General features: G+C 42.6%; 3 protein-coding genes across 3 annotated transcripts; all 3 read left to right on the top strand.

Moving 5' to 3' along the window:
- The first annotated feature begins 11,639 nt into the window (after positions 1 to 11,639).
- gsx2 (GS homeobox 2) lies at positions 11,640 to 12,989 on the top strand. Its single transcript, XM_064987471.1, has 2 exons — positions 11,640 to 12,033; positions 12,273 to 12,989. The coding sequence occupies exons 1-2, from the start codon at positions 11,640 to 11,642 to the stop codon at positions 12,611 to 12,613; spliced, it is 735 nt and encodes a 244-aa protein (XP_064843543.1). The 3' UTR covers positions 12,614 to 12,989.
- A 6,448-nt stretch (positions 12,990 to 19,437) lies between these two features.
- LOC135556858 (pancreas/duodenum homeobox protein 1-like) lies at positions 19,438 to 20,292 on the top strand. Its single transcript, XM_064990287.1, has 2 exons — positions 19,438 to 19,789; positions 20,027 to 20,292. Exons 1-2 carry the CDS (start codon positions 19,438 to 19,440, stop codon positions 20,290 to 20,292), a joined length of 618 nt encoding a protein of 205 aa, XP_064846359.1.
- Positions 20,293 to 30,066: 9,774 nt separating this feature from the next.
- pdgfra (platelet-derived growth factor receptor, alpha polypeptide) lies at positions 30,067 to 51,138 on the top strand. Its single transcript, XM_064989403.1, has 28 exons — positions 30,067 to 30,344; positions 33,805 to 33,883; positions 34,238 to 34,522; positions 34,638 to 34,901; positions 35,353 to 35,483; positions 36,757 to 36,919; positions 37,363 to 37,555; positions 37,670 to 37,785; positions 37,955 to 38,254; positions 38,349 to 38,749; positions 38,877 to 39,045; positions 39,173 to 39,362; positions 39,580 to 39,695; positions 39,868 to 39,994; positions 40,318 to 40,514; positions 41,204 to 41,298; positions 41,526 to 41,658; positions 42,087 to 42,191; positions 42,815 to 42,925; positions 43,225 to 43,378; positions 44,992 to 45,149; positions 45,519 to 45,634; positions 46,358 to 46,480; positions 46,661 to 46,772; positions 46,926 to 47,025; positions 47,241 to 47,346; positions 48,712 to 48,947; positions 49,176 to 51,138. The coding sequence occupies exons 2-28, from the start codon at positions 33,826 to 33,828 to the stop codon at positions 49,315 to 49,317; spliced, it is 4,401 nt and encodes a 1,466-aa protein (XP_064845475.1). The 5' UTR covers positions 30,067 to 30,344; positions 33,805 to 33,825; the 3' UTR covers positions 49,318 to 51,138.
- Positions 51,139 to 72,089: the final 20,951 nt, after the last annotated feature.

Genomic DNA, 72,089 nt, shown 5'->3' with positions numbered 1-72,089 from the left:
CTGGGTGGCATTATGCCTCTTATCGTTGTACATAATATGTACTGTATGTATAAAGCATATCCTGTTAAAACACTCTAATCCATTAACTTTTCCTTGAGATCACACTTTAATCTATACCACTCTGTTCATTCAAAGACTACTTATAGGGCAATTCCACCACTTTTCAACCTCTTTTTCATTATCTCCAGCACATTATCTCCAGCACGGTGCATTTCTATATTTTGTAGAAAAAAAAATTAAGTTAAGATCTACCTGACGACATCATCAAAAGTTAAAACATTTTAAAAACTGAGATTTTCAAACACTATGAGATTCACTGTGAGCAAGAAAAGCAAGAAAAGACCTTCCCTCTGGCCAGAACCTTTTTGCAGGGTTTGAAGATCACTGCTTTTCTTACTTTTAATCCTACCCTGTGATGTCACAGAAGTGTTTTTTAGGACCTTTCTTCTTATCTTTGTAACCACAGATCATATATAGAAACGTTCTGTTTTCACATATGTAGACACTGGTATGGTGCTGAAGACAATGAATATGAGGTTGAAAAGTGGCGGGATTGCTCTTTAACGAAACTCAAGATATTTTTCAAAGGGGAACACACAAAGAGCATGTAATTGCTGAAATGTATGTAAACATATAAAACCTCTGACTTGAGGAACAGGAAGACCTGATTATGTACCTCTAGGTCTGGGAACACACCCTCAGCTACTGTAACCCACCAACTCAGGAATTAACTTTACTGTAAATTGTGTAAATTGAGGGTTCGATTCGAGGCAGGTGAATTACTTTCTGTAACAACAATGACTAGATGGAGACGGATAACTATTTAGCAGCTTTAATAATCAAATAACATTGATCACCATCAGCCACAACTCTAGAACTCTCTGTCACTTCCTGTATCACTAAAGCCTGTCCAACACAATTTAAGCATTGGCCAATTAAAAAAGAAACCAGATCATTAGTTAACATGTAAAGAATTAAGTAAACACAGTTATTTCCTTGAACACAGATTCACCATGTATTAGCAATGTGAAAAAATGCAATATAAAACAGGTTCAGTTCACAGAATATAAATGCTTATGAAATAGTCTTACAGTTGTAACAAAACTATATTATTCACAGGTCGTGATGATAAACAAAATACATGTCCTGTATATTAAAGACTGTACTTTATTTTTTACAGAACACTCCTCTAACAAACATCACATGCCGTTTGATTCTTATAACTGCTTGATTTATTCTGATAAGCACAGTATTATTTTATAGGAATGGTCCTATCAAGTGTTCTTTGGCAACTATACGCTGTTAAATCTCACTTAAAAGCAGAGAGTACTGTAATGAACTTTCAGACCTCAAATTGGCCCATAAAATTACTTGATTTTAAAATATGGCAACGGATTTAAATTAATCATTGGAGATGAGCTTGGCTGATGATAGTGATATCTTACAGACAGGGAGAGAATCATTTCTCTCCCTGTCTGTTCCACATGGCAGAAAAACCCTTTCTAGATGTAACAGAAGAACTGTGCTTTGTTTCATATAAAACACAGAAGATTTCAATTATGTCTGCTTGCGCTAGCAGCTCTGAAAAATAAATACACACAAGCAGTGAAATGCCAACAGCTTAAAGCAAGATGGAAACAAAAAACAAATTGATGCACTCATCATTGTCAAAATGAGCACAGTATGGCGAAGGCCCAGTGTGGGGCTAACTCCCCTCCTCCTCCCAAACAACCCTGTTCTCCTCAGCACATCTTGCTTAGCGTCGCATTAGAAGAACACAGTGGATAATGGGTGTAAAAATGCAGACATAGTCTCAATTAGGAGATGTGTGACTTTGCTCATCCAGAGGGGTGAAGCGTCATTAGGAGACTAGGGATGTAGGGCCTCTCCTTTCCACAAATATAGTAGTGTTGCCAGCCTGTGTGAAGGCCTGGGATGAAGGAACATGGTAGGGGACACTAACTGGCAATGATGAACATCAACATAATGACAAACACTTCTTTGGATGAGGGGCTGACATGTTATCCAATCAAAGTTTGTCTGAGGATGCACTGAGAGAGAAATTAATCATAAAGCGTAATTATTTATTTATAAATAAATACAACGTCCTCATATAAAGTCAGTTGTGTCAATTTGCTAAATGTCACAAGAGCCTCACTTACCAGATCATTCACCTGCCCTTGAAAACATCCTCTAAATCCCAGTAATGAGCGTTTTATTCCCTACGATAAACTATAGGGGATGAAAATCTGTTTTTAGGTGGCAGTGCATGAGCTAGAATCTTTCATAAATGGAAGATATGATATTCTCATCAATGATTTTGTACTTTAATTTGTAAAATATCCCAACATAATAATAATAATAATAACTGAATGATGATCAAGGAAACCTTTTGTATATGACCGGACTAAATTATTCACCTCAGGTCTGGTGACAAAAGACATGGCCTGGCCACACATTCCAGGCTGCTTCCGCTCCAGCACACATGCTCAATCCTGGGATTTCCCCTTTCAGAAGGAGAAAACGGTTACAATATCACCTCTTTTATGTCCTGGAAGAGATGGGAGGGGTAACTTGCTCGATAGAAGGAGAGCTAGCACTCACTCGGTTCGTCACTAGTTTCCACAGCCACAAACTCACAATTATGTCTAAACTCCACATTTTCTTCAATTGATCTTCTTAAAATTTTATTTTAAACATAACCCTAACCTTAACCACAATGCTAACCTTATGCCTAACCCTAAATTAAGACCAAAAAGCAAATGTTAGTTTTCATGAATTTTTCTACCAGTATCATGCACTTTTTGTGAGGGAAGGACTAAATGGCATACAGTTTATGTCAGAATTGATCAGTATTTACTTTTCATAGCAGGTTAGGATATCTTACACGGCATGAAAAATTAACATAGCAGGTTAAGAGTATTAGGTTAAGGTTAGGAAAAAGGTTAGCATTACGGTTAGCTAAAATGCAAAACTATTTAACTTTCGGGATGAGAAACTTTAAGGGTGAAATTCGGACATCAGAGGAGGCTGGTGGGAGGAGCTATAGGAGGATGGGCTCTTTGTCATGGCTGGAATGGAATAGATAGAACGGCGTCAAACGTGGTTTGATACAATTCCATATTTTCCATTCCAGCCATTACAATGAGCCCATCCTCCTATAGCTCCTCCCACCAGCCTCCTCTGTCAGGCCCAATGTAGAATAAATATTATGACGGCTCAATAATACTAGCTCGCTAGGCATAGCCGATGGAAGTACAGGTGCTGCAGCCCCCCTAAAAAAATGTGACTGACCGCCTCGATTCGGTCTTAAGTAGCAAAATTTGAAATTGTGTTTTTTTACATTGAATAAAAGTAGAGCTAGAAAATGATATATCATACACTACAGTTGAGGAACAATGGGAAAGTAATTCTGCTTTGAAAGTTGATCAACTTGTGACCTCACTGTTGAGAAAATGTCCTTTGAATGTTTTGGTACCTAATGGAGAGCTCTTCTTTGTTTACACCCATTCAGCATCGTTCACATTCTCTTAAGCTTTAGCCCCACCCATATCTTTAAGGATTCACATGTGAGGCTATGTACTGAGCAATCAAAGATTTCAAGACTAAAGTCTGGTTTATACTATGGGTGTGACTCTGTCAAAAAGATCAAATTATCTCAGCCAATCATGGCTAGTGGTGAAGGTTGCCTCTTTTTCTGTGGCTAAACAAAAAAAAAAATCATATTTACCGATGGCATACAAGTTTGTTAATAAGACAAATGAAAGTTCACATGTTCCAGAAGGCATTTCTGCCAACAAAATGCATTTTGATAATAGAAAAAAAGTATCAGTTCAAATGGCGCTCTTGCGAATTAGTAACGAGCAACATATGCCTAGTTTCCTGAAACAAGTCACAAATATGAATAAAACTATTTTTTAATTAAAAAATACAACATTTGGGGGGGAAATTACAATTCTTCACAAAGATTGTGCACTGGGCCTTTACTAGTCCTGTATTAGTGGACCGATATAGCCGTCTGTAGCGAGGGGAGAGACCAGGATCTAAAATTAAATGTTTTGTGTATGGTGAACAATAATGCAATTATTATGGTAATATACCACTCATTAAATAACACGGTATTGATGTCCAGAGTGACTAGAAAGAGAGTACATGATCCCAATATTGTCCCTAACAACAATAACCATTAATTCACTGAGGACAGAACAGAGATGCATCACAGTGCAACTTCTGAAATATCTTCTTATTAAAATGAGGATGGATATTTTCTTTGGCAACTCAAGCAAGAGGAGATTGCTATAAGGGTTATTTTCTTTTCTGTAGCTCATTTTGGCTCAGTAATGACTATTTGCTTAGTCTTTTGGAAGGAAGAAAAGAGGCAGAAAGGGGAGACCAGGGCCCGTCCAGACACTTCTTGCTTGACGGACACACCTCAGTCTCGAGTGCCTCGGCTGAGCTGCTCGCTGAGGTCCAGAAACGTCGCTCTAATTAGTGGGAGCTGAGCGCATCTCTCCGGCCCAACAATGGAGGCCTGGAAGTGGCTTTGTTCACCAGGCTCACCCAGTGTTGTGGGTGTCACTGTCCTGAGGATTGTCTGGAATGGTGTTTTCTATTCAAATTTAGGGCAAAATAGCTTCCCTGTTAAATGAATATATGCTGAATTATATTGAATAAAGCCTTATAGGGCCTATTAAAAATGGTTTGCCAGAGTATCAAGTTCCAAGTTTGACAATTCCGAATGAGGAGCGAAACCCTTATTTTGAATTCTTGGTTTTGCTTAATGACTGTATATATAAATGGACAAAGCCATTGATCACGTGATTCATTCCTAGGTGAAGACTCAATAGCACACTGAAGACAAATAAGATGTACAAGAGGAAGTGATGTTGTCGATGAGCTTAATGCTTGAGTTTTTTATTTTATTTAACTAGGTAAGTCAGTTAAGAACAAATTCTTATTTTCAATGACTGCCTTGGAACAGTGGGTTTACTGCCTGTTCAGGGGCAGAACAACAGATTTGTACCTTGTCAGCTCAGGGGTTTGAAGTTGCAACCTTCCAATTACTAGTCCAACGCTCTAACCACTAGGCTACCCTGCCACCCCGTAACTCAAGTTGACAGCCATTAGCAGCTAAATGGTAGTTATAAACTTCTTCTGTGTGCGATTTAAAAACAAATAATAGGTTCAAGGACATAGAGTTGAAGTTTGGTGCAAAAAGAAATTCAGTTTTCACAATTCCTGACATTTAATCCTAGTAAAAATTCCCTGTTTTAGGTCATTTAGGATCACCAATTATATTAAGAATGTGAAATGTCAGAATAATAGTAGAGATAATTATTTATTTCAGCTTTTATTTCTATCATCACATTTCCAGTGGGTCAGAAGTTTACATACACTCAATTAGTATTAGGTAGCATTGCCTTTAAATTGTTTAACGTGGGTCAAACGTTTCAGGTAACCTTCCACAAGCTTCCCATATAAGTTGGGTGAATTTTGGCCCATTCCTTCTGACAAAGCTAGTGTAACTGAGTCAGGTTTGTAGGCCTCCTTGCTCGCACATGCCTTTTCAGTTCTGCCCACAAAGTTTCTATAGGATTTAGGTCAGGACTTTGTGATGGCCACTCCAATACCATGACTTTGTTGTCCTTAAGCCTTACTTTGAAAGTATGCTTGGGGTCATTGTCCATTTGGAAGACCCATTTGAGACCAAGCTTTAACTTCCTGACTGATGTCTTGAGATGTTGCTTCAATATATCCACATAATATTCCTTCCTCATGAAGCCATCTATTTTGTGAAGTGCACCAGTCTCTCCTGCAGCAAAGCACCTCCACAGCGTGATGCTGCCACCCCTGTGCTTCACAGTTGGGATGGTGTACTTCGGCTTGCAAACCTCCCCCTTTTCCTCCAAACATAATGATGGTCATTATGGCCAAACAGTTATATTTTTGTTTCATCAGACCAGAGGACATTTCTCCAAAAAGTACGATCTTTGTCCAAATGTGCAGTTGCAAACCCGAGTCTGGCTTTTTATGGCGGTTTTGGAGTAGTGGCTTCTTGCTTGCTGAGCGGCCTTTCAGGTTATGTCAATATAGGACTCGTTTTACTGTGGATATAGATACTTTTGTACCTGTTTCCTCCAGCATCTTCAATAGGTCCTTTGCTGTTGTTCTGGGATTGATTTGCACTTTTCGCACCAAAGTACATTCATCTCTAGGAGACAGAACGCGTCTCCTTCCTGAGCGGTATGACGACTGCGTGGTCCCATAGTGTTTATACTTGCGTATTATTGTTTGTACAGATGAACGTGGTACTTTCAGGTGTTTGGAAATTGCTCCCAAGGATGAACCAGACTTGTGGAAGTCTACCGTTTTCTTTCTCAGGTAATTTAAACCTCCAGTCTATGATAGTTTTTGCCTGCCTCACTAACGACGCCTTTTGCCTTTTCCCTTCCTGTACTTTAGCCTATCGGATTTCCTGTTATCAACCTATTGCCCGATCTCCCGGAAGATGTTACTGGCCTTTTCCCTGCCTGTACTGTTGCCTTTTTGGACCCCCTGTGTATGACCTTCTACCTGCCCCTGGACCCAGCTACTTGCCGCCTCCTGTGGTCCTTTACAAATAAACACCTGCTGCGCCCTGCGCTTGAAATCAGCTCTCTGCCTCCCATCATGTCCATTACATATTGGAATCAATTATTGGTAGGCTACTATGATTGTCCTCAAAACACTTTTTTATTCACATGAAGATTGACCACGAAGATTACACTTTTTCCATTCACTATAATGGGGATCCTGTTTTCTGCTAACAATGCCTTCAGTTACCCACTAAAAAATACAGTGCCTTGCGAAAGTATTCGGCCCCCTTGAACTTTGCGACCTTTTGCCACATTTCAGGCTTCAAACATAAAGATATAAAACTGTATTTTTTTGTGAAGAATCAACAACAAGTGGGACACAATCATGAAGTGGAACGACATTTATTGGATATTTCAAACTTTTTTAACAAATCAAAAACTGAAAAATTGGGCGTGCAAAATTATTCAGCCCCCTTAAGTTAATACTTTGTAGCGCCACCTTTTGCTGCGATTACAGCTGTAAGTCGCTTGGGGTATGTCTCTACCAGTTTTGCACATCGAGAGACTGAAAATATTTCCCATTCCTCCTTGCAAAACAGCTCGAGCTCAGTGAGGTTGGATGGAGAGCATTTGTGAACAGCAGTTTTCAGTTCTTTCCACAGATTCTCGATTGGATTCAGGTCCATCTTCCCATCAATTTTAACCATCTTCCCTGTCCCTGCTGAAGAAAAGCAGGCCCAAACCATGATGCTGCCACCACCATGTTTGACAGTGGGTATGGTGTGTTCAGGGTGATGAGCTGTGTTGCTTTTACGCTAAACATAACATTTTGCATTGTTGCCAAAAAGTTCAATTTTGGTTTCATCTGACCAGAGCACCTTCTTCCACATGTTTGGTGTGTCTCCCAGGTGGCTTGTGGCAAACTTTAAACAACACTTTTTATGGATATCTTTAAGAAATGGCTTTCTTCTTGCCACTCTTCCATAAAGGCCAGATTTGTGCAATATACGACTGATTGTTGTCCTATGGACAGAGTCTCCCACCTCAGCTGTAGATCTCTGCAGTTCATCCAGAGTGATCATGGGCCTCTTGGCTGCATCTCTGATCAGTCTTCTCCTTGTATGAGCTGAAAGTTTAGAGGGACGGCCAGGTCTTGGTAGATTTGCAGTGGTCTGATACTCCTTCCATTTCAATATCATCGCTTGCACAGTGCTCCTTGGGATGTTTAAAGCTTGGGAAATAGTTTTGTATCCAAATCCGGCCCTGCCTGGTGTGTTCCTTGTTCTTCATGATGCTCTCTGCGCTTTTAACGGACCTCTGAGACTATCACAGTGCAGGTGCATTTATACAGAGACTTGATTACACACAGGTGGATTGTATTTATCATCATTAGTAATTTAGGTCAACATTGGATCATTCAGAGATCCTCACTGAACTTCTGGAGAGAGTTTGCTGCACTGAAAGTAAAGGGGCTGAATAATTTTGCACGCCCAATTTTTCAGTTTTTGATTTGTTAAAAAAGTTTGAAATATCCAATAAATGTCGTTCCACTTCATGATTGTGTTCCAATTGTTGTTGATTCTTCACAAAAAATACAGTTTTATATCTTTATGTTTGAAGCCTGAAATATGGCAAAAGGTCGCAAAGTTCAAGTGGGCCGAATACTTTCGCAAGGCACTGTACATATAATAATAAAACATTGCCTGCAGTACCGCGGTCGGCCTTGACCTTCCATCGCTTAAATGCGAGGGGGCTGTTGTTCTCCCTGGTTTTGCTTCAGATTTAGGCCTAATAACGTTTATCCCAATGTTCTGTGCACAAAAATATCCCAATTTCTCTCTCATGGCATAAACGAATGGATGGTCTGATGCGCTCAAAGAAAAGTTTTTATTTAATCTTGGTCGTCACGCTATTTGTGTAATTATGTATAACTCATTTTTGCATAGAAATCGAATTATTCATTGAGATATAAATTAGAATCCACATTCAGTGCAACCGGACTCCTGCAGAATCCTATTGAATTTCCTCCTACTGTCTCTTTCGCTCACTCTCTCTTTTCTCTGAATCCCATGAGATCGAGAGTAGCCACTGCAGCTGCTATTCACATTTACGAAGTAATTGTTAATGAAAAGTCACTCCGCGCCATTATGTTGTCCGCAGGATCATTGTTCATTTTCCCATCGCCATTGAAAACTATATTGAGGACCCGAGTGTTGCTATTCAGGATCTGTTGCCTGGTTACTAATAAAGGGGGAAATCACCCACTGTATTGGCCAAGATGGGCCGCAAGCCGGCCCTGTGTAACAATGCAGCTTTTGTAAAAAGGCGTTAATACAAGTTAATGACGCTTGTTCAACAAAACATTAATGGACTTCTGCATAAGACTGCGAATGAGAGGGACTGCCTCAGCACTGCACTTTAACATGTGTGTGTTTTTGTTCTTGAGAAACTCAAAGCGTTGTGTCCACTCCACACACACAAGCAAATACGGGTTTTATCTTCCCACTGAGAGGAAAATATCAACAGCTAATATGTGTAGGACTAAGCAGTGTATATTCATTCTTGAAGTGTGATTTATTAATACTAATTTGATCTTCATTATACTGAATGGGTACATGATTAATTGCCACATCAACATGACTTGAATGGGTCTGTCTGCAATAACGGCTGCTGGATTATGTATATAGTTTCCTCACAACATGGGAGAGGGAACTCATTGCAGTGAAGCTCTTGGAGCTTTGTGGATTTCTGACATTCTTTTCACTCTGACGTTTTTAAGCGGGCAATTTGGTAACGGTCCCATTTGTTGCACCCGCTTTTTAACTGAAGCGGACAAAGCTGTAGGTAGTCCTGTCACCCCGAGCAGAATAAAAAGAATCAAAGGATTTTTCCCTTAAATGGACTAATTTTCTCCTCGAATTATTAAAGTAATGGCAAGGTAACAGCCTGTGCTCTGTACCTAGCGGCTTAATTCCTGCTAAACCCTTCCACGTGGCTCGACTAGTCGTGGCAATTAGAGCTCATTATAGACTCATAAAGGATCTCATTTGTGGGATTACTTAATAGACAATGACATTTTATCTTGCACAATTCTGGAAAAAGAATATTGGAGCTAAGATGGTGTGATGAGGGCGCGCGCCACACATCATTCCGGCTGGTTTGTTCTCTCTCTCTCTCTCTCTCTCTCTCTCTCTCTCTTTCTTCTCTTTCTGTATATCTGTATTTCTTTCTTATATATATATTTAAAATCACTCTCACTCTCTCATTTGAAACCGTTCTCCGTACCATAACAATCCAGAGCGCCTCTCGTGTCATACGCTGTGTTCACTTTATTATAGCAATTACAGTCTGCGTGACAGACGTGTTTGTTTTCTGTCATTTATTCCATCTTAAAGTCATATTCTAATTCGTTTAAAGATGCCAATTCGTATCAGCACTGGTCACCCACTGGTTGCTCCCCCAAATTAGCAGAAAAACACAGACAACGAATTGACCATGTTCCCTTCACTATAAAGCTAATTTACACATAGAGCAAAACAGACATAAACCCCACAAAAATATAAGTGTATGATCTTGGAGACATAGTTCAATTGGAAAATGTGCAGCCAACGTGGTGCTGTTTATAGTCAGTCCAGTTTGACCTCCGTATTGTAATCCTTAAACTGAACTATTGTAGCTTGTAGGCCTACTTACCATTTGTTTGATCAAAAGGCGAAATGGATGTTTGCACCTGTAATGTTTGCGCCATTAAAACTCGCAAAGGGCGCGCGCGGCTCGCCTTCCCGCGCTCTGTCTGGAGGTTCGAGGCGTTTGTCCGCAGATGAAAGTAGAAGTTAAACCCACTGGTGACTCACCCGCCTGGAGATCAAACTCGATAATTATTGTCACAAGATAAGGGATTAATTTATTTCTGAAATAGCTGCCTGTTTACCCGGCATAAACCCACCATAACAAACACTTTCTAATTGAATCCTAATCACTGTTATATAGGCACCACCCAGACTGCAGGCATTCATAATTCTTAAACGTTGGACCCGAAATATTTACCAAAAGGACGCATGCAGTGTGTGATTATTTGTCCGTTTAGTCACGAGATTTACAACCTTAAATAGCATTTCCACAAATAAACTTTCACATATAAAGTAGACGTACGCTTATTGTCACCATATACAAGGATAGGGCAATACAATTATGTTAATTATAAAGTAAATATCTAAGCATAATTTGCTCAATAATGGGAATTTTGTATCAAAACGAATAACCTGCTACAGTGTTATGGACGATCAAGTCTGTGGTTATACAGTACCAGAATTATAATTCGTTTGGAAATTTCACCCTTAGCCCTAAGGCAACTGCTCACATTCTAGATGATAATGCGTTTTTTTTTTGTATCTCAGTTTGCTGAGAGCTGTATTTAGAGACTGACGATTGATATGATGATAGTGGTTGATATGGTGGTTGGGGCTTTTCAACTCCAATAGGCTATTTCAGATCTTTGTAATTAAGTTTTATCTATAGACCTACTCTTATATGAATAGATGTAACCTATCGGTCAAGTTCACCTTTGAATCGAACGTGAACAGGTGTAGGCCCTACAGTCAATTTTTGGGGAAACATTGCAGAAGTGCGCACTATTCAAATCAAATCAAATTGTATTGGTCACATACACATGGTCAGCATATGTTATTGGGAGTGTAACGAAATGGGTCACCCACGCGTCACCAAGGCAGCTGATGATACTAGATACATATTACTTTGCTAACTAACTTTGCTCAATCACATTATATTTTTTGTGTGACTTGTTATTAACCTGGCTTTTCATTTGTGGTAAAATTAGCGAATGTGGAAATTTTGATTGGAAGTTCTCTGAGGCATCACGTGGTTTTGCAGAAGAGCATACTGAGCCGGGTGCGCACGTGGGTGACGCTAGGGCCAGCCCTCTCCGGGGTCCCTTTTGTTTAACTATCAAACATAAGCACCTTCCGAGATCCCGAGGGCTTCAGATGACAAAACGGCCAACATCTTGTGCAAGGATCAATATTGACCGCGTATCGTTCTGCAGCCATGTCTAGGTCATTTTATGTCGACTCTTTGATCATCAAGGACACGGTGCGACCCATACCTCTTAACGAGCATCCACGACAAGACTTTCTCTTCCCCATCAGTATGCACTCGCCCACCATGATGACGGTCACCGCGCCAGTGTGCCCGTCCAGGAAAAGCGGCACTTTCTGCGTCTGCCCGCTTTGCGTCACGTCCCACCTCCACTCTCCCCGCAGCGGCATTTCGATGCTGAAGAGTCAGTTCCCGAGAGCGGAGCCCCAATATTGTCAGAGGATATCACACCACCAACAGTCTCCGCCACTTGCGCACCCGTCTGCACGCCCTGTCTGCACGCCTGTCTACAAGCCCATGTACAGCGTCACAGACCCCATGAGTTACCACTGTCTCTCCATAGGTAAGACTATGTGCTCTCTGACCACCTGTATCTGCAATATAACAACCTGTCAATTCAACCTTTGAAATTAGAGCGACACATTTTAATTGAACCACTACATCATGTATGTTAGTTATTTAGTATATCCAATTACGCACAGTAAAACCAATGCAATGTATTGCATAAAACATGTACTGCAGTGTTAGAAATTTGGAATAGAACTATAATGGTTGGCTAAATTGTTGTCCTGTCTCCATCAGGCGCCTCTGAGAGCAGTCACATCCAGAATGGCAAGAGAATGCGCACGGCTTTCACAAGCACGCAACTATTGGAACTGGAGAGGGAGTTCTCCTCCAACATGTATCTTTCCAGGCTCAGAAGAATTGAAATAGCAACTTATCTTAACCTCTCGGAGAAACAGGTGAAAATCTGGTTCCAGAACCGGAGGGTGAAACACAAGAAGGAGGGCAAGGGCACACAGAGGAGCGCGCACAACGGTTGTAAGTGCGCAAGCGGTCACATGGATTACCCAAGGTCTGAAGACGATGAATCTTTATCCCCAGCATCAACGTCAGAGGAGAAACATATCTCCCCAATCTGAGGGCATCTCAGACTGTCACTGCACAGACTTCCATTACACTACTGGCACTTAGTCTACCATGGTTCATCACGAATTCTGCAACACCAGACGACCTCCGGGCCATGAGATGCTACTTTCAGTCTGAGAAGAAGTACTGGAAATATCCTTGGTTTCCCCTGGTTACATTATGTAGGCCTATTCGTACGTTCATTTTAAGTTAACTGTGAATACATGTTTTATTTGTTGAAACATTTTTTTAAAACAGTGACGCTAAATCCTTCAGGGTTCAACCCAACGTCAAAGTTGTACCTCCTCAGTGGTTGTCATACGATGCTTGATATCATTCTTATCAGTGTAAATATGATGGCCGTTGATCCACTCTGTTTCAGTTCTTATTTTCCCACGTGAAATTGTATGTACATAGTAGACTATTATGTGTATATAATATGTATATTTGTATTTATTCTAATAAAACATTGGTGAGTTGTATCTCAGACAAAACATTTTTATTTTAAGGGTTGGCGTGGTGGATCATTGATGTAATCCTTACAGGCTATCGTCATAGCATATTAGTAGAGCTATTGTGTTTGATATATTTGTCAAGAAATGTATGTTTAGTCTGTATTTTGACTAAAATGTTAATTTAATATAATAATTACACACATTTTATCATGAGACCATTTCAAAGAGCATATTGGACGTCATCACAGGCAGGTGACCAGAGACGCTAAGATAAACAGTATCAGATTTCCATCCACGTTAACCTTAACTTACATCCTGAGGAAGATACTCTAGTACAGGGATCTTCAACTATTCAGTCGCGGGCTGATTTGTTTTCTTGAGTGGATGGTCGTGGTAAAATAATTACAAATTCGTAGATTGCAAATTGACCGCAAGAAACGCAAACAGAATGTTTGATTAAAACATAACCATTGCTTACATTTGTATGTGATCACGTATGTCTATTAAGCGTGGGAATACTTGGGAACAGATTCCCCAAATTAAAATCGATTGGAGCTGATTTTTAGTCTTTATGTTATATTTCTTTGCTCAGAAAACTTGTGAAGCCAAATAAAACTACCCACGGGCTGCCAGTTGGGAAACCCTCCTCCATTATGTACACTGAGTTTACAAAACATTATGAACACCTGCTCTTTCCATCTCATAGACTGACTAGGTGAATCCAGGTGAAAGCTATGATCCCTTATTGATGTCACTTTTTAAATCCACTTTAATCAGTGTAGGTGAAAGGGAGGAGCCAGGTTAAAAAGGATTTTTAAGCCTTGAACGGATATGGTTGTAGGTGCAAGGTGCACCGGCTTGTGTCAATAACTGTTTTGTAGATCATGCTTAGGGTCATGTATAAAAATGCTGAGCAGGCCATTATTTTGGCTACCATGGCTATATGCCCCTATCGGATGACAATGTCCCCATCCACGGGGCATGAGTGGTCACTGATTGGTTTGATGAGAATGTAAATCATATGCCATGGCTGTCTCAGTCATCAGCTCTCAACCCAATTCAACACTTATAAGAGATTTTGGAGCAGGCTTGAGACAGATTTTTCCACCATCATCAACAAAACCTACCAGCTCTCACAGTCTCACGTCAGAATTAGACGTTCATCCATGTTTCTCAAACATCAATATTCAAAGTGTTTAACTTTAAGGTTAGTAATCTATACTCATTTTAAGAAGAAGATCAAGAATCGATGGTTTAAAATTCTTAAAAATGTCAGTTCCTTGGACTAGGGTATGCAATGTCCAACCCACAGGGGGGTGCTCCTACTCGGGTTAACCACGTTGTTGTGTCCCTCTCTGAGGAGGTTGTTAAAGAGTTCATTCACTGTTCATGAACTATACTGGCACTTAATGAGAGTTCACTTGTTTTCTATACTTAACAACTCTCACTCACACACATTCTCATCAACCCCTTCCCATTATAAAAATATAAGACAACTTTAAAAAATGTCAAATTATGATATAAAGCATTAGAGAAAACTAACATGTAACCTAAACTGACCTATTTCAACTCAGACTCAAATGCGTAGGCAGGCCTAAGCCTAATATAATTTAAAATTGGTCATCTGAAATTGAACAAAAGTCTAAATAAATATGTTTGTTATGTTTCCATTTAAGTAGACCTACATTCGTTATTAATTATTTTTAAATTATTATTAGCACCACCATTATTATTACGTTTTTATTGATATCTGGGCTTTATTTGAACAGTAGCTACATATAGTACTAGGCCTATAATTGATCCTGCCCACAACGCCATGTCCTGTTAATCCCCGGGATAATAGACATTTCAATTTTTGTCATTTAAGAGACACTCTTATCCAGAGCGATGTAGAGTTAGTGCATTCATCTTAAACTAGCTAGGCTTCTATCGTCCATGTTATGTTGCTTGACCAAACGGAGTTTAATTGCTGTTTCAGTCCCACGTTGGCTGATTATGCTGCAATTCCTTCGAAACCACAGAACAAGGATACATAGAACTGGGCAAAGGCTTTGACAGGTTAGATTGTCCTGCCTTGGGACTCGCATTTAGCAGTGGACCCCCGACGGCTGCAGACTCTGGGGGCTTTGAAGAGACAGCTACAGGGTTCCTCGGATGGAGAGAGAACGATTTGGTCACTGTTTCATTAAGCACTATTTGAACCTTTCAGTTTATGGTAAATTGAAGGGGCACGCTGTAAATGGAAGGATTACGTAGGAAAGGCGATAGGAAATTATCTAACGGTTAATTTAACTCGTTTGAGTCGACGTTTGGGATACATTCCTAATTGAGAAGGGAAGCAGGTGAAGTTTTGGTCCCACGCAGGTCCATTCAGACCAGGAATAAATGGTATCTTTTCACATCCCGCTGGTGATCATATATTATCGAGGGAAAGCCACCTAATGAATATATATTGAAGTTCCTATTAATCAAATTAGAGTTCACCCCTTGCAGGTGTGAGAGTGAAAGACCACCGGCCCATTAAAACTGATTAACAAAGGAACTGCAGTTTGGGGAAAGTCTCCCCCTTTTCAGACTCACGGCCCTGACCTCGAACTGTCAGCCCACTATAATAGCCTGAAACTCATGTTTATTATACCTTCAGGCCATGGCAAGACTATCTGGGGAGACAAACGAAACTCTCAAAAACACCATCACAGTCGTGTAAGCCAGTCAAGTTATTGACTATAGTCAAATAAAAGGAATAGCATGAAGCAGTTGTGTAAATTCCTGTGGCATGACTTTAAACAAATTGCATATTGGCCTAAATCATAAACCGTGATAAACCGTTTTCTCTTTGCCCGTGGAAACCTCTGCTATGGTCATGAATCTGCAAGTAAACTTTGAATTAATTTGGATTTTTGATTTGAAGTACAATTCTGGCACTTGATAAATGTGACAACCTTCTCTTCTGAGTCCAAGGTCTTCGAGTGACCAAGAATCATAGTACCCGGGCTCGAACCAGGGACCCTCTGCACACATCAAGAATAGTCACCCACGAAGCATCGTTACCTATCGCTCCACAAATGCCGCGGCCCTTGCAGAAGTGACGTCACCGATTGAAACGCTATTTAGCGCGCACCGCTAACTAAACTAGCCGTTTCACATCCGTTACACCTGCGTAGCCTATAGGGGCCAGGAGTGTCCGGTGAGGAGCTTGCTTGTTTCAAATGGTGATGAAACTGTGAATTCTGGACACGTGTCCCATCAATGCAGTCATTGATGACTTAGTCTAGTGGTATCCTGGTCACCACACAATATGTGCCAGTAACTTTAGCCATGCTCTTCATAATGTGCCTTTTCTAAAGTGTCCATTCATTTGTTGGATTAGAGTTGCTTCTTATCATTTAGTGGCTGAATAAATTAATATAGCTCTACAAAACAGAGGACAATGAACTGAATATGATGATATCGATTAAATACATTTCATGAAAGACCAAATTGCAGACCACTGCAACATAATAATGATAACACCTTATTTTGATGCAGAGTGATGTACTTTAGCTCAAGTGACTTATGAATAACTATACCACCAGAATAGAGATGTTATAGGCCAATTGTTATATTCAGTTGTATAATGGCACACGTCTTTGTGTGTGTGTGTGTGTGTGTGTGTGTGTGTGTGTGTGTGTGTGTGTGTGTGTGTGTGTGTGTGTGTGTGTGTGTGTGACATTGTTCCTAATCACTACCCTACACTGACAGAAGTAAAAGTTCTTCAATTGTTTTTCAATGACAGATAAAGAACCTTTGAGTTAAGTGTGGGGTTCTTGACATGGCATCTGAGGTTCTTATGAATTCTAAAAGGTTCTTGAAATGTATGGAAGCCTGCAGATGTGTCCCTTTCATAGCACACAACAAATTGGCCAGTGTTAACTTGATTTTTCAGTTAAACATTTCTAGTGATGATTCAGTAGTTACATTAACACTGTAAAGAGTTAAATTAACACACAGTGGTGTAAAATAACCCCAGTGGTGGTGTTAATAACCAGAGTTGAACCAAAATCGCCTCCATCATTACCAGACAGGTAACTGCCAAAATAATGGAATCACTTGAGTAAATAACAGATACAAAGTATAATAAAAGCAGGTGCTTCTATACAGGTGTGGTTCCTAAGTTAAACAATTAATATCTCATCATGCTTAGGGTCATGTATAAAAATGCTGAGCAAGCCATTATTTTGGCTACCATGGCTATGCCCCTATCGGATGACAATGCCCCCATCCACAGGGCATGAGTGGTCACAGATTGGTTTAATGAGAATGAAAACGACGTAAATCATATGCCATGGCTGTCTCAGTCATCAGCTCTCAACCCAATTGAACACTTATAGGAGATTTTGGAGCAGGCTTGAGACAGATTTTTCCACCATCATCAACAAAACCTACCAGCTCTCACAGTCTCACGTCAGAATTAGACGTTCATCCATGTTTCTCAAACATCAATATTCAAAGTGTTTAACTTTAAGGTTAGGCATTAACTCTGAATGGTTACGGTAAGGGTTAAGGTTTCTATTGCTGGACTCAAACTTTGGAATGCTTATTGTTATCTGCCATCCCTGTCAACTACCTAGCAAAACCAAAACTTACTTGAAGTTAATAGCTCTCACTGTTGCCCCTAGTGGCCAGTTTCCACGCCCTCTACCGACATTCTCGGACATGGATGGACGTGACCTGGCTGAACAAAACACCAAATTATGGAATTCCTCATGGAAGAATGATGCCGCATCCCTCCGATAGAGTTCCATACACTTGTAGAATCTATGCCAAGGTGCAGTGAAGCTGTTCTGGCTCGTGGTGGCTTTATGTTGGTGTTTCCTTTTTTTGGGCAGTTACCTGTATTTCCCAGCATGCAGGTTGATATTTAGAATTCTTTGTTTCAATATCTTTGTTTTTCATGCACATTGATTGATTACTTAATCCTATGCTACTGAAATATAAATAACATTATTAAAAAAAATCAAATTTGTTACATGGATTTATTGCACCCGCTACTGAAATGGTTGCTCCAATTTATATCTTTAAGGTCGTCTCATGTCTCTGTTTTCTCAACCCTGGCAGTCATTATTAAGGTGAAGAAATATTCCGAACGCTGGATGTCCCCGCTCTGGCTGGAACCCAATAGGATTACAGACATCACATTACAACAGAGCGTAATGCGATTTGCAGTACTGATATGGCCTGTGAAATGAGATTCAGCCCACTGTATTTGGGTAAAACTTGATTCCTCAAAATAAAGCCTTATGAAATATGTATTCTCATGAAGAACTTAATTTCCATGGCAACATCATCACTTCGGACCATTAGTTTCCTTTATTTAACATGAATTTAACAAGAAAACATATTCTTTAGTGATAGCCACTGAATTAAAATGAATGAATTCAACGCTCATGTCTCTGTAACTAGCAAACAACAGTCATGGGTGGTACTTGTAACTCAAATATTCTCTTGTAAGGCACCCTGGGAAATATGCAAACAAGGCCTAAAACCCTAAAGCAGGCAGATTTACCAAGGTTTGCGCTGATGCTAAATGTAACCTGTTATTTTCATGAATCACAAATTTAAAAATCCCAACATGAAACTTACTGGCCTTACAGCCATGTTAACCTACATGTTTGTTTTAACCTGAAACACGAAACTTTTTTCTACCTTTTAGCCTATTTGTTTGGTAAAAATGTGCACATTTTGAACAACTACAAAAGATTATACCTAAATCAGACATGCTTGATATTTACTAAATGGAATAATATATTCACATTATAAAAATTAATTCGACAAGAACAGATTCTTGGAGGCCTATATGTAGTCTTACAGAACCGTATTCTATTGCTAAATTCACTATGACTTGTTGCATGAAATGTAGGGCTACTTCATCCACCTTTCGTACTCAAAGGGGTGTTTAATGTATTTCCTTTGTAAATACTGTATGTAAAGCTGTCATTCACCATGACTGGCTTAGCTGATAAAATAACACCAGCGCCATTTATGGAACAACTGGGAACATATGTAAGTACACACTTAAACAGAAAGTTGCAAGTTGGAACCAAATAAGGTTATTGAGAGTGATATAGGGGAACCATTTTAGGATCTCTGAAGAACCATAAATGGGATGGCTCTTTTAAGAACTATACAACAATCCCAACCCAGAAATGTTTTAGACCTCCAAACACCGTAATGTAATAGCCCCTACAGGCCGATAGCCCAGTTATTCGTTTCGTGTCCGTCACGTGACTAGGGTCAGGTATGCACTCATAAGTGCACTCCAGGTTGTGGCCTCACTTGAAGGATATATAGCAGGGACATACATAAACGTCCTAAACATTATCGCTGGGGAAATTTGCTCAGTAATGGATACCTCGGGTATTTATGATGGTGGGCGCTTCCAACTGCCGTTACGGGAGGAGTATGACTATAACCCGCCCGCCTGCCGCTACAGCGGCGACACCGAGCAGGTACGGATCCCCATTCCCGCTTGTGCCTCTGTCGAACACCAGAGTAAGGAGACTTTACTGCCCTACGATCTACCTCCCTGTCAGCACTCGAGCCCTGGTCAGACCCAGGAATACCTGACAGGCCAGCGTCGTGTACCGGACGACTACCATCCAGGAGACAGCCCAGTAGTGGGGGGAGAGTCCCTGGGACACTTGTCATTCTCCTGGATGAGGAGCTCCAGAGTTCACTCGTATCACTCACTCACAGGTGAGCAGGCTACTTTGGGGCTACTTCATTATTACAATATTTGTTTTATCTGCATGTCAATATTGAAATTAAATGAGAGATGAGGGAGCAGAGCAAAGGTTTCACAAGGCATCAAAACTAGGCCTAACCTAGAATAAATAGGGTTAAAGTATAAGAGTAAACATGCATACAAATCAAGATGAATTAACTGAAAAAAATAGCTACACTCCTTGTAACCTTGTATAGTCTTTTTTTAAGGTAGTCATTCCGAGAACACAGACCAACACAAGCGGAGCCGCACCGCGTACAGCCGGGCTCAGTTATTGGAGCTGGAGGAGGAGTTCCTCTTTAACAAGTATATCTCCAGGCCTCGCAGATATGAACTGGCCACCACACTCAACCTGACGGAGAGACATATTAAAATCTGGTTCCAGAACCGGCGGATGAAGTGGAAAAAAGAAGAAACGAAAAAAATAAAAAAATCTGACCACCACGAACCGGAGAGTTCCAATAACAATTGCTAAAACGTTTGGAGCATCATATGACCCTGGGTTTGAAAACTATGCCGAATACTTTTTTGCATTCGTCTATTAAATCATATACTGTATGTCCTTAAACTTTATAGCCTACGTTAGGCCTATTCCGAGGTTCAATGAACAGTTTACAATTTGAAGTTGGGGGGCTATTAAGTTATTTATACAGTTAATGTGCATATCTAAGTAATATGTTAAGTAGTTTCCACATTGATTTATAATATCTAACATTTTAATTGAAATGGATAAGATCACCCATTTGTTTCACTCGGAATTTATTGTCTAATTTATTTTAGACATACAACAGTTTACATAAATGAATCACTTGTTTACTGGGTTCTAAACCTGCATGTTCTGATGAAAGCATGATAGGCCTACATAATTCATTATCCATGTATGAATCAATGAATGATTGTGTTGAATAGATTGAAGTCGAAATAGGAAGAACATCCATATTCTGAGTCAACCTGGTCTCAGAGGATTTCGTATTTTTCTGTACATAAATCAGAGATACCCCAGTTACTATATGTTATGTTTCATATGGTATGCATTAATTTGTGGATGTCCATCACCCATTTCATATGATATGTTATGAATTGCAATTCCTATTATATGTTACAAATTTTCACAACATATGAAATGTTATGAATTTTCAAAATGTATGATATGTTAAGAATTCTAGCTAGGTGGCTAGGTGGCTAACATTAGCTCGCTGGCTAATGCTAGCTAGCCTAGGGGTTAGGGTTAAAGTTAGGTTTGTTTAGGAGTTAGATTAAAGGGTTAAGTTTAGGGTTAGGGGAAGGGTTAGCTAAAAGGGTTAAGGTTAGGGGTAGGGTTAGCTAAGAGGCTAAATAGTTGCAAAGTAGATAAAAATGTAGTAAGTAGTTGAAAAGTTGCTAATTAGAGAGCATTTTAAAGTTGTCCTGAGATTCGAACTAGCCATCTTTGGGTTGCTAGATGTTTGCGTTATACGTTGGGAAATGCCTTCAAAACTAGCCACTAGGGGCAGCAAATGAGTGCAATTACCATCAAGTGGGCAGGGTTGGTGGAAGGGCGCTATCCCATGGTTCAGAAGGTTGCGTTATCAATCCCCAGGCAGGTTACCCATGATACTCAGTATTTGATGGCCATCCATGTTTAAAGGACATTGTGAGATGAAATGGAAACCAGACACTAGGGTCAACAGTGTCAAGTAGGTATGGTGGATTTATGCAAGCATCTGCCTCTGGTTACATATTTGAATCCAGAAATAGACAGTTGTTTTTGATATTTTTGTTTTAATCCTATCCCAAACCCTTACCATGGTCATTCAGAGTTAATGCCTAAACGTAACCCTGGAACGATTCAGAGAAGAAGCCAAACGCTTCCACATTTGACATTTAGAATTTGGTGAGAAACATGGATGAATGTCAAAATCTGACATGAGACCGTGAGAGCTTGTTGCACTCCTAGTTGTGGACATTGGTTTGTTATCTTTACCTTTGCTATTTTTACCTTAATAACCCTTACATGCGGACCAGACTGCCCAAGTTGTGTGTGCTAGCGTTGCAAAATAAATGTACACCTACATGTTATTCAGTTATTTAATCCAAACTGCTTGTGCGTGTCAACGGGCGTCTTCGTAGCCAGGTGCTAAAATAGAACTCGGAATAGAACTTGGTTCTATTTTAGACATTTGACACGCTCCAAGTCCCGCCTCTCAATTTGTATAAACCTGCGGCTAAAGATAACAAAATACCTTTTGAAAATGAAGAACAATGCATAGTGCAACATTTTCTCTTTCAGGGCCCTGTCATAGCCTAACTCAGAGAAAGTGAACAGAAGAAAAAGGGACCAGCAGGATGATGGCAAATACCCAGAACAAGGATGACTCCCCCCCCCCCCCCCAGGTTTGAACAAACAATTAAGTCACTGTGTCACCTCCACTGTTTGTGCAAATGCAGGTTGCTCAGCAACACTCATCAACACAAATCAACACAACCGAGCGACTTTACTTTCAGCCAATAGGGGTTGGATTAAATACATGGTATTTTTGTAAAATCCTGGGTTATTTGTAAAACATCAATGTTGGCTGATATGAAAATGTAATTCTTTGAAGTTTTGAGGTCGATTTTTGCATCAGGACTATATTCGTTTTCAGCAGGTTCCCTTATAAATTGAAGTTCAGTTATTCAAATATCTATTGGACTCATTCATTGTGTACTCTGAGGTCATCTGGACCAACCTTTTAAACTAAATATGACGTATGCACAAGTCATTTTCATGTTGTTAGAATACTAAGATAAGGATATTTGTGTTTGAATGGGAGTGGAATGGAATGGGTTGCACCTTTTGGGTGCGGACCACTGTGTGAAACGATGAGAAAGACCCTACAGTCCCAAGGGCGTGTTTCAGCAAGCTAGACAGCGCTCGATGGGACAGATAACCCTATACCATGCAATGACCACTGAATATGCTCGAGACAGTAGACTATGCCCAATCTTACGTAAAAGCCATGTGTTTGAATGTCTGAAAGTGAAGTTACATTGCTGATTGAAACAGCCTAAGATTAGACGAGTTTTGTTAGTCTATCTACGACTTACCTTACAAAAAGCTTAAAGCGGCAATCAGCTGTTGAAACAATAACAAAGAGAGGTCCCCCCCTGTGTCGGTAAAAATCTGGGACAGGGTCGAAGAAATGTTACAACTCTCAAATTCATAGACAGAGCTATGGATGCAAGGACTGACCAACCATGATATCAAAATTATAGTTTAAACCATGTTTTTAAGTTATGTAGTATCTGTACTTTGTTAACAAACATTGGAGTAAAACAAGCTTATATTTTGGGTTCTGTTGGGGTGCGACAGTTGAACTAAGCTAATGAGGAATTTATAAGTTATATTCTTCAATAATCAATGGGTAGGCAACTACATATCATTCATTTCTAAGTCCAAGAATGGATGTAGCAACTGCAGATTGCTCCTCTGACTACGTTTTACGTCGGCAATATCGATTTCAACAGGGTGTGTATCTTCACATTTCTGTGGTGATTAAGATACATCTTTTTGGCTTATTCTAATTCAAAATATTCCGATTTATGTCTTCATTGACATATATTCTGCCCAGAGGCAACACAAATATCCATATGACCTTATATATCACGGATTAGGACCTTTCATATAGCTCTATATAACAATGTTTTTGTCTTCGTATAGCCTAAGTAGTGCAATCTCTTTGGAATTTAGAGGGCTCTCCCAAGCTGCTGTTTAAAGTCTCACATGGCACATCCATAGATAGCTTATTCCTATTCATTTGTATGGGTTTACAGTATTATAGGCTATTGAAACGGTCATTTTGACTGATGCTGGGTTCAGACATTAAAACAGGTCTGGAAAAACAGTTTGGGGTCAATTATTGACCAAAAATCCTCCAGTTGAAACCAAAAACATTTGAATGCCCCCTTGTGGATGCTTGCTTCTCAGTGGAAGTAGGCTACAGGTAACTGACTAACTAACTAAAATAAAGGAAACACGATTAAATGAGGGGTACAAAGTATACTGAAAGCAGCTGCTTCCACACTGGTGTGGTTCCTGAGTTACATAAGCAATTTACATTCCATGATTCTTAGGGTCATGTATGAAAATGCCCAGTTGCCCATTATTTTGGCTACCATGGCTAGAAGAGAGCTCAGTGACTTTGAAAGTGGGGTCTCAAAAGAGCATTGGGGGTTTAAAGGGTGCGTGTGTGTGTGTTTCTGTGTGTCAGTCACCAGATCTCAAGAGATTCTGGAGCAGTGCCTGAGACAGCATTTTCCACCACCATAAAAAACAAAAACAAATGATGGAATTTCGCATGGGAGAATGGTGTCGCATCCATCCAAAAGATTTCCAGACACTTAAGGCACATTGAAGCTGTTCTGGCTCGTGGTGGCCCAACACCCTATAAAGACACTTTATGTTGGTGTTTCCTTTATTTCACAGAATGCAATCTTTTCTTGTTGGCAGTCAATAAATGTTATCATCCTGATCCCCAGTTGGTTATTGGGCTACACAATTCATGAATTATATTTCCAAATTATTGCTATAGACCAGGGGTTCACAAACTTTTTCACTTTGGCCCCATCTTTGGGAAACATCTGTAATTTTTCAGGTTTAATAAAGCTTATATCCTCTAATCCACAGGCCTACATTTGGCCATAGCATGGATTTTTTTCCTTCAGTTTAAAGCTCATTCCCTGCAATTCTACACACTTTGCCATGGGTTGGAGAGAATATTTAGCAGTTTTAAAGGTTATTTCCTGCAGTTGTACACTTTTGCCATGTCTTATGTGTTCGGTGTGATATCTGAGTAACTCACACATTACAACAAAATCAACGGGCTAAAACACCTAGCCAGTTGCTCTGGACATTTCTGAAAAGTTATAAATAGCTCTCGAAGGTCTGCAATGACTGACATGACAAGAGGAAAACTGCTGATGCACTACCCATTTTCGAAAATGCACCTCATGCATTGTACTATTACAGCTGTCCAGAGTAAGTTGAATGTCCTTACATAAGTTGAAAGTCCTTACAAAATGATGTACTTTTCCGTCCTTACATTTTCCCTGACACCCAAAAGTACTTGTTACATTTTGAATGCTTAGCAGGACAGGAAAAGGGTCCAATTCACAATCTTATCAAGAGAACATCCCTGGTCTTCCCTACTGCCTCTGATCTGGCGGACTCACTAAACACATGCTTTATTTGAAAATGATGTCTAAGTGTTGGAGCATGCCCCTGGCTATCCTTAAATGTAAAAAAAACTATAAAATGTTTGTCTGGTTTGCTTAATAAAATGAATTTGAAATTATTCATACTTTTGATTCTTAAGTATATTTTATCAATTACATTTACTTTTGATATTTAAGTATATTGAAAACCAAATACTTTAAGACTTACTCAAGTAGGATTTTACTGGGTGACTTTTACTTTTGAGAATTTCAACAAGCATTTTTTTACGGCTGGCCATGCTTTCCACCTGGCTACCCCTATCCCGGCCAACAGCCCTGCACCCTCCACAGCAACTTGCCCAAGCCTCCCCATTTCTCTTTCACCCAAATCCAGATAGCTGATGTTCTGAAAGAGCTACAAAATCTGGAACCCTACAAATCAGCTGGGCTAGACAATCTGGAACCTCTCTAGAATTATCCGCCAAAATTGTTGCAACCCCTGTTCAACCTCTCTTCCGTTACGTCTGTGATCCCCAAAGATTGGAAAGCTGCCGTGGTCATCCCCCTCTTCAAAGGGGGAGACAATCTAGACCCAAACTGCTACAGACCTATATATATCCTACCCTGCCTTTCTAAGGTCTTCGAAAGCCAAGTTAACAAACAGATCATCAACCATTTCGAATCCCACCGTACCTTCTCCACTACGCAATCTGGTTTCTGAGCTGGTCATGGGTGCACCTAAGCCACGCTCAAGGTCCTAAACAATATCATAACCGCCATCAATAAGAGACAATACTGTGCAGCTGTATTCATCGACCTGGCCAAGGCTTTCGAATCTGTCAATCACCACATTCTTATCGGCAGACTCAACAACCTTGGTTTCTCAAATGACTGCCTCGCCTGGTTCACCAACTACTTCTCAGACAGAGTTCAATGTGTCAAATCGGAGGGACTGTTGTCCGGACCTCTGGCAGTCTCTATGGGGGTTTGAAAATAAAAGAGAGCTGCACACTCTAAGAGCTCAGATGCAAAAATTTAATACCAAGGTTTCGACAGCCAAGCTGTCTTCATCAGGGTAGTCTCTATGGGGGTGCCACAGGGTTCAATTCTTGGGCTGACTCTTTTCACAGTATACATCAATGATGTCGCTCTTGCTGCTGATGATTCTCTGATCCACCTCTACGCAGACGACACCATTTTGTATATATCTGGCCCTTCTTTGGACACTGTGTTAATTAATCTCCAGACGAGCTTCAATACCATACAACTGTCCTTCCGTGGCCTCCAACTGCTCTTAAATGCAAGTAAAACTAAATGCATGCTCTTCAACCGATCGCTGCCCACACCTGCCTGCGCGTCCAGCATCACTACTCTGGATGGTTCTGACTTAAAATATGTGGACAACTACAAATATCTAGGTGTCTAGTTAGACTGTAAACTCTCCTTCCAGACTCACATTTAAGCATCTCCAATCCAAAATTAAATCTAGAATCGGCTTCCTATTTCGCAACAAAGCATCCTTCACTCATGCTGCCAAACATACCCTCGTAAAACTGACTATCCTACCGGTCCTTGACTTCGGCGATGTCATTTACAAAATAGCCTCCAACACTCTACTCAGCAAATTGGATGCAGTCTATCACAGTGCCATTCGTCTGTGATAGACCACTGCGACCTGTATGCTCTCGTTGGCTGGCCCTTGCTTCATATTGGTCGCCAAACCCACTGGCTCCAGGTCATCTATAAGTCTTTGCTAGGTAAAGTCCCGTCTTATCTCAGCTCACTGGTCACCATAGCAGCACCCACCCGTAGCACGTGCTCGAGCAGGTATATCTCACTGGTCACCCCCAAAGCCAATTCCTCCTTTGGCCGTCTTTCCTTCCAGTTCTCTGCTGCCAATGACTGGAACGAACTGCAAAAATCATGAAGCTGGAGACTCATATCTCCGTCACTAACTTTAAGCACCAGCTGTCAAAGCAGCTCACAGATCACTGCACCTGTACATAGCCCATCTGTTGATAGCCTATCCAAGTACCTCATCCCCCATACTGTTATTTATGTTTTTTATGTAGCAGGGATCGGACCAAAACGCAGCGTGGTAAGTGTCCATATTGTTTATTATAAAACATAAACTGAACACTAAGAAATACAAAACAATAAATGTGAACATGAACGAAAACCAAACCGAAACAGTCCCGTGTGGTGACAACTACAGACACGGAAACAAACACCCACAAACCAACAGTGAAACCCAGGCTACCTAAGTATGATTCTCAATCAGAGACAACTACCGAAACTGCCGAAACAAAAACCTAAACATAGAAACACAAAACATAGACTGCCCACCCCAACTCACGCCCTGACCATACTAAATAAAGACACAACAAAGTCAAATAAAGGTCAGAACATGACAATTTATTTTGCTCCTTTGCACCCCAGTATCTCTATTTGCACACTCATCTTCTGCAGATGTATCACTCCAGTGTTGCTATATTGCCATTGCTACATGGTAATTATTTTGCCACTGTGGCCTATTTATTCCCTTACCTCCCTTATCCAACCTCATTTGCACTCACTGTATATATACTTTTCCTACTGTATTATTGACTGTATGTTTGTTTATTCCATGTGTAACTCTGTATTGTTGTTTGTGACGAATTGCTTTGCTTTATCTTGGCCAGTTCGCAGTTGTAAATGAGAACTTGTTCTCAATTAGCCTACCTGGTTAAATAAAGGTGAGCAAAAACTTGAGTCATTTTCTATTAAGGTATCATTACTTTTACTGAAGTATAACAATTGTTTACTTTTTCCACCACTGTATGGTAGTAGGTGCCAGGCGCACCAGAACTGCAACACTGCTGAGTTTTTCACACTCAACCGTTTCCTGTGTGTATCAAGAATGGTCCACCACCCAAAGGACATCCAGCCAATTTGAGACAACTGTGAATAGCATTGGAGTCAACATGGGCCAGCATCACTGTGGAATGCTTTCGACACCTTGTAGAGTCCATGACCCAACAAATTGAGACTGTTCTGAAAGCAAAAGGGGATGGGGGTGCAACTCAATATTAGGAAGGTGTTCCTAATGTTTGGTATACAAAGTGTAGACTGTAATGATGATGTATTAGGTAATGCTGGGAAGTGAGTGAGTGTGAGAGTGTGAGTGTGAGTGTGAGTGTGAGTGTGAGGGTGAGTGTGAGTGTGAGTGTGTGTGTGTGTGTGTGTGTGTGTGTGTGTGTGTGTGTGTGTGTGTGTGTGTGTGTGTGTGTGTGTGTAACGTGACGAACTATACTGGGTTGCGCATTAGTGCCATACATGTCATTTCCACTCCTGTTTAAAAATGTGGAATGTTGAATCAACATCCAAATGTAATCGTATCATATCCATAGAACACCCTTATACTTGTTTACAAACACACAGTGATAGATATGAGTTGATGCAAGAAACAGTTATCACAAACTGCATCCTCAAGGGCCAGCTGACCTTTTACACAGTTGGAAAAAAGTAACACTGGTTATAGCCAGGATGTGGTCTCTGAATCTTGATCAGAGAAATGAATAACTTAGACCAGAGATTGTCAGAAAGTGAGCTCGAGCTGGCCCATATAGGCTACACATGAAGATGTCTGAATGCAGTTGGCTACACGTGAAAATGTCTGAATTCAGTTGGCTACACATGAAAATGTCTGAATTCAGTTGGCTACACATGAAAATGTCTGAATGCAGTTGGCTACACATGAAGATGTCTGAATGCAGTTGGCTACACATGAAAATGTCTGAATGCAGTTGGCTACACATGAAAATGTCTGAATGCAGTTGGCTACACGTGAGCCCTAATACGTGTAGGTATAACTGATTTGTGCAGCAATGCATTGGTTCAGTTTTTTTTGTATAGCCCATTTGCTTAAAACAAATCACAATTCCGAAAATTCCAATGAACTTACTATTTTAACGGATTGACGTTTTGAATGTGTTGTTGTAGAGTGTGAAAGAAAATGAGAGCCAACAGTAAGGATCTCTACACGTTTTAGGCACAAAATGTTGACCTCTTTGTTTGGAGTAAAAGGTACACTGTTTTTGTTGTTGTTGCGATTCTTCGTCTAAGCCAGGAACATGTGGAAGTCATCGTGCTGAGAGGCTGGAGAGATGTGTTTCTCTGTTAGGGAAGCGCTGCGGTGTGGGCCGGGCACCGCTGGAAGTGCCGCTGAGAGAGAAGCCAGGTCAACCGGCCTGGTCGTCTGACCTGGCTCCGTATCGCTGAGTGCAGTGAGATATAAATTCATAATGACCCTTTATCCTGTGTGTCTGTTAGGAGAGCTTCATGTCTGGGGGTGAGGCAGGGAGTCACATATCACCTTCACAGAGTCCGTAAACAGAGGCAATGGTGTGCCAAATCTGCCAACAAAGCAACTATAATTTTGTTGTTTTTCTTTATAAGCTATTGCCCAAAAAACAAGAATGACTGGAAGTTATTCTATCTGAGAGTTAAATGAAGCAAATTTGTGGTTGAGAGAGAGACAGGGAGAGAGAGAGATTTGAGTTGTGTAGTTCATGGTGTTGGAGCGCCCCCTATGCGCTATGGAGGCGTGGACGCTCATGTTTCCAAGTTTCGGGTTTTGAAAAGTGCAGATGATCTCTAGGCTATACTAGTGTTAGACCAAAACTCTCCAAATACAACCTATTAGTATACTATTGTTACTATTTAATTACATGTGTATGACAATCACATTTATTTGACTTATTTTAAACATAGGCCATGTTAATAATTAATAAAACAACCCTGGTCATATTTGTACATTTGAAAGTGTGTTCCCTTTGCGTCTTTGCGCAAACATCCTTAAATGTCGCTTGATAACTCAAATGTATATTGCGTGCTTTCCTTCTATAATAGTCTCTATACCCGATTCTTATTTCTCCCCCTTTCCTACATCACTACATAGCAGAGAAATCTGACTCCCGCTCCAGTCTCACTGAGAAAACAGCTAGGACTCTTATTTTGAAAGGAACCACATGCTGGAGCGGAGTAGAGGGGGTCATTTCCCGAGAGTTATTTACTTTGAGCCAGATGATTAGTTTTTTTGGAAAGGATGGACTGTAACGTTGAATCAATTACAGGTCGCTGTAGCTCAAGCGCATTTGTGAGCGCGGTCGTGGACGCAGACGGAGGGGTGCACATATGCTAGCTCTCAGAGTGAAGGATCGTGGCCATAGGATTACTACTACTACACTTGAGGAGAGGAGCCTTCACTGAGAGGAGCCTTCACTGAGAGGAGCCCTCACCGGAGTGATTTTATGCTCCTGATTTAATTCTACTGGGATTTATCATCGAGACGCAAAATCCAAGGGAATTTAAAAGGTTTGTATTTTAGACAAATTAGCTAATCTTTTTCAATTCTGCAAACTTTAATTTTCTCAAGAATCCTATTCATTTAGATCATTTTTATCTGAAAAAAATGAAAAAGTTACTAAAACACTTTTAGGCCAGTTGAATATGTCCTTTGTGAAAATTCACAAAATAGCCTAGCTTTTTATTATGGCACAACATTGTGATTTTTTTTCCTGATAAGAAATTATTCATCAGACCGGATCCATCCATCACACTTTGGGGGCTTTTTATTATCCTAATTTCGCTACAAGGAAACATTTCACAAAACGTGTTTAAACTTTGAAGATGCATTAGCTTGCAGGCTAAGTGTTACTTCTTTCTGCATTGAACGGGGTTCATTTTTCCATGCAACATATGGTCTCACCCCCGGATGCCGAGCGGAGAAATGTTGCTACCTCGACTGGATAAAAGCGCTCGATTTCGGCTTTACTGCTGGAAGTGTCACCTCGAGAACTGAGCCTCCATTGTGGGATAGCGCTGCCTGCCCTCTCATCTAATGGGAAACACATTGGAAATTGGATTTCAAGTTATTTTCGTTTCTGCGCTTGGAATGTGTGGAATTAAATGGAATAATGTGCATTGGGATTTGCTTTCTGAGATGGGAAACAGGCTGTAGCCGATCGGATTTTAAGTTAGACACAAGAGTCATTTTGAGACCCACTACAAAAAAAGTAGGGTAAGGGGGACCCCATTCCTGGTTGGATGTAATTTCAGTGCGCCAGACAACAAAATGCAAAAAGCCTACACGCATATTGTCACCGAGAAAAGTATTCATAATTAGATCACAATTGAAAGATGCACTTTATTTCTTAAGATTTAAATAATTGAGTTGAGCGCTGCACGAAAGTCAAATTTCGAACAGATAGAACAGTTAAAGTTTTTCATCAGTGAAACTCACTGCCTTGCTTGCCTCAATGACCCTCTTCATTTCGAAATGCTATCTTTATAAATCTCTCTGCTATATTCCCATGGAAATCAATTCTGCACACGTGGGATTGCATTTAACAGTTTAAGTGTCTGTGGAGGACAGTGAGCTGAACATCCTTCCCTCAGCTGTTGCTCCAAAGTGTCAAGCCCAGAACGGCGCGTTTGGTAGGCTGCACATTTGTTGGGACTGTACTGTTGGTGGGGGTGAGGAAAATAGGGGAGAGGAGGACAAGCGGTACATTTGCACAACAGGCTGGATAGGAAATGTCCGACACCAACGATGTGCGCAAAAGTGTCTAAGTATATTAGTCAGGATTCTCACGCTAATGTTTGTCTTACAGACTTATCTTCAGGGAGGGCTCTTAATTACAGGCTCTCTAACCCTGGGTTTGATTTGCCAGTCATAATTAGCCAGTCCGGGATGAGACAGAGCGGATTCGCACAAACAACTCTCTTACAGTCAAAGTAGCAGCAAACTGTTATAGACAAAGGGGATTTTGATAATGGATAAAAAAATAATGTAGACTATTCTAATCGCCCCAACGGGAGAATAGAACAATTAGTAGATACTTTAAAATAATTATCCTATAGTCACAAATTTCTTTAAAACAAAGAATAGATTAGAGTTAAACTGGTAGACTGCATTCATGTTTCCAATGTTTTCAGCGTTGAGCGCGCGCCCCTGCTTGGAGTTGCGTCTGTCTCTGATCATTTGCTGATGGAATTCAGAGTCCGAAATATCACAGACAGACAGACAGATAACACACACACCAGGAAAATGTCTGTCGACCAGAACATGACCAAACGGCAAACTAGATTAAACCTAGATTAGTTATTTAACAGCTCAAAAACGTATATTGGTCGAGTTGCTTGGTTTTACAAGCCAACACTGAAAAACATAAAAGTTCTTAAATGGTTCTTCCTCAGCTCTTAAGGTTCCTCGGATAACTCTTGCACGATAAATAACCTTTGATTTAAGTGTGTGGTTCTTGACGTGGCATCTACAGTTCTTTGGAATTCTAAAATGTTATTTAAATGTACTGAAGCCTGCAGATGTGTCCCATTCATAGCACACAGCCAATTGGCCAGTCTTAACTAGTGTTGATTTGTCAGTGTAACATTCCTAGTGTTGATTCACGAGTTACATTAACACTGTAAAGGGTTAACTTAACATTCAGTGGCGTAAAATAAGCCCAGTGTTGGCGTTAACAATACAGAGTTGAACCAAAACCACAGGCATAATTATCATATTTCCCAGCATACTATATTGCAGGTTCATTTTTCAAATTGTTTGCTTCAGTATCTATGTTTTTGCATGTACAAATATTGATTTATTAAGCTTATTCTACTCAAATGTGAATAACATACATTTTTTTCTAAACGATTCTAATCTGTTACTTGGATTTATTACGCCCATTACTGAAATGGTTGTTCCAGTTTAGATGTAGTAGTCTATCCAACCTTAGCAGTCATAAAATAAAAAAGTTAGATATTACAGTTCTGTCTGTATTCTAATAGGAATTACACATCTCATTGCAAGGCATCATGATGTAACATGCAGGCCTGATGCAGCCTCTAAACTAAGAGCTTTAGACTACTGTGTTAGAGCAAAACTAGGCCCTCTAAAGAAGGCCTTATGAATATTAATTATCTTAACTATTACAATTTTAATGATAACATAGTCACTTAGGATCTCAATTAGTAAAAGCCACAGTACTGAACATGAATGAATTCAACAACCATGTCTCTGTCACGAGCAAACACATTCATGGGTGGTACTGGTAACTCTAAAAGTCACTTGAAAGGCTAGGGTGCGAGATTAGGCAGGTAAATCAATCAAATTGAAAATAGAGAAGGCCAGATTTAAAAATTTCAAAGCAATAAGAAGAGAAGGAGCACACAATTTCTGTAGTTCTATGTAGCCTAATGCACATCCAACTCATGTTGCTGCTACTAATGTGCATTGTATGGAGAAGACAAATACAGTCTGCAAGTTTGTAGCCTACCTAGCCACAGAAATATAATATTCCTTTTGAGGGGACTTGATGACATGGAACAAAGGAACTTTCCTGCTGGAGAAAGAATTTACAGCCAGAAGATGCCTGATGCAAGCAAAACATGTACTATGTCGCCCCCTAGCGACTCCAGTGCCTGAATTTATTTTTTAACCTTGGCCCCTACGCTATTCAACCATATCCAACGTTTTATTAAACATCTCCCAAGAACAAACCAGCGTAATCATTGACTCATTGTGCCCTTTACAAGACCTGGCATGCCACAGTTACAACTGGAGAAAGGAGAAGGACAGCCAGTCTAAATGCTGTGCTGGAGCAATAAAAGTCCACCCATTGATTTGAATTGAGCAAATTGCAATGTTTTCCAAAAAGACATAGGTGTCTTCTACCATGAGTCAATGTATTTTCTCTTCGCTTAGGCTGATAGTTTTGTTTTTGCAACATCTGGTGGAACCATGTTTGACCTGCCTGTGTTTCTACTCTTCCAGCTGAATGAACCATCCGTGACCATGGATGAAATGAAGACATGTCTCATCATTGGGGTGCTCTTGTTTGGATTGTTATCGGGTAAGAGGCTAATTTAAATAAGTAAAAACCTTTCTATCACCTGGGGGTGTATTCATTAAAACATTTACTCCAAAAGGAAAATGTTTTGCAACGAAAACTAGAGTTTATATTGGGCAAATTCAGGTAGATCCCTCCTCATTTTGTTTTCCGTTTGATCTGTTTGGTTCTTAAACAGTAAACGGTTTCTGTTGCAAGATGTAATGAATACACCTCTGGGTGTGTTCATTAGTCAGATTCCGTTGCGAAACAAAACAATCTGCCTTTTAGTTTTTAGTTTTATCACTGTTAAAAACCTGTATGTTTTTGTATTGATTACCCTATGGACGTTCAGTGAACTGTTTCGCTTTCCTTTAGTTACCTGCGGACTGACGCCACCGACCATTGTATCAACTGAAGATGAGTTTGTTCTCGAGCCACTCTCCGTTTTCAACATCAGCTGCACTAGTAAAAGGAGCGTTGCTTGGGTCGAACCCTTACCGGTCAACACATTCGTTTTGCCTGGATATTACACGGCCACGCTCTTCATCTATAACGCTTCCGTGACACACACCGGATATTACATCTGCAAATACCAAGACGAAGAGGGCGATGAAGAGGATGATGAAGACAATGAGGCAGTCATATACGTTTTTGTCCCAGGTAAATTTGGTGGAAATGGTTGTCATTTCCATGCAACATCACTTTATTCCATTCTATTCTACTTCCCATAGCTTATAGTTTTTTTGACCAAACAAACTTGTTTTGCCTTGTGCAGATCCCAAGGTTCCGTTCGTGCCCGAGGAGCCAGGTAGCATGGTAGTTCTAGTCTATCCTGGTGAAACCATCATCCCATGCAGGGTGTCAGACCCTCGATCCCCAGTGGTCCTAAAGAGTGCTCCCAGTGGAGTAGAGGTGGACGCTGCTTATGACAACAAGATCGGCTTCATTGGCAACCTGGACGCTGGACTCTACGTCTGTGAGACAATCGTGAACGGCGTGACAACAACCAGTGACATCTACACCGTGAAGGACAACAAACGTAAGTCCAGATGTGGATGACTTGGCTGCGCTGCTTAGTTTTCATATCACATTGGTTGAATGTACACATGGCTATAAGCCGCTTTGGATAAAAACATATCTTTTATTATTTAAAAAACTGTCTTTGTTTACCAGAGAGAGAGAGAGGGAGGGAGGGAGGGAGGGAGGGAGGGAGGGAGGGAGGGAGGGAGGGAGGAGAGAGATCTGACTGCATTGAATAAATGACATCATGTCATTACTACCAGGGGAGATGACTTCACATGGTTGTTGTCAGACAGATGGAGAGAGTGTGATGGCATCAGCCTGCAGTGAACTCTGAGAGGGGGATGACCTCATGGCTGTCAGGGGGAGCAGTTGACCATGCAGGGACCTGTAGATGACCATATTGTCCCTGTTGACTGTATTGTTCCTGTTGACCATATTGTTCCTTCCTCCCGTGGTGGTCTGTACAGTGATGGAGGACTTCCATGTGGAGGTGAAGGCCAGCGAGAAGGCGGTGAGACTGGGGGAACCCTTCAACATCACCTGTGTGGCACCTCCAGGACTGCCCTACCAACAGCAGTGGCTTCACCCTATGAAACAGGCAAGGGCCTTATCCCTCTCTCCGTCTCACTCTGTCTCTCTGTCGGTGTCTGTCACTCCTCCCACACCCTCCTTCTTTCCTCTACTTCCTCTCCCGTGTTGGCCTCCTCTCTTGCCTCCCTTTTAATAATATCTATATCTCCTTGTCGTCCGTTCTCCATAGCCCACTTCTCTTCCCTCCTTAGTATGTCTCCTTCTGTCTCTCGGTCCAGCTCTCCTTCTCCATCCTTTATCCCTCTTGGTGTCACTACGTCTGATTCATCTCCCCAGTCTTCTTGTAGTGATGAATGGCTTGGGCTCAGGCACAGTGTGTGTCCGCGTAACATAACTCTGAGGATGGATGGGCCTTAGTTGTTAAAGGTACCTTTAGGTACCTTAACTGTCACTAAATACAGGTGTATCTCAGTGACGTGTCTATTACCAGGGCTGGAGTCAAATAGTGCATCATGGTATTATAAACCCCAGTCAGACTGAGGGAAGGAGTGAGACAGTTGTTTGTCAAAAAACAGGGCAAATGGGTAGAAGCAAGAAGGAAGTTCAAAGGAGAGGGGAAACAGTGAATCACGTGACCTCTGTGACCTCTGGATGTGTAGAGCAGATATGCGCCCTACCTCCTCGTAACCCCAGTGAACGTAGGATGTGTGTGAATGTGTTTGAGCATTGAGTGTGTGTTAGGTCAATGGCATGTTTATATGAGGTAATGAGAGTGTGCCCATTCGTGTGTATAGTCGTGCGTCATTTAGTTCATTTAAGTTTTGTGTGCCAGTGTATGTGCTAGTAGTATGGGTAGTGGATAGAGACTTTGTCTGAAGTGTCTATGTTAATTAAAATGTACGTGGTCACCGCTGTGTTTGTGTGCGCTGTTCGGTAATCCCTGCATGGCATTGTGACAGAGCGTCTGTTTTAGTGGTGGGATTACTCCAAGCCCTTTTCCAGAGACAGTTCAGGTAACTAGAACTCAGGACTTCTGACTCTTGGCTTTAGTCTCAGTTGCAATTACAGGCTTTTAAAAGCCTTGGGTCCTGATTTATCTCCTGTGGACCAGCATGTGTTTTAACCATCAGCTCACAGACAGATAGAGAGACATGCTGCTCTGACATACAGAATTAAACACTAAACCTGTAAAAAGGCAGAGAAGAGTGTAGAGACAAGATATTTTATTTCCTAAAGACGAGGATAGACGGTGTGTTTGTGTGTATGCATGTGTGTGCGTGTGTGTGTGTGTTTGTGTCTACGGTGGTTTTAATCTCCTGTCCTCTTGTTCCTCTATCTAGGCTGTGGATGCAGTCCAGTTGAAGCAGGCTCGGCCTGATAGAGTGGTCTACACCCTCAGTATCCCAGCAGCCTCCTCTCAGGACAGTGGGGTGTATGAGTGCTCTATCACCAACAACTTCAGTGGAGAGATCAGAGCCAACATGGTGGCTGTCACTGTCTTCGGTACGCTCGCTCGTCCTTGTGGCCAATTCAAATTGTTATTGGAAAAATATGAGAGATGTTTATCGCCAGTCAAGGCAGGCATTGTAGACATTTTGTCTTAAGACATTGCCTATCCTTCAAAAACATGTATATTTATTACCAATACCACTTAGTTGTAGATGTATTAAACTTGGTTGGAGTCTTTAAAAGTAGTCTCATTGAATTCACATGAATGCGTAGAGTTAATTTGGTCAGTGTCTGCAGTCTCTGCAGTCTCCCTACAGTAGAGTTGAGGAACACCTCTGCTTTCATCATCAGCCCCAATGCTTTATGGGATGGCTTCAACAGATGTGTGCCAGACTTTCATTTCTCTTTTTCGGTCTCTCTTGTCCTTCCTTTGGGGTGTCCCCCCTCTATTCCTCTCTCTTTCTTCTACTTCCTCTCTTTTGCACCCCTCTCTGTAGAGGAGAACTCCTTTGTGATGTTGGACCACAGTGGGATTGGAACGGTGGAGTTTGTCAGTATGATGGAGGAGACAGAGTTCACCATCAGTATTGAAGCCTTCCCTGCTCCTAAAGTCACCTGGCTGAAAGACGGTATCGCCATCACTGAGAACAGCTACTTCCTCACCAAGACCAGACGTCTGGCGGGCAACCAGTAAGATCATAACATTTGTATATAGCAACGCCGGTGTCTGTGTGTCAGTGTGTCTTTGGAGCTCTGTGTGGTGTGTGCTGCACTGAGCTATGTGGTTCTCTGCTCGTCTCTCAGCTATCAGAGCACTCTGACTCTTCGGCAGTCACTAGAGAAGGACAGTGGGAATTACACCGTTGTGGTCCTCAGCAGCGCTTACACTGACCAGTTCTCCTTCACCCTCAAAGTGAAAGGTGAGAATAACCTCAAGCCAAATGAAAATGCACTTCTACATGTGTGTGAACGTGCATTTATGTTTCTGTGTTTTCAAATGGGTTAGCAACTGAATACGTCAGTGTGTGTGTGTATTATCTCAGTATCGTCCTAAATATGACATTATGTCTGCCTGTGTGTGTCTTCCAGAATCAGGCCCAGTACTGTTCCAGCCAGCCTCAGCGCCAGTGCTGTTCCCTCAGAGAGAGGAGTGGATTGTTCCCCTCCACACCCCCTTCACCCTGACCTGCAGGGGCGAGGCCGAGCTGGCCTGGGACACGCCCGTCTACCTATCAGAGCAGACCGAGGAGGACAACAGCGGCCTGTTCATCACCACGGTTACCGTAGAGAACGCGACAGCAGGGCACACTGGCTTCTACACCTGCTTCTACAAAGGAGGGAACTCCACTGAGGAAGGAGAGGACAGCAGCATCTACATATATGTGCCAGGTATAGGGAAGACAGCACTGTGGTGCTGGATTTACATGTGTGCTAGCAATTTGTATTATAGGAAATGTACCATGCCCTCTTCTCTCTTCCTCAGATCCAGAGGTGCCCTTCGTACCCTCGCTGGTGCCCTTTGGCAACCACGTCCTGAATGGTCATGATGAGATGGAGATCCAGTGTCGCGTGTCAGACCCCGGTGCCAATGTGACCCTGGTCAACGCTGATACCCAGCAGGCCGTGCCCTTGGCGGTCTACGACAGCAAGAGGGGTGCCGTGGGCTTCTTCAGCGCAGGAACCTACGTCTGTAAGGCCCTCGTCAACGGAGAGGAGCACCTCAGTGAGGAGTACATCGTCCACGGCTGGGCAGGGGGGTCGGAGCTGCGTGTGGAGCTGAAGGCCCAGAAGACAGCCCTCTTGGTGGGAGACACCATCACTGTCATTTGTGTGGCCCGGGGGTCTGAGATCCTGGAAGACCACTGGAAGTACCCTGGAAAACTGGTAAACAAAAGCACATACATAATTATTATTCTCTTATTGGAGAGGAAATTCATTGACTCATTTTAAAATGCATTTGTTTGTTTGATCATAAATGCGTCTAACTTGTGTGTGTCTGTGTGTGTGTCAGGCGGACCGGGGCTTGAAGTCGGTGCGTGAGAATAAGAGGGACCAGGAGATCCAGTACACATTGACTGTCCCCCAGGCCTCAGCCAAAGACAGCGGCATCTATGTCTGCTCCATCACTGACATCATCAGCAACGAGAACCAGACCAAGAAGCTGGCCATCACTGTCTATGGTACGTTTGTGTCACGGTTTATTTACCTAATAACAAGGCAATAATCTTGGTTTATCATCTTGCTATAAGTACCTGTAACCTTTACATAATGTATTAATGGTTCTATCTCCATTTTCTGTCCTGATAGAGAGGCCATTCGTGTCGCTGCGCCCGGCGTTCAGTTCACAGGAGTCAGCAGATTTGGATGAGGTCAGACAGTTCCAGGCTGACATTGACTCCTTTCCCAGCGCTCAGGTCACATGGCTCAAAGATGGCCTCCCTCTCAACGACGTGGCGGCTGAGATAACCACCAGCCTCCGGCAGGTCAGCGAGACCAGGTGAGAAATACTGCCACTCAACAACACCTAAATACTCGCACACTACACTCATTGGCTAATAACATGTTTAGGTCAGCAAGATCAAGATCATGGCTATTATTAAGGTCTGGTGTTGTCGTGCGATGTTAGTGGAACTAGTCTCTCGTGACAGACTTAACAGCGTGCTCATGGTTGCCATGATTAGAGTGTAATCATACATGTTGTTTGGACTCTGTAGGTACCAGAGTGTTCTGACCCTGATTCGGGCCAAAGAGGAGGACAGTGGGAACTACACCATCAGAGTGCAGAACGGGAACCAGACCCACAGCCACAACTTCAGCCTGCAGGTCAAAGGTGAAGCAGAGGAATGCTCCAACCACTTCATTTGGATTGACCTTTATTTTACTGACTAACAGGGCTCCCATACTCCCTGACACACTTTCTTTTACCCACCTCTCTCTCCCGCTCCCCCTCTCTCTGTGTCTGTATTGTGGTCTGACCCCCTGTTCCCTCTTTCTGTGTCCAGTGCCTGCAGTCATTGTGGACCTGATGGACCTCCACCATGGCTCAGCCTCAGGCCAGTCTGTGGTGTGTATCGCTGGAGGCATGCCCACTCCTAAGGTGGAGTGGTTCATCTGCAAGAACATCAAACAGTAAGGGCACACTCTCACGACCCTACCTTCTTCCTCTTCATCTCTCCATTCTATCTCTTTCAGTCCAACAATAGCCCGTTTTCTTTCTTAGAATCCACATACACCTACTGTACATTGTTCACCTCGACCTGGCCACTTCATATGCTACTATGCCCAATGTGACAATGTCATGGTATAATTTGGTCTCATGTCTTTACCCTTCCTTCCTTCCTTCCTTCCTTCCTTCCTTCCTTCCTTCCTTCCTTCCTTCCTTCCTTCCTTCCTTCCTTCCTTCCTTCCTTCCTTCCTTCCTTCCTTCCTTCCTTCCTTCCTACCCTGTCCAGCTGTGCCAACGACTCGTCTGAGTGGGTGCCCCTGCCTACCAACAACACAGAGATCACTGTGGAAGCGCACATCGACCAGGACAACCAGCTGGAGAGTCAGGTGATCTTTGGGCATCTGGAGAACACCTTGGCTGTTCGCTGCCTGGCCAGGAACGAGATGGCCACTGTCAGCAGGGAGGTCAAACTGGTGTCACAAGGTGAGACATACACTCACTAAGTCACACTTACCTCCTCCTTCAGTTAAACAACAAACATGGTTGGCAGAATGTGGTGAGTAGATTTACAGTATCTTAGATTGCCATTTTGCCTGCGGTATATTTTCTTCCTCCTGTGGTCTCCTCTTTTACTAGCTAGTTTCTTCCTGTAGTTGCTTCCCTTTGTGACACTTGAAATGTGATAGGTGTTGAAGAGACTTTGCTGGGCTGTCAGTGTTGAGGCAGCTGTCTGGTAAAGCTATCTGTGGTGGGGCAGTGTGTCTCACACTGTCATTGTGCAGCTGTGTGTTAGCCTGGGAGACTTTTACTGTGAAAAGTGAATCCCCAGTAGTTTAAGCCATTTGGCCCCTCCAGCTGTGGCCCCTCCAGCTGTGCCCCCCCCCCCCCCCGTGCCCATCTCCTTAATCCCTTCAACACACCGTTTGAGGCCCCACTGGCTTGACTGATTGGGTGTGAGACTGCATGCTGAACTATACAATTTAAATAGGGTATTTGGATTTCCACGTTGAAGTTCTTCATATTTGACCTCATTTGATGTTTTTCAATTCATCAAACTAACATTTCCATATTGACTTACATTGATTTCTCCATGTTATTTTTGTTCTCTGTGGCATTCTCCATGTTGTGCTCTCCATCTCATGTGTGTGTGTGGTGGTTCTCTTCCTGAACAGACCCTCACTCAGAGCTGACTGTAGCTGCTGCTGCCCTGGTGCTGCTGGTCTTTGTCATCATCTCACTCATTGTTCTGGTCATTATCTGGAAACAGGTACAGCAGATGATCAATGCCCCTCACACACAAGCACAAACTCACTCACCCACCCACCCACCCACCCACACTCACTCACTCACTCACTCACTCACTCACTCACTCACTCACTCACTCACTCACTCACTCACTCACTCACTCACTCACTCACTCACTCACTCATCTACACTTTAAGTGTCCTAGAGCCTTAGGTACTGATCTGTTTTGCTACGTCCTCTGTCCTCCAGAAGCCTCGCTATGAGATCCGTTGGAGGGTGATAGAGTCAGTGAGCCCTGATGGTCATGAGTACATCTACGTGGACCCCATGCAGCTGCCCTATGACTCCAGATGGGAGTTCTCTCGCGATGGGCTCGTACTGGGTGAGCCAGCTGCACTGCTTCCTCTCTCTGTGGTCCTGCTGTGGTCATGTTCTTGTCAGAGTGTCACATCACCACGTTCGGGTGGTCAGAGGTTCACAGCACCATGGTCTGATGGTCGTGTTCTGGTCAGGCTGTGGTCTGGATGTCTCCCTCTGGTCTTTGAAGTGAAGATGTGATAAGGCCATCTGGCCTGGCAGACAGGGGTGGCTGGGACGTGCTGCCTAGGGTTTGGGTTGTGACTCACTGATCAAAGAGAATCTCAACCACTGGGGACCTGGGGAAGTCACTGATGAGAGGGCAGAGGCAGACGTGTGTATGTGTGTTTTTGTCTGTCTGTGTGGGTGTGTCTGTGTGTGTGTTTGCTTGCCTGTCTTGGTTTGTGTATTTGTTTACACTCCATGTTAACTGATCGTATGCCATGACCGCAGGACGTATCCTGGGCTCTGGGGCGTTTGGGAAGGTGGTGGAGGGAACTGCATACGGACTCAGCCGCTCCCAGCCCGTCATGAAGGTGGCCGTGAAGATGCTGAAACGTGAGTTGACCACAGACAGCTATACAGAGAGCTGTAGAGAGGATCATTAAGGCCTGTGGAGATTGCCTGGAGAGAGCGGTGTCCTTGAACACCATCAGAGTCACAACAATACCTTTAGGCTCAGACACACCGGTAGCCTGTAGCCTCAGACACACCGGTAGCCTGTAGCCTCAGACACACCGGTAGCCTGTAGCCTCAGACACACCGGTAGCCTGTAGCCTCAGACACACCGGTAGCCTGTAGCCTCAGACACACCGGTAGCCTGTAGCCTCAGACACACCGGTAGCCTGTAGCCTCAGACACACCGGTAGCCTGTAGCCTCAGACACCCCGGTAGTACTTAGCACCTCTGAACGGAGTGCCGGCCGTAATTTGTCAACTGAGTGCAAACCGATTCTGCACGTAGAATCACATGAAAATGTTGTCAGTCAGACGTCCATCAGCGGGCGGTCCATAAAACACACACATCTGCACGGCAGATCCACATTCGGTGCGGTGTGTGTGCTCCCTTACGTTGTGATTGATGAAACAATTGCAGGCATTGATGGGTGTTGTTGATGAGTTGATTGATTTGTGTGTGATGGACTGATAGTTGTGGTGTGATTGATTTGTTTCTCGTTGCAGCCACGGCCCGCTCCAGTGAGAAACAGGCCCTGATGTCAGAGCTGAAGATTATGACTCACCTGGGCCCTCACCTCAACATCGTCAACCTGCTTGGGGCCTGTACCAAGTCAGGTGACTACACACGCACAAATGAACGCACACACATATGCGTATAGGCACGCACATGCACACGCACATGCACACACACACACACACACACACACACACACACACACACACAGTTTTGATAGCCAAGAAGGGAAGTTGCCATTTCTTTCTGAGCCGATGGTGGATGTGGTATTTTAATAGGATTTTTATGAGTGTAATAGCTTTGCCCTCTTGACGTTGCTTTTAGCCTTTACGAGCCTCTGATAAGACTAGCCAGCAGACTGACGCCTGTGTCTCTATCTCTTTGTTCTGTTCCCATGCAGGCCCCACCTACATCATCACTGAGTACTGCTTCTATGGAGACCTTGTCAACTACCTGCACAAGAACAGAGAGAACTTCGTCAGCGTGCACCCAGAGAAGACCAAGAAAGACCTGGACATCTTTGGCATCAACCCTGCAGATGAGAGCAGCAGGAGGTAAAGAGACATCCCAGCTAGCACATTTGGTTCCTTGGAAGTTGTGACAACCTACTTTTTTGGTTTCGCATTGGTTCTGGGATCAAACCCATACGTTTCCTGACTGGTAAAACTGAATGTTTTTTAAATGTTCTGAGAAAGGAAAGTGAACATTTAGCCAGTTCTGGGAATGTAGATTTTTAAGTTGCAGGAAGGTTCTGAAAACATTTTACTGTGATTCCCTGAAAGTTTTCCTGGGAGATTTTATTAACGTTCTGAGAACGTAAATGAGAGGTTATTTGAAGGTAATTAAATCATGTTCTGAGAACATGTTTCAATAAGAATGAATAGCCTTGCTAGCTTAGGTTAACGGTTTTGAACAGATAAGACACATGGAAATTAATTTGCTTAGGTATTAATCATGGAAACACATAAAAATGTTTATTGTGGCACGGCGTCAGTGAGATTCAAACCTATGATCTTGTGTGTTTTGTCCATGGAATTAGTCACTGCCCCACTAGGAAGGAGCAAAACGATCCCATTTCAAAGGAAACAAGCACTCATTAAGATTAGGTGTGGCCAATTAGTTGGCGGGCCAACACTCCTGAGCACAGAGGACAGAGAGAGTCTTGTTGACGCTAAGATTAGAATGTCTATGTTTTAAATAACACTCTTAGAATGTTCTTTGAACGTTACTAATGTTTTCTTGTGTTTTTTTATGGAACATTTTCTTAACGTTCAGAGAACATGACTTAAATATAATCATGAGGAAACCCGCAGAAAACATTATATTGAATAACTGTGATTCTCACAGAAGAACATTGTTTATTAACATTCTCTGAACAATTTCAGAACATCACTTTAAATAGAACCATGATGAAACCTGTAGGAAATGTTATGATGAAGTACTGAAATTCCCACTTAAGAAACATATGGTTCTCAGAATGTTATATGCTAGCTGGGTATCCTGCACCATTCCCAGAAGGTTGTATGCAACTTAATGATAGGACAACCATGCTCTCAACCAAGCTCTAAAAATCATATGGTTCTCAGAACATTGTGTGCTAGCTGGGCTATAGGATCAGCTCCGAAAACATACATAGGAGCGCACACTCACACACAGGCCAGGAAACACAGACACACACACCCACCCCTCTGTCGTGTGTCCCCCTCTTCAGTTGCTCCTCCTTTACCCCACTCAGTCATTCTGTCTCATTGACGCAGCACTTTACTGCACTCACTCAGTAACATAACGTAACCCTACCCCAGGCTTCCTCGTGGCTGAGGGGGTTGTCTAGCGTCTTCCACTAATCAAATCTGTGTCTGAAGTGGTACTCGGCTTTCAGGCTAATCACATTACTCTTATTTGGTACCTGTTAATGGTCTCTGTCCAGCTCCTCTCTGTTTGTTGATCTGTGTTGACGGATGACTCACAATGACCACAGTTCAGAGTGTGACCACACCACTATTTAATCTCAACCACCCTGACCATCAACCACACCCTCTATGTAGGGAACCTCACAACATACATTAAACTGGGCCTTCTTAGAGAACCAATGGCGACTCTAACATGTCTGTTGTTGGTCTCCTCCCGACCTCCCCTTCTCCCTCTCTCCCTCCCTGTCGCCATGCAGCTATGTGATCCTGTCATTTGAGAGTGGTAAAGGGGACTACATGGACATGAAGCAGGCAGACACCACGCAGTACGTGCCCATGCTGGAGATGAGTGATGCCTCCAAGTACTCCGACATCCAGAGGTCCGAATACAACCACCCGCCATCACAGAAGGGTGGTGAGTACACAGTCCGACAGCCTCCTTCTCTTCCCTTTTGCTCTTCCTCTCTTAATCTAACTCTCCTTGCCCTCTCGCTGTGTGGCTTGGCTGCGTTGGCTGAAGTGCAGGGTTTAAGTCAGTGCTGGTTGTGTTGAGGGGTCCACCCTTCTCAGTATGTAGGCCTGCCTGGGCCGGCCTGTAATCATATAGAGCGGGTAATTGTAGCACACATAATAATGCCTCGTTCTCCCTGCCATTAGGAATAAACAGGTTACAGCAACCAGTTCTATATTTACATGCACATAAACATACAAACACTTTATTCACTCACTCATAGACCGACTGAAGCTAAATGGGTTTGTGTGTCTGTGTGTTTTCCTGATCCAGATAGTGAGATGGACAACATGCTGTCAGGGGATGGTAACGAGGGCCTCAGCACCACAGACCTGCTCAGCTTCACCTACCAGGTGGCCAGAGGCATGGAGTTCCTATCCTCTAAGAACGTGAGTGACCAAGGGCTGGGAATGATTGTAGATCAGATGGACTGGTAACATGATGTTAGTTCAGTGCGGTAGGCTGGAGGGGATGTCATACAATAGAATAGCTACCCAACAGACAGGTGACGATATCAACTAGAGACACAGAGGTGAGCCTAGGAAACCATATCCATCTTTTAACAGTCTGACTTAGCAACTAAAGAAGGAAGTGGTGGCGACATGATTCCATTGGCTTATGAGAAGCTGGTGCCACTGGCAAGCTGGTTCTGTCCTCTCTGTTGGTACACAGCAGGGAGTGGGTCGGTTGCCACGTCAACCCTGTACATTTCAGGGGTAACCACGGTAATGATGGCAGGCAGGTTGTGGGCTGCTGTTGTGCTTGATGACAGCTGTGAAAGCCAAGAGGTTGGCTAAATCAGGGGTTGTGTGATAAGCGGCCCTATGAAGGCTGAGCTCCCTGCTCAGGAGACAGGCCAGGTCTTTATATAGAACACCCAGTAGGCTGGAATTACACTGAGTACAAAGCAGTTATAAGCTCCTCATAACAGCCTCCTAGTTATTATCCTTGAATATACTCTGGGCCGGAGTGGTCAGTCAAGGCCGTGTCTTAGGCTGGCTTGTTGACATAAAGCCACCCTGTAAAACACAAGGAGGTAAGAGAGAATAAAAGGAAAGAATGTGTGTTCTGATTGAATTGAGATTAATGAAATGCTGAATTTTGCGGTGTAGTGTGTGCATCGGGACCTGGCTGCCAGGAATGTCCTGCTCTCGCAGGGGAAGATAGTAAAGATCTGTGACTTTGGCCTGGCCAGAGACATCATGCACGACAACAACTACGTCTCCAAAGGCAGCGTGAGTTTTCCTCTAGGACGATACTGGCTGTTTGTGTACCCTGATGAACTTAGACGTGTATCTGTGAAGGTGGTTTGTCCCCTGCTAGTTCATGTTAGCACTCCATTATGGTCCACTATTGTAGTGTCTGTTATACGCGTGCAGTGTGTTTGATCCATCTGCGCTCTGTGTTGACCACAGACCTTCCTGCCAGTGAAGTGGATGGCTCCGGAGAGTATCTTTGACAACATGTACACCACCCTCAGTGACGTCTGGTCCTACGGCATCCTCCTCTGGGAGATCTTCTCTCTAGGTGAAACTCAGCTGACCCCTGACCTTTTTCAGTGACACATTAAGAACAGCGTGTTAGGGAGACGGCTGACTCCAGATCAGTGTGTAGATACAGTGTGTTGACAGTGATACGGGTGTTTGCTGGTGTACTGATGGCAGTGTGTTTGTGTTGAAGGTGGCACCCCATACCCAGGGATGGTAGTGGACTCCAGCTTCTACAACAAGATCAAGAGTGGCTACAGGATGGCCAAACCTGAGCATGCCCCCACTGATGTGTATGTACATATATTTTTATATATAATAATTACATGTTGTGTTGTGTACATTATTATGCCAAAACACTATTTGAAACTACTACGGAAGGCTATGTACTACTGCTGTAAAAGTCGAACGCACAGTACTAAACTGTGATGTACAATGCCATGGGTGTTCCTCCCTGCACTGTTTGTCCTGTTCTATCTGTTCAACTAGTGTGTTTTCCCTCCTCCAGGTATGAGATGATGATGAAGTGTTGGAATAGTGAGCCTGAGAAGAGGCCTTCCTTCTTCAGCCTGAGTGAGAGCGTGGCCTCACTGCTGCCTTCCGGCTACAAGAGGGTGGGTGTCTCTACTGTCTGACTTCTGACCCAACGGCCTCTAACAGGGTTCCTCACACCTGCTTTCTAATCTCCCTCTCCTTTTCATTTCTGACCCTGACCGATGACGTATGGACCTACTCTTCACTCCTATAATTTATTTTCCTTTCTATCAGTCTCATCCCTCTTTTACCTTACCTGACCGATCCTATTTTTCACCAGGAGCGGAGTAAGTTTGTCAACCATCCTCTTTCTCCACCCACTAGCATTGGGTCATGTTATAGTTCTACATTACTAATAAAGTGTAGAATTCATCTAAAGCCAGGCTCACAAACTCCAACCACTTCCCCCCAACTCTTCCAGTTGAGTGTGTTTCTGTGGGCTCTGCCAGTTGAGTGTGTTTCTGTGGGCTCTGCCAGTTGAGTGTGTTTCTGTGGGATCTGCCAGTTGAGTGTGTTTCCGTGGGCTCTGCTTGTTGAGTGTGTTTCCGTGGGCTCTGCTTGTTGAGTGTGTTTCTGTGGGTTCTGCAGTCGAGTGTGTTTCTGTGGGCTCTGACAGTTGTGTGTTTCCGTGGGCTCTGACAGTTGTGTGTTTCTGTGGGCTCTGCCAGTTGAGTGTGTTTCTGTGGGCTCTGACAGTTGTGTGTTTCCGTGGGCTCTGCCTGTTGAGTGTGTTTCTGTGGGTTCTGCAGTCGAGTGTTTTTCTGTGGGCGCTGTGCATTTCCGCTGTGTTAAAGCCCAGCCCTGGCGGTGATTAGAATGCTAATGCTCCAGCTGGCGGTCAGTGGCCAGCCCCAACCACTGTAGTGACGCAGCAACAGCAGCCCCAGCTCCTAGGTCTCGCCTCCGTCCACCAGCTAGGCTAACCATAACAAGCCAATTAAACAGCACGCCACACATGGCACATCAAACCTCCTCCTCTCCCCACTACTCTACTTTAATGGCCCAGGAGAGTGGAGGAGCTGGCTCCCATTTTAGCACCTAGGATTGGGGTTGGCTGGGCTAGGGTGGGGTGGGAAATGTGGTTCACTGTATGGGTCTCACCACTAGGCTAACAGACGGACTGAGTGAGAAAAAGACATACCAATGACAGCTGGTTGAACTGGTTCACGTGTTATATTAGTTTTAGGATTCATCAGATTTCTGAGTTTTGTGATTTATGAAGCCGATGCAGCTGTTTTGGATGTACTGTATGGGAGTTACCAGAGCACTAAATAACTCTGACTAGTACAGGCCAAAAGTATTGCCTTTATATGCACAGTGCTCTTGGCTTTAGAAACAGCTAGCCGTATAGCAACGTTTTCTGCATGGTACTGTAGACATTCTGCTCCAATGCTACTAGATAGGTTGATGTTCATTGTGCCCTCTCTTTCTCTTTCTCTGTGCAGTGTTTCGAGAGGGTGAACCATGAGTTCCTGAAGAGTGACCACCCGGCAGTGACCAGGGTCCAGGTGGAGAATGACGACACCTACGTTGGGATCACCTATAAGAACCAGGGCAAGTCGAAAGACAGGGAGAGTGGCTTCGACGAGCAGCGCCTCAGCTCTGACAGTGGTTACATCATCCCCCTTCCTGACCTGGACCCCCTGTCTGATGACGAGTACTGCAAGAGGAATCGCCACAGGTAGGCTACCACCTCAGTGTCAGACATGTCTATCTTCATTTCAGACCCTTATAAGTGGTACAGATTGATAACACTGTTTTACACCAAAACATGTGCTAGTTCTGTCTAGAAAATCCAGAAAGTGAGATGCCCGTCTTATTTAACTCATGGTCACTCCTGTATACTATACTCCATCTACTCCCATTAGCTGTTTAGTAACACTAACCTGCTCCTCTCTGTCCTGTGTAGCTCTCAGACGTCTGAGGAGAGTGCCATAGAGTCGGGCTCCAGCTCCACGCTGGCCAAGAGAGAAGGAGAGACCCTGGAGGACATCACCCTATTGGATGAGATGTGTCTGGACTCGGAGCTGGTGGAGGACAGCTTTCTGTGACAGGCTTGGAGAAACCTAAAGCCTGCCAACGAGAGGGGGATATTGGTGGGAAAGACACCTGAACATAGACCCTTAAACCACCCACTCGTCCTCACCACCCCGTATCTCAAACCCACCTCATCCCCCGCCCCACACACCTTCAGTCCTCTTAGGAGGACAGAGAAAAACCACTTCACTGCTTGGATGAGTCTGTGGCCAGATCATGGTGTGCCTTCTGTTCCCTCCTCGGAAAGCGCCCCCTGTGGGGCTGGAGGGACGTGCATAGATAGATGGATAGATGGGACACTGAGGACTCGCCACTATCCTGTGGTTACTGTCTCTATAGAAGGTCAGTTTTGGATGGGACTAAGTGCACATGAGGAGAACATGGAAGAAGATAGATTTTTATATAAATGTATAGAACCTTATTGTAATGGGCATTCCGAACAGCAACATAAGCAAGGATGGATGGAGGGATCAGAATGGATCAGGCGTGAAAATCAAAGACCCAGAATGAACAGCAATTTATCTCAGCCATGCAGAACCACTACAGACAGACCCACTATTTAAACCACATCACACCAGTGCCAGCAAACAGACCAGTACGAGGCCAGCTACACAACACAGCTTTACTTCACAACTCACCTACCTGCAGCATATGATCTATAACTACAATATATCTGATGCTGACACAATCAGTAGTAATACTTTGATTAAAAAGCACAACATCTGGACTATGTATATGTTTTTATATGCAATTATATGGCATATGTTGTCAATAGCTAAATAAGTGCAGCAGTTCAACAAAACAAATGTAAACTTCTTATCACGCATATATATCTATATATATATATATAAATATGTATATTTTTTAATACTGCGTCGAGGAAGGTGATGATATGGGTTTTAAATTAAGAACACAACTAACTTCCAAAACTAGACTCCATAGAACATAAACCATTACATTATGTAAATTATGAAATGGGAATTTGTTTATTTAAATTGTAAAATGAACTCATGCTAAGTATGAGTGACATTGAACCTGGACCAAAGTACATTTATGTGCATTAGTACAGCATGCAAGAATATGTGTTGTTTTCAAGCTTTGAGCTTATGCCATTGTAATAATAGTAATGAATTGATGTCAATAATAAACACAGCGTTATTCACTGCAGATAAAGGAAGGGAACAAGTGAGAAAAACACCATAGTCGTCTGATTTGACAGTTTGACAGATCTCATGCTTCTCCAAGCCAAGGAGCTGGTACATCTTCCCAATCAGAGAGGACGTTATGCATGTGTTGTTCTGATTGGTAGCAGTGATTTAGCTGATGTCGTATGTACAGCCATTTTGCTGTCCTGTACAGAGACAGAAGTACAGGTGTTGTATCAATGTTAAATACACTAGTTTTCTACACATAACGTGATGTCAGCACCATACATCTTTATGTGTACGTTTAATGTTCAGTCCTGCAGTATTTTCTATCAGCTGTCCAACTGCTTTCGTCTGTCTCTACCGTCGACTGTGATGTTCTCTGTGATCACATTAAAACTGTAGCACTTTTTTGTATTTTCCTTGTATTTGATGTGTGAAATGATTGGACTTTTTGTTGAGAGAAGGGCTTGGTTTGGCTCTGGAAGGTTTCCTCTCTATGGCAACAGCGTTGTGAATGTAGAGCGGAAGAAGTGGGGGAAAGAGACGTATGAAGTATAATCCACGGTACAGTATCTATAATTATAGGTAGTTATCACCAATACCCGGAAGTTATCCTCATGTTTCAATGTTTCATTATGCATTATGTACATTCAGATGATTTATATTTCAATAAATGATTTAATAGTGTCTCTTGTTTGAAAATCTGTTTTCTTTCTTTCTTTCTTTCTGTCTGTCTGTCTGTCTGTCTGTCTGTCTGTCTGTCTGTCTGTCTGTCTGTCTGTCTGTCTGTCTGTCTGTCTGTCTGTCTGTCTGTCTGTCTGTCTGTCTGTCTGTATGTGTGACACACACACCATTCTCCATGATAAAAACTGGTAAAACTAAACGATATCTTTTTATAGAGGCGGTTTATAATTATGGTTTGGTAGGTAAGATAAGGGATCAAGGGTTAGTTTACCAGGCTGACATCATTTCCGATTTTCTAAAGGCTTGCCCATAAGTGGTCAAGAAGAGGGTCAATTCGTTAGTACGTGGAGGAGTATGCTTGCCTCATTACCTACTATGAGAGACGATGCACAAGAGTACAGTGGGGCAAAAAAGTATTTAGTCAGCCACCAATTGTGCAAGTTCTCCTACTTAAAAAGATGAGAGGCCTGTAATTTTCATCATAGGTACACTTCAACTATGACAGACAAAATGAGAAAAAAAAAATCCAGAAAATCACATTGTACATTACAGGCCTCTCTCATCTTTTTAAGTGGGAGAACTTGCACAATTGGTGGCTGACGAAATACTTTTTTGCCCCACTGTATGTTGTTTTCTCAATTGGAGAAGCATGCACACATTTAAAAACATTACGCTACTTATCCTTTTATCTATAAAATGTCTTGCACGACCTGATACATTTGTTTTATCACTTTACACATTTCATTGGGATTCCACCCCAGTAAACTAAATTGTCCTAATGATGCACGACTGGAGGAGTCTCATTTCATACAAACACATTTGTCTCCACGTTTCCTCTCCTCGCCTCCTATACAAAGACAAACTATAGACTACTAGGGCTAGGCTACACAACAACCAACACACAATTCTGGTGCAACTGACATTGATGATTAATTAGCCCTGTAATGTTGTCGTCTCCACCCCATAATAAACCCCCATGACACAATTTCACAAACAGAATACCGACACCGAATGCAGTCTCAGAAAAGGCCACTAGGTTGCATGATAATCTCAGCATAGAGTTCAGGGATAAAATCCATAGTTATAGTCATGCAGATGATGTATAATCATAAATGCATGATTTGTGGGAGAAAAATGTTGTGTGTCATTTATTATATATATATTTATATATATTTTTTTAATCAAAATAATATTTCCAACAATCGGTATTAATACCAAAGTTTTTTTTCATAACTAACCAAATATATACCACAGACTGTTGTTTCCAATGGGAGCAAATGAATCATAGTGGGCAGAACAAGTGAAGAGGTGGGCAGAGCCAAGCATGAGCTAGTGAGATCCTATTGGCGCATTCTAGTTTTATTTGCATTTCTGTGATGTGCATGTGTGCAATAACTCAATTCGCTCTTGCACTCCTAAACAACACACTTAAAAAAAACTTTGCTAAAGGGTAAAGTCTACAAAATGTAGTCCACTCTGGGAACAGAAAACTGTATTGAGATCAAATATTCAATCGTTGAGACAATTTGCAGAATGTAGGCCAAAATTTGTCTATCCCCATCTTCTCCCACTGACGGCCGCTGGGCTTCCTCACATCACCATATTTGGATGTTGAGTGGAAATGCCAACCAGGTGGCTTCAGATTTATACATCCAGTAAAACATCTGGTTTATTGTTCTATCTGTTTTAATACTATATGTAATGTGTGAATGTCAAGTAACTCCACCAGAGGGAGATATTCCATAAGTAATTATTACATACAAAAAGCATCTCCAGTTTTATGTTTGAGAACCAGGGGTCTTATTTAAAAATATATTTTTAAATTAACTGTCAGTGAATGGTCAGTTCTTGGAAAGGAGAAACCTAATTCAGAAAATGTATGTTGTGTGTCTCATGTGTGTGTGTGGTATATATTGTTTTGCCCCCAAAAAGTATTGTTTTGAACTTTTGAACATCTCAAATTGACTTTGGTCAAATGTACTTTTCTCCATAATATTTATGTTTACGTTGTGAAGATTCCTTAGGTGCAAAAGCTGATTTCATTGGAGCAATAAAAAAATATGGTATCGCTTTGGTGCAATTTTCATAAGTATGTGTTTCTTTTTCCAAACACTTAGTACAAAACCCTAAACAGATCATCAAAAAGGCAGTTGCATCAAAACTCTAAGCACATTTTCAACTGACTAAGTACAACACACAAAATCATACAATCTCTTTTTCACCAAACTTAATCCGTGTTTCATCTAGACATACATGTTTCACATTGCAATACACGTTTATATTAAAGTAATTGTTAATCACAATGCAATGCTCACATTATTTTTGATATGATTGTCTTCCCACTTGTTAAAATACATTTGACTATTACTTAAAGATGCACTATGCAGAAATCGCTCCGCCATTTCCTGGTTGCAAAAATTTGAATAGCAAGTATCGTGAAGAGAATCCGTGTAGAATCTAAACCGCTGTGAAATATATTTTCTATTACCAAAAATATTGTATTTTTAGCTGTTTGTAGCCGGTTTACAAAACCAAAAGTAATAGACAAACGTAAACATGGAAAACATAGAAATAGCACATATATAAACAGATCTACAGCTTCTTAGACTGAGAATGACAGATCTGTAACACATATTTCTATGTGAATTTGGTAAACCTATATATTTTAAATTAGTTTGTTTACTACAGTTTTTGAGAACTTCATGACAATGTATGTTTGTAAAGTATAAACATATAAAGTATAGTATTTATTGTAACATATTATTATGATGATGGTTATTGTGATTTTACAGTAAATAAAAATACAAATCTGATAGTGACAAGATCAGAGATGCACTGTATGTAACAAATGCATCCCCTATACAGTAAACATTTCTACAAAAATAACAGATGGGGTCTTTTTTCACACAACTTTATTAAAATTGCATTGGCCAATACAGTAATATATGCCATTTACGTAGCAGGCGCTTTTATCCAGTGACACCAGAGAGTCCACATATTTTCACAGGTTACCCCAGTGGGAAACGAACCCACAATTCCTGTGTGGGGTCAATACAGCGATGTAATAGAGTAATATATGCCATTTACATAGCAGGCGCTTTTATCCAAAGTGACAAGTGAGTGCACATATATTTTCGTATGTGACCACAGTAGGAATCAAATCCACAACCTGTGTGGGCCACACAGGATGACTACAATACATAAGTGCAGTACTGTATTGTAAATATAATTCATGATTACAATACAGGTGGAAGGTGCATGATTGCCATCCCCATGGAAGTGCCTTCCTCCTTCAGACCATGGATGAGGACAAATGCTCAAGACAGGCTTGATGTAACCTAGTGCCTACTAAACGTTATGTTTCTTTCTTTCTTTCATTCATTTAATTTGTTTCATTTGATTACAGTACATCTACATGGTAATTATATCTGAACAATACATTTATTTTTTGCATCAATGATTGTGAAAGATGTCTTCAGGGATCAAACATCGTACAAAAATGATGGAAATGAGATTATCAGTCAATTTTGATGCGTAGTGCAAGTGTATTGCCAAATGTTTTTAAAAAACTGTGTAACGTACTGTCATTTACAGTACTGTAGCATATAGCATATTCAAAGGGCAAATTTTTAAAATGTATCTTGCATTTGTTTACTATTGGATTAACTGGTTGTTAAAATAACTACATTGAGAAGTTTAGGTGATTTAATCAATGTTCTCATGCAGCGGTGATTTTAGCATTTAAATCTTGGTGGGGCAAAAAATATATAATATGGGATGCATGCCAGCAAAGCCACTACACAACACAACACTAAACAATACATTAATTGCACTATAGCACCGCAACACCTGGCAGAGCCTTGTATGGCAGCGAAACAGTTCATTCAGCCTCATTTACTGTCTTTAAAAAAAACATAGCTGATATGGCTGACTTGCTTAAATGTGGTTTCTACTGACAATTGAGATGTACAAACTATGGCATAAGGGGATGACGAGGGGATAAGAGGCAATCCGTAATTTCGATTAAGACATTAATGAGCGAGCTTGGACGGGCGTAGTTGAAATGTACAGCGACAGAATTCAGAACATGGGCCGTTCTTACAGTGTTCTCCCTGCACAACAAGTCAGAACCATAGGATAAAAGGGGCATATAAGCAGACAATTAATCAAATCAAATGTATTTATATAGCCCTTCGTACATCAGCTGATATCTCAATGTGCTGTATAGAAACCCAGCCTAAAACCCCAAACAGCAAGCAATGCATGTGTAGAAGCACGGTGGCTAGGAAAAACTCCCTAGAAAGGCCAAAACCTAGGAAGAAACCTAGAGAGGAACCAGGCTATGTGGGGTGGCCAGTCCTCTTCTGGCTGTGCCGGGTGGAGATTATAACAGAACATGGCCAAGATGTTCAAATGTTCATAAATGACCAGCATGGTCCAATAATAATAAGGCAGAACAGTTGAAACTGGAGCAGCAGCATGGCCAGGTGGACTGGGGACAGCAAGGAGTCATCATGTCAGGTAGTCCTGAGGCATGGTCCTAGGGCTCAGGTCCTCCGAGAAAGAGAAAGAGAGAATTAGAGAGAGCACACTTAAATTCACACAGGACACCGAATAGGACAGGAGAAGTACTCCAGATATAACAAACTGACCCTAGCCCCCCGACACATAAACTACTGCAGCATAAATACTGGAGGCTGAGACAGGAGGGGTCAGGAGACACTGTGGCCCCATCCGAGGACACCCCCGGACAGGGCCAAACAGGAAGGATATAACCCCACCCACTTTGCCAAAGCACAGCCCCCACACCACTAGAGGGATATCTTCAACCACCAACTTACCATCCTGAGACAAGGCCGAGGATAGCCCACAAAGATCTCCGCCACGGCACAACCCAAGGGGGGGCTCAATGAAAGCTCTTACAATATTGGATGATTACATTTCTCAAAAACAGGTTATAGGCTACATGTGCACCATCAAGTCAGAACAGTAGACAAAACTAAGAGATGAAAATAGACCAAATTATTAGGGTGAGGCACATACCAACAGCTTACTACACAACATACACTTAGTATTACTTTCTTAACTTAGCATACATATCTCCCTGACATATTACTGAATTAATGCAGCATCATACAAAACAAGTGTGGACTCACCTTGCTGTGCTGTGTTGACTTGAACAGGAAGGTGGCGCGAGGATCCATTGGGGGAAAATTTTGTCATTAAACTTTGCCATCAAAGTTTGGCATTCTCTAGATTTATGGTGCTTTCAAGACAACTGGGAACTCGAAAAAGGTTGAATCACGATGACGTCAGTTATCTTCAGGTCGTAGTTCTAGAAGAGGCCAGAGTTCCCGATTTACAATTCCCAATTGTAGCTCGTTTTCCTGAGTTCCCAGTTGTCTTGAACTCACTAAAGTCAGATTTTGCAGTTCCGAGTCAATAGCTGTTTTGACAGCTTCATTGACAGCATGGCCAATGTTGAACTTTTTTAATTTTAAACTAGGAAAAGAGACCCTTCATCTTAGATTTGAGAGCACACAGCCACTTCACTGAAAAGCAGGCTGGTGATTGCTTTGCAATGCTTGCAGTTAGCCGCTGATTCCTTCCAAACCACTCATTGTTGAATTTACGATTTCCAATGGCCGATGAGCACCGATACGTTTTATCTATAATTTCTCTTCATATGACAAGGATTTGCCAGTAGATTGTCGACTTGATTCATAATGATGACTGCTGAAGCTACTGTAGATATAACATGATTTGATGTCATTTTATCTGTGGCCAATGACCTTGTGCCTTCTTGGATGGACACTTCTAATGAAACTCTATGGCAGCACCCAAGGGGCTAGAATTTTTAGCTTTACCCTTAGACTCGGTGGTGACGTAGTGTTCTCATGAGTGATAGAACACTGAGCCAATCACGGCGCAATGCTTGTAGTTTCTGCTGGCTTGCTCCACCACCACAGAAAGCACTGAGCTAGGCTGAAACACCTGCATTTTGGAGATGCCTTACTCAAGAAAACAAAAATGTTTGTATGCCGCTCTATTAACCCAATGACATATATGTTTATATATGAACTGATATGTCTATTACGTATTAATGCCAGAATAACACGCAAAACAGGCAAGCCTAAAACATGTCTTTTTTGGGGGGTTGCTAAAAATGTGGTGCTGAAAACAGGTGGGGCAGCCCTGAATGACGGGTCACCTCTGTTCTCATGGTATTTCACAGTAAACTTATATTCTGGATCAATGGTTGTTTGGTGGAAGGGGGGGGTGTGTGTGTGTGTGTGTGTGTGTGTGTGTGTGTGTGTGTGTGTGTGTGTGTGTGTGTGTGTGTGTGTGCAGGTGTGATGGAGTGAGTGACTGCATGTTTGCTAAGTGTCGGTGATCAGTCCAGTTCAAGTGTTAAGCAGTCTGAGGGCTTGTGGATAGAAACTGTCTTTGAGCCTGTTGGTCCGAGACTGGATGCTCCGTTCCCGTCTGTGGGATAGTAAGGGACGGAACAGTCCATGACTAGGGTGTGTTGGGTCCTTAATTATGCTGCGTGACATCCTTGGGCATCATTTTGAGTGGATGTCCTGAATAGTTGGGAGCATGGTGCCAGTGTTGAACTGGGCCGTCTTCACCACCCGCTGGAGGGATTTGCGGCCGTTGGCAGAGAACCTCCCTTACCAGGCCTTGATGCAGCATGTCAAGACACTCTCGATAGTGGAGCGGCAGTATTTGGAGAGGACCAGGGGGCATGACAAATTTCTTCAGCCGCCTTAGGAAGTAGAGGTGCTGTTGCACCCTCTTGACATATTGGTCCATGACAAGTTCTCGGTGATGTGGACGCAGAGGAACTTAAAACAGCTGATTCTCTCCACTGCACTTCCGTCGATGTGGATCGTGACGTGTCTTCTCCTCTGCTTCCTGAAGTCAACGATTAACTAATCTGTTTTGCGGACTTTGAGGGAGAGGTTGTTTGTTGTCCTGGCACCACAATGCCATTTCAGTTACCTCCTCCCTTTAGGTGGACTCGTCATTGTTAGTGATCAGGCCTACAACCGTGGTGTCATCAGCAAGTTGATGTCATGCTTAGCCCCGCAGTCATGGGTGAACAGGGAGTACAGCAGAGAGCCGAGGACTCATCCCTGGGGGGCCCCTTTCTTAAGAGGAGATGTTGTTGCCAATCCTCACATCCTGTGGTCTGCCTGTCAGGAATTCCGTTATCCAGTTGCAGAGGGTGGTGTCCAGGCCCAGGACCCTGAGCTTGGTGATGTGCTTGGAGGGAACAAAAGCGTTGAATGCTGAACTGTTGTCAATGAAAAGCATTCTGGATTTTGTATGGTAGGCCTATGAAATAATTTGGCAGCTCCCATACATTTCTGTCAATGAAACAAAACCAAACACAAACTAACCAGAAGATACCAACGTCATCCATCTAATGTATATTATTGAATTGGTATTGGATCTGATTTAAAATTTTAAATATGGATCTGTTTTAACAGTAAGCAATGGTTGGTGAGACACCTTACAGACCATAACTTAGCTGGCCAAGTGGGTGAAAGAGGGAAAGAAATAAAAGGAAATTTGATTGTATAATGTTTTACTTTATGAGAGTGAGAGGGAATTAGATTTTTATGTATTTGGCCATATGAGCGAGTGCCAGACAATTAGATTTCTAATCTCTTTGGCTTGTTTGATATGTAACATCAGTCTCTCTTGTGAAACTTGAAGCCAGGCGGCTGAGTAAACTACTGTGGCCGGCCTCCACTGTCCTGCACTTTTCTTCTCCGTGAGGAGAGCCTACTTACTGTTTGGACTGCTCTACTGTAAAATGGATTCGTCTCTTGGCCCCGGCAGGTCCCTCAAGGCGCATATCCTGTTACAGATGCGTCTCCGTGGACCGGTGCTTTGCCAGGCTTTTGTTTAACAGAGGTATCATTTCCAGATTAAAACACCATCTCTGTAAGTGATACTTCCATTGATTTATCACTTAGATCAAAACCTCTGCCACAACAAAATAAAAAACCACTCACAACTGGAGGATGGAGTGTCCATAGGCCTATCACTTTCTTAAGTCATTCGGCAATATCAAAATATCAATTTAAGGATTTATACACTATTATATTAGCTCACTTAATGAATAATGCACTTTTAGGCACAAAAGGGGATTGGAACATACACAGTAGGCCTAAAGCAATAACCAGTTGCCCGATGGAAAGAAAATTATAGCCTAGTCTTAAACAGAAAAGTATTTTAAGACCATATCCAGTTTACTCATATCTGTTATAGTTTAGATAACGATAATTGTGTAGGATTGACTTTGAGTTAATATATGATGTAAAATCATTTTGAGATTCTATTTAAGGATTTGTTGTAAATGTAACTAAAGTGGTCTCTCGTCTCTCTTAGAGGCACACACACAACTATACAGAGAGAGAGGAAGAGGGAGAGAAGGAGAGGAGAGAACTGCTGATTTAGGACAGTGATATGTTTGTCATCATATTGCTGCGAGGTAGAACCTAATATAAACAGATGAGAAAGAGTGCTTATCTTATGACTGGTGTAAAACTCTATCTTGGTTTTATCATGTGAGACCCTGCTTCTGGGCAGTACAATTCAGGCACTAGACAAAGTACAGTTTTGTACTTATTTAGGCTATATTTGCCATACACCTCTTTCTATCCTTAAACTCATGCCTAAACATATTTTCCCTTTGTAAAAGGCACACATTTCCAGGTATCAACTCCATTTTTGGCTGTATGGAGTGCCAGCAGTAAGATAATTAGCACTGTATTCAGATCAGATGATAACACTTTCCAGTTGTGAAATGTAAACTTCCCTTTAGCATTTACAGTTTATATTTCTCATTTGTGAATACAGTCAGATATTTTCTTTCTCTAGGATCAGTTACTGTATATCCATTGTTTTTGGCTGCAAATCCCATTTACTAGTTATTTACCACAGCATAATGTAATTTCCATGTTATACGAAGAATACCTCTGACCTCACCTATAGATAATGTTCTCATTATGATGCTACAAACAGTGATGAGTAGCTGTTCCCTCAGAAATAACATGTTCTTCCTTGATGGACCGAGATAAGTCAGTCAACAGCTATTTGTTGGTGGAATTAAAGGTCAGAGGTCAAGTGCCAAATTATGCCTCACAAATCAGGTGAGCATTTGATCATCTGAAGTTCACCTGAGAACACAGTTCCTCTATTCATCAGATGTGTTATTCCATGAATTCCATGTAACTGTAACGGTTTACTTTTGGTGAAGGAGAGGTGGACCAAAACGCAGCGTGGTGGTTATTCATGGTACTTTAATAAAGACACTATACATGAATAAACTAACAAAACAAGAAATGTGAAAAAACCAAAACAGCCCTATCTGGTGCAAACACAGAGACAGGAACAATCACCCACAACAGACCCAAAGAATATGGCTGCCTAAATATGGTTCCCAATCAGAGACAACGATAAACACCTGCCTCTGATTGAGAACCACTCTAGGCAACCATAGACTTACCTAGAGTACTACTCTAACCACAATACCATAACTACAAACAACCCCAGACAAAACAAACCACATAAATCCCATGTCACACCCTGGCCTCACCAAAATACTAACGAAAACACAGAATACTAAGGCCAGAGCGTGACAGTAACAGAGGTCAAAGTTCACACACTCAGACATACACTAAGTACACAAAACATTAGCACCTTGCACCCCCTTTTGCTCTCAGAATAGAACAAAGACATTGTCTGTGTAACGGTCTGAGTGTAGTGGGTGAGGAGTCAGGCGCAGGACTTAAACTGTCCAGAAAAAACCCACAAAATGGGAAAACACAAAACCCATAGACGTGGACACAAGTACACCAAACAGACGGTCACAATAATTAATCCCGCACCAGGCGGGCCGGCTGACTAATAAAGCCTTACTACTAACTACCTAACTCAAAACATGTGCACTCAAACACATAAGGAGGGGGAGGAAATAATCAGTGGCAGCTAGTAGGCCGGCGACGACGACCGACGACCGCCGAGCGCCACCCGAACGGGAAGGGGAGTGTCCTTCGGTCGGAGTCGTGACAGTCTGGATCAAAGGCATATTGTTTGGAACAATATACTCTACAAGTACATCAAATTTCCAGAGCGGGCTCCGCTTATTTTGAAGTTGTAATACATTCTATTTTACCACCAACACAGTAATCTCCGTGGACAGATCGACATAACCATAACTGGTACCGTAGAATCTGTTGGGAAGAAATGGGATGTGTGTAATAACGAGCAGCAGTAGGTCCGATGTTTGGGTTTTAAGTCACTGGTTATTTGGGCAAATCACAATTGAGCATCTTTCCAATTTCGGAAGGGGGGGGGGTATTCAGTCCATAACTTGAAAAGAGAGAGGGTGGAGCTCCTCATTCGGGTTCTGCTCTTCGTTCTAGCGTCTCTTAATCCCTTCTCTTAACACATCTGAACCCTGAACTTAATTGAGCAGCTGACCAATTACTTGAAACTTTAGTTCTTGGTTAACCGAGATTATCAACACAGTGAATGAGAAAATGGAATCAAAGAGAACTCCCTCAACTGGTGATTTGCTGAATATGCAATCCTAAAGGAGGGCTGATCAGTTAATGACATGTAATGTCAATTTCTATGTATAAAAATGTACCACAGAGCACACTCGAAATTCAACGTGTTTGAAGAGTATATTGTTCCAAACAACATGTCTAAAAATAAGCGATCAAAAAGGGTACTTTTGAGATTTTCTATGTTGAATAAATATGTGTGGCAGAATCAAGGCGTACTTTAGAGTTCACTATGAGGAGCATAATGACACCAAGATGTTGTCTACATCATGTTCACGGATCATAGGGTCTTACTGGAGGCCTGTGTAGGTCTAAGGGGCCTAAAATGGTCACTTTCATAAGGATTTCCTAAAAATAAAAGTGTGATATAAATGTAAAAAGCATGTCAAACAACTTTTCTCTCAATTAAGTTTCTATGCGAGAATTGCCAGTACAATCTGAGATACCAAAAATATTTTCGGTCACTCTGGTGTGGAATCGCCCCAATGTTTCTTTCTTTCCCGCAGGCCTTCCAGCACAGCTCACTGCTGATGCTAAACTGCTCAAATAAAAGTCTGTGAGTTTATCTAACTGACACAAATGGACAAATACAGTCAGATGTTCACTCATCAGTCACTGACACACATATGTGGAGCTCTATATTAAAAGACTTGCACTTAAACCATTTTCCATTTTTAACTAGGGTTGGGACCCCAGAGGGCATAACTGGCAAACTGCTCGCCCCAGCAGGGGTGTAGGCATCCTGGGAGCTTCTCGACAGAGTCTAGCCTGTTCCTTTCAGCTGTGTCACTGTTGGCCATATTGCTCTTTGTTAAAGAACAGTATCTTATTGTTGAATACTAGAAGAACCTTGACCTGTTTCCCTCCCATGTTTGCTGGGAGCATGACAGATTTTTTTCCCAGGGTGTGTGTGTGTGTGTGTGTGCGTGCATGTGCGTGTGTGTGTGCGTGTGCGTGTGTGTGTGTGTGTGTGTGCTGTAAGCACCATAGTCATGTGCTCTCTCTGTGTTGAGCTGTAGCCTGGAGATGCCACCCCTTTGCTCATGTGATTAGTGATGGTGGGGTTGGCCCAAGGGTTCAAGGTTGAGGGTGGATGCTTAATCTTCTTGCAACTCAGAAACACTGAAATAAACGTTCTACACCATGATGCTAAGATGCCTGCTCAAACATATTCTAAATGTTTTCTTTCTCGGGAATCTATTTTTATCTCTAGGAAATGTATTGACGTGTACCGGAGACCAATTAAACCCCAAACTCATGTTGTGTCCTTCTAGCTCAGGGTTTGGTTAAGAGGGAAAATGGATTGTTAACACAAACAAAAATTTGTCCTGAAGATCAAGTTGAATCATTTGGACTGACCTGGCACCTTGGTCTGGGCAGCAGTGCCGGTGTTGCATCACCTTTAGTGATTTAGCACTGGGCCAGCCATGGGCTGAGAAGACACTCCAGGCGCTCCTTTCATCCACATGCACTTTCTTCTCATCCACGAGGAATGCAAAACTATCCCCTTTTCCAATTCCTTCCAGGTCCACTGCCTTCTTCTCAGCCCTCAGAAAAACAACATGGCTACCGTTTACTGATAGTAAAACTCATTGGTCCTAGTAGTTCTATCAGGCCTGCCACTTTTCTTAATTTTTTTCTCTGTCTTCACACTGTGGAGCAGAACAGTACTGTTTGTATATCAAACACTGTGTTGCACAGTCATCGTACAAAAACATTCAGACACACGCATCAACCTGATCTTCCTTACTGTCATGCTTAACAAAAGAAAACGTTGCTAAACCTAGCTTCGACTTGTTTGCTAACAAATACCGAAAATAGGAAAGTCATTGTATGTGATGAATGGGAACTATTTATAGTAATTATTCTCATACACTAATTAAGAAGGAAAGGGTTGGGTAGCACTTCATAGTAGTTTATCCATCATTATTCCCACATTTGTAAATGTTAGTGAGGTAGTTATTCACACAATTATCAACAACTTTTAAAGTATGTAAAAAAATATTAATAATTTCATTCATGAGATGTTTAATATAGGTCCTTATAAACCATTAACTAATCAATAGTAAAGTAATCTAAAGTGAGGGCTATGTATAATTTATAAATACATTATAAATGTTTTGAGTGACCAGTGTAATTGCTCACAAAAAGATAGACATGCCTTTGGTAGAAATTCCAACAGTACCTGATGCTCCTTAAAGGAAAAATAAAACATACAAAAATAAAAATATTGAACACTTTATTCACAAAAACTGTTATAAAACAACTGTTTCAAGGACATGAGGAAAAGTTGTAACGCAAATGTTTTGCTATTGTTGTCAACCTCGCGAATGTGAACTAATCATAAAACAGGGAGACAGTAGCTTACACAACAGCTGGCCGGACCGGAAAGTTTTTCTTCATTCCTTCATTACTTTATTGCTTCATTACTATTGATATCTGATTAAGGTAGAAATGTTACATGTATGATTTGCAGGTGGAAATGTGACATGAAAAACCTTTAAATTCTTCCAATGCTTCAGTCTTTTAATGTCAATAGGTTTGTTTGATGTCTCTTGCACAAGGGTAGACTTAGTGTATGTTAGCTTTGCTGAATAGTCAGAAGTGTAGAACTTATCAGGGTATTGTCATGTCTTGTTATGTCTGTTCCTGTCCTTTCTCTTCATTCTCTCTCTCTGCTGGTCTTTTTAGGTTACCTTTTCTGTCTCTCATTCTTCAGCTGTTTTACATCTCCTCTAACTAGCTCATTCACTCTTTCACACCTGTTCTCTCTTCCCCCTCTGATTAGGTCTCTATTTCTTTCTCTGTTCCTGCTACTTTCAGTGTCTGATTCTTGTTTGTGTTTTTTGATGCCAGAAGCAAGCTGTCGTCTCGTTTGCTTCCACCTTGTCCTGTCCTGTCGGAGTCTGCCTGGCAGGTGCAACCTGCACTATACTAACGTTCTTTTTGTTCCGCTGACAACGTTGGAAGAGGATTTATGCCATTCCTGTTTTTTCATTAAAGAACTCTGTTTTCTGTTAAAACCGCTTTTGGGTCTTCACTCAAGTTCATAACAGAAGAATCAGACCAAGAATGGACCCAGCGGCTCCGGACCCTTTTCACTCCGCCGTCGAGATCCAGGGAGCGATGCTAGGCAGACACGAGGAGGAATTGTCTGCTGCTCAACATGCCGTTGAGACCCTGGCCGTCCAAGTCTCCGACCTCACAAGACAGGTTCACCAACTCCACCTCGATCCACCGCCCACTTCCAGGGTTTCCGAGTCTCCGGAGCCCAGGATCAACAACCCGCCGTGTTACTCTGGGGAGCCCACTGAGTGCCACTCATTCCTCACTCAGTGTGATGTGGTGTTCTCTCTCCAGCCCAACACTTACTCCAGGAGCGCAGCCCGCATCGCCTACGTCATTTCTCTCCTTACCGGACGGGCGCGTGAGTGGGGCACGGCAGTCTGGGAGGCGAGGGCTGAGTGTATTAACCAGTATCAGGACTTTAAGGAGGAGATGATACGGGTTTTTGACCGTTCTGTTTTTGGCGAGGAGGCTTCCAGGGCCCTGTCTTCCCTATGTCAGGGGAATAGATCCATAACGGATTATTCTATTGAGTTTCGCACTCTCGCTGCCTCTAGTGACTGGAACGAGCCGGCTTTGCTCGCTCGTTTTCTGGAGGGTCTCCACGTCGAGGTTAAGGATGAGATCCTCTCCCGGGAGGTTCCTTCCAGTCTGGACTCCTTAATAGCTCTCGCTATTCGCATAGAGCGACGGTTTGATCTTCGTCGCCGAGCTCGTGAAAAGGAGCTCACGTTCTCCGTTGCTCCCCTCTCCACATCACTGCCACCTGCCGCATCACTGCCTCCCTCCTCCGCCGGCTCGGATGCTGAGCCTATGCAGCTGGGGGGTATTCACATCTCGGCCAAGGAGAGGGAACGGAGAATCACCAATCGCCTCTGTCTCTACTGCGGCTCCGCTGGTCATTTTGTCACCTCATGTCCAGTAAAAGCCAGAGCTCATCAGTAAGAGGAGGGCTACTGGTGAGCGCAACTACTCAGGCCTCTCCTTCTGGATCACGCACTACCTTTCCGGTCCATCTCCGCTGGCCCGGTTCATCTGCTTCCTGCAGTGCCTTGATAGACTCTGGGGCGGAGGGCTGTTTTATGGACGAGACCTGGGCTCGGGAACATGACATTCCTCTCAGACAGTTAGGGGAGCCCAGGGCCTTGTTCGCTTTAGATGGTAGTTCTCTCCCCAAGATTCAGCGTGAGACGCTGCCTTTAACCCTCACTGTCTCTGGTAATCATAGCGAAACCATTTCTTTTTAATTTTTCGTTCACCTTTTACACCTGTTGTTTTGGGTCATCCCTGGCTAGTGCGCCATAACCCTTCTATTAATTGGTCTAGTAATACTATCCTATCCTGGAATGTTTCTTGTCATGTAACCTGTTTAATGTCTGCTATCCCTCCTGTTTCCTCTGTCTCTTCTTCACAGGAGGAGCCTGGCGATTTGACAGGGGTGCCGGAGGAGTATCACGATCTGCGCACGGTGTTCAGTCGTTCCAAGGCCACTTCTCTCCCTCCACACCGGTCGTATGACTGTAGTATTGATCTCCTTCCGGGAACTACTCCCCCGGGGTAGATTATACTCTCTGTCGGCTCCCGAACGTAAGGCTCTCGAGGATTATTTGTCGGTTTCGCTCAACGCCGGTACCATTGTCTCCTCCTCCTCTCCCGCCGGAGCGGGGTTTTTTTTTGTTCAGAAGAAGGACGGGTCCCTGCGCCCATGCGTGGATTATCGAGGGCTGAATGACATAACTGTTAAGAATCGTTATCCGCTTCCTCTTATGTCTTCAGCCTTCGAGATCCTGCAGGGAGCCAGGTTTTTCACCAAATTGGACCTTCGTAACGCCTACCATCTCGTGCGCATCAGGGAGGGGGACGAGTGGAAGACGGCGTTTAACACTCCGTTAGGGCACTTTGAATACCGGGTTCTTCCTTTCGGCCTCGTTAACGCTCCAGCTGTCTTTCAGGCACTAGTTAACGACGTCCTGAGAGACATGCTGAACATTTTTGTTTTCGTTTACATGGATGATATCCTGATTTTTTCTCCGTCTCTCTCGATTCATGTTCAGCACGTGCGACGCGTCCTCCAGCGCCTTTTGGAGAACTGTCTTTATGTGAAGGCTGAGAAGTGCATTTTTCATGCCGCCTCTGTCCCTTTTCTCGGTTCCGTTATTTCCGCTGAGGGCATTAAGATGGATCCCGCTAAGGTCCAGGCTGTCATTGATTGGCCCGTTCCTAAGTCACGCGTCGAGCTGCAGCGCTTTCTGGGCTTCGCTAATTTCTACCGTCGTTTCATCCGTAATTTCGGTTAGGTGGCAGCTCCTCTCACAGCCCTTACTTCTGTTAAGACGTGCTTTAAGTGGTCCGTTTCCGCCCAGGGAGCTTTTGATCTTCTTAAGAATCGTTTTACATCCGCACCTATTCTTGTTACACCTGACATCTCTAGACAGTTTGTTGTTGAGGTTGACGCGTCAGAGGTGGGCGTGGGAGCCATTCTTTCTCAGCGCTCTCTCTCTGACGGCAAGGTCCATCCTTGCGCGTTTTTCTCTCATCGCTTATCGCCGTCAGAACGTAACTATGATGTTGGTAATCGCGAACTGCTCGCCATCCGCTTAGCCCTAGGCGAATGGCGACAGTGGTTGGAGGGGGCGACCGTTCCTTTTGTCGTTTGGACTGACCATAGGAACCTTGAGTACATCCGTTCAGCCAAACGACTTAATGCGCGTCAGGCTCGTTGGGCTCTGTTTTTCGCTCGTTTCGAGTTTGTTATTTCTTATCGTCCGGGCTCAAAAAACACCAAACCTGATGCTTTATCTCGTCTCTTCAGTTCTTCTGAGGTCTCCACCGACCCCGATGGGATTCTCCCTGAGGGGCGCGTTGTCGGGTTGACTGTCTGGGGAATTGAGAGGCAGGTAAAGCAAGCACTCGCTCACACTCCGTCGCCGCGAGCTTGTCCTAGGAACCTTCTGTTCGTTCCCGTTCCTACTCGTCCGGCCGTTCTTCAGTGGGCCCACTCTGCCAAGTTAGCCGGCCACCCCGGCGTTCGGGGTACGCTCGCTTCCATTCGCCAGCGTTTCTGGTGGCCCACTCGGGAACGTGACGCGCGTCGATTTGTCGCCGCTTGTTCGGTCTGCGCGCAGACTAAATCTGGGAACTCTCCTCCTGCCGGCCGTCTCAGACCGCTTCCCATTCCCTCTCGACCGTGGTCTCACATCGCTTTAGATTTTATCACCGGACTGCCTTCATCAGCGGGGAAGACAGTTATTCTTACGGTTGTCGATAGATTCTCTAAGGCGGCTCATTTCATTCCTCTCGATAAGCTCCCTTCTGCTAAGGAGACGGCTCAGATCATTATCGAGAATGTTTTCCGAATTCATGGCCTTCCGTCTGACGTCGTTTCCGACAGAGGCCCGCAGTTCACGTCTCAATTTTGGAGGGAGTTTTGCCGTTTGATTGGGGCTTCCGTCAGTCTCTCGTCCGGCTTTCATCCCCAGTCTAACGGTCAAGCCGAACGGGCCAATCAGACTGTTGGTCGCATTTTACGCAGTCTTTCTTTTCGTAACCCTGCGTCTTGGTCAGAACAGCTCCCTGGGCAGAGTACGCCCACAACTCGCTTCCCTCGTCTGCTACCGGTCTATCCCCTTTTCAGTGTAGCCTCGGGTACCAGCCTCCGCTGTTCTCATCTCAGCTCGCCGAGTCCTGCGTCCCCTCCGCTCAGGCTTTTGTCCAGCGTTGCGAGCGCACCTGGAAGGGGGTCAGGTCGGCACTTTGCCGTAATAGGGCGCAGACTGTGAGGGCCGCTAATAGCGTAGGACCAAGAGTCCTAGATATTGTTGCGGTCAGAGAGTATGGCTCTCCACTCAGAACCTTCCCCTTAAGACAGCTTCTCGCAAGTTGGCCCCGCGGTTCATTGGTCCGTTCCGTATTTCCCAGGTCATTAATCCTGTCGCAGTGCGACTTCTTCTCCCGCTATCTTCGTCGCGTTCACCCGGTCTTCCATGTCTCCTGTGTTAAGCCCGTTCTTCGCGCCCCGCTCGTCCCTCCCCCCATCCTTGTCGAGGGCGCACCCATCTACAGGGTTCGTAAGATTTTGGACATGCGCCCTCGGGGCCGTGGTCATCAGTACCTAGTGGATTGGGAGGGGTACGGTCCTGAGGAGAGGAGTTGGGTTCCCTCTCGGGACGTGCTGGACCGTTCGCTGATCGATGATTTCCTCCGTTGCCGCCAGGTTTCCTCCTCGAGTGCGCCAGGAGGCGCTCGGTGAGTGGGGGGGGGTACTGTCATGTCTTGTTATGTCTGTTCCTGTCCTTTCTCTTCATTCTCTCTCTCTGCTGGTCTTTTTAGGTTACCTTTTCTGTCTCTCATTCTTCAGCTGTTTTACATCTCCTCTAACTAGCTCATTCACTCTTTCACACCTGTTCTCTCTTCCCCCTCTGATTAGGTCTCTATTTCTTTCTCTGTTCCTGCTACTTTCAGTGTCTGATTCTTGTTTGTGTTTTTTGATGCCAGAAGCAAGCTGTCGTCTCGTTTGCTTCCACCTTGTCCTGTCCTGTCGGAGTCTGCCTGGCAGGTGCAACCTGCACTATACTAACGTTCTTTTTGTTCCGCTGACAACGTTGGAAGAGGATTTATGCCATTCCTGTTTTTTCATTAAAGAACTCTGTTTTCTGTTAAAACCGCTTTTGGGTCTTCACTCAAGTTCATAACAGGTATTGGGACATGGCCACAAGTCTACAGCTGGTTTGTATGGGTATTTTGGCTGAGATGCGGTTGTATATCTGGTTAATAATAGTATTGGGAAGTATACCTATTTTTATTACCATTGCGGATTCATAGTTTCATGTTTGTTTATATATTGGGTTAGTTGTACACCTGGTCTGTACAAATATTGGGGTTAAAGGACAAGTGTAGACCTGGTTTGAAGCTTGGGTACTGGGGTAGACCTGTTTTATATGAGTATGCCCATGGATTTACCTGGTTTATATGAGTATGCCCATGGATTTACCTGGTTTATATGAGTAATGGTGTGTAAGGATACAACTAGCTCTCACAGTCTCACGTCAGAATTAGACGTTCATCCATGTTTCGCAAATGTCAAATTCTGAAGTTGTTGCAAACGTCAGATTTTGAAGTGTTTAAGGTTAAGTTTAGGCATTAACTATGAATTTTAAGGTTAGAGTGAAGTGTAAGCATTAACACCGAAATATTAAGGTTAGACATTAATTCTGAATGGTTAAGGTAAGGGTTAAGGTTTGGGATAGGCTTAAAACAAAAATCTCAAACAACTTTCTATCACTGGATTCAAAATTGTAACCAGAGCCAGATAGAAATAGATGGTGCTGCTTTTAAACTTTTTTAACCAATCAACCAGAGCTTAAATTTTCAACATGTAAAATGCAATGAAAGATAGAATGTGAGTCATTGTAATCTCTAATGGATTGTGTTCCTTCTCTTTACAGAGCACAATGACAGTTCTACTACTGCAAAACCGCTGTGTGTGTTTGTTGTACTGTGGGAACTGTGGCATTACTGTACAGAAAGGTATTAATGTGAAATGAGACGTGTTATTGTGCAGGGGCGTATATAATGCAGGGAAATAGTGCTTGCTATTTAAACTTCATGCATACTTTCACTCTATCTTCTATTTTTAATGCCTCTCCTATTAGACCTACTCCCCCAAAGCCAGTGCAACGCTGCTCTTGAGTAAAATCACATTTTGTAATTGACATCCGAAAGGCTGGTGAAATAATGTGACCCAGTGAAAAGATGAGCTTAGTCTTTCACAATCACAGACACACATGGGTGGAAAACCACTGTGAATAAATTGATGAAATGCATTTGTTTGAGACAAATCCATTTTCATCACTTTGAGGCAGTAAGTAAACACTAGCACAGACTCCGCAGCTGTCAACAAGCTAAGATATGGTTCTAGGGTAAGATAATGCCTATTCTACCTCCAAAGTCAAAGTTTGGGAGATAGGTTCAATTTGGAAGAGAGAGAGAGAGATAGATAAAGTATATGCAGAGAGAGGTTACAAGTGGATTTGAACTTGCAACCTTTGAAATCATAGGCAGATGTATAAATATATATATATATATATATATATATATATATATATATATATATATATATATATTGGGTGTATATATATATATATATATATTGGGTGAGTTGTACACCTGGTCTGTAATTAAAGTTCAAGTGTAGACCTGGTTTGAATTAATGTTGAGGCTTAGACCTGTTTTATATGAGTATGCCTATGGATTTACCTGTTTTATATGAGTATGCCTATGGATTTACCTGTTTTATATGAGTATGCCCATGGATTTACCTGTTTTATATGAGTATGCCCATGGATTTACCTGGTTTATATGAGTATGCCCATGGATTTACCTGTTTTATATGAGTATGCCTATGGATTTACCTGGTTTATATGAGTATGCCCATGGATTTACCTGGTTTATATGAGTATGCCCATGGATTTACCTGGTTTATATGAGTATGCCCATGGATTTACCTGTTTTATATGAGTATGCCTATGGATTTACCTGTTTTATATGAGTATGCCCATGGATTTACCTGTTTTATATGAGTATGCCCATGGATTTACCTGTTTTATATGAGTATGCCCATGGATTTACCTGGTTTATATGAGTATGCCCATGGATTTACCTGTTTTATATGAGTATGCCCATGGATTTACCTGGTTTATATGAGTATGCCCATGGATTTACCTGGTTTATATGAGTATGCCCATGGATTTACCTGGTTTATATGAGTATGCCCATGGATTTACCTGGTTTATATGAGTATGCCCATGGATTTACCTGGTTTATATGAGTATGCCCATGGATTTACCTGTTTTATATGAGTATGCCCATGGATTTACCTGTTTTATATGAGTATGCCCATGGATTTACCTGGTTTATATGAGTATGCCCATGGATTTACCTGGTTTATATGAGTATGCCCATGGATTTACCTGGTTTATATGAGTATGCCCATGGATTTACCTGGTTTATATGAGTAATGGCGTGTAAGGATACAACTAGCTCTCACAGTCTCACATCAGAATTAGACGTTCATCCATGTTTCGCAAATGACAAATTCTGAAGTTGTTGCCAACGTCAAATTTGGAAATGTTTAAAGTTAAGTTTAGGCATAAAACTACGGAATCTTAAGGTTAGGGTGAAGTTTAAGCATTAACTCCGAAATATTAAGGTTAGGCATTCATTCTGAATGGTTAAGGTAAGGGTTAAGGTTTGGGATAGGCCTAAAACAAAAATCTCAAAAACACCTTTCAATCACTGGATTTG

The sequence above is a fragment of the Oncorhynchus masou genome, chromosome 15, assembly GCF_036934945.1.
Source record: "Oncorhynchus masou masou isolate Uvic2021 chromosome 15, UVic_Omas_1.1, whole genome shotgun sequence".
NCBI lineage: Eukaryota > Metazoa > Chordata > Actinopteri > Salmoniformes > Salmonidae > Oncorhynchus > Oncorhynchus masou.
This window is presented reverse-complemented; position numbering and strand designations above follow the sequence as displayed.

Coding starts and splice junctions, on each gene's coding strand:
- LOC135556858 (XM_064990287.1), top strand. CDS start 19,438: ATGGATACCTCGGGTATTTATGATGGTGGGCGCTTCCAACTGCCGTTA. Junction 19,790..20,026: donor CTCGTATCACTCACTCACAG/GTGAGCAGGCTA, acceptor TCTTTTTTTAAG/GTAGTCATTCCGAGAACACA.
- gsx2 (XM_064987471.1), top strand. CDS start 11,640: ATGTCTAGGTCATTTTATGTCGACTCTTTGATCATCAAGGACACGGTG. Junction 12,034..12,272: donor TTACCACTGTCTCTCCATAG/GTAAGACTATGT, acceptor TGTCTCCATCAG/GCGCCTCTGAGAGCAGTCAC.
- pdgfra (XM_064989403.1), top strand. CDS start 33,826: ATGGATGAAATGAAGACATGTCTCATCATTGGGGTGCTCTTGTTTGGA. Junction 39,696..39,867: donor CTTCAGCCTGCAGGTCAAAG/GTGAAGCAGAGG, acceptor TTCTGTGTCCAG/TGCCTGCAGTCATTGTGGAC. Junction 46,773..46,925: donor CTGGGAGATCTTCTCTCTAG/GTGAAACTCAGC, acceptor TTTGTGTTGAAG/GTGGCACCCCATACCCAGGG.